The sequence below is a fragment of the Sipha flava genome, unplaced genomic scaffold (assembly GCF_003268045.1).
Source record: "Sipha flava isolate LNK unplaced genomic scaffold, YSA_version1 71_pilon_pilon, whole genome shotgun sequence".
NCBI classification, from domain to species: Eukaryota; Metazoa; Arthropoda; class Insecta; order Hemiptera; family Aphididae; genus Sipha; species Sipha flava.
The window spans coordinates 1,585,167-1,657,255 of record NW_020273611.1 but is presented as its reverse complement, the minus strand read 5'-3'; the positions used below and the strand labels follow the sequence as shown (position 1 = coordinate 1,657,255).

The following is a 72,089-nucleotide window of genomic DNA, read 5'->3' as shown; positions in this document are numbered from 1 at the left end:
CGATAAATTTTTTCGAGTTCAACAGAGATTACGTAAGTCCATTCGCGTTAGTTTCCGGAGTGCAAAAGCTACTAGAAATAACTCGTACTTATATTTACATCAGGATAATGTGATTAAAGAAGTGTGTAGTATCATCAACTTAAATAATGAAATAATCCGTAACGAAAAACCGGAATTCCGAAACAACGAAGATTCCGATCTTATTTTGGCCCAAATTGTTAAGTCTATAGAATTCCACGTAGCAAGTATGTTTCAAGATCTTCCGAATACAGATCGGTAAGGCACAGGTTTAACTTTTGTTATTATTATTTTTATTGTTATCATAAGGTGTTCTACGGGGAAGGTATTTTATTGAAAGCGTATTTTGAAAAAGGGTGTTCGACTTTTATACAATTTTTTTTTTTTTTAGTAATGTTGAAATTCACCATTTCGAAGGGTCCAGGTTGCACGTATTTTTTCAATTTTTTTTTTTTTTTTCTAAGCCATAAGCACTAAATAGTTAAATTTCTATCGGGGAACTAAAAATTATAGTGAAAAATATATTTAACATTAAAATCGGTCATCGCACCGAAATGACGGAATAATTTTTATTTATTATTATTTATTAAATTTAACCGTAAGATTAATGATCAATAAAAGATCAAATACCTTACAAAACCTTTGGAATAATCGCATGTACATATAATTTAACAATTTTTGGATACGCCTAGTGGTGATCGCACCGAAATACGTTTAAACAACGTTTATGTTTAAAAATAAACTTTGATTGTTTTTTAGTCTCGGCACTCTCAGTTGTTCGCGCAACCTCGTCACTACATTGTGCGAACCGTCTAATTCGTCGTCGTTCGTTCGGACGTATTATACGAGGAGTACTACGCTGTCCATTGGCAGTAGCAAATCTTCGATGTACGACCTCCCGGAGGTGTCATACAGCCCGTTGTCGCCCATCGTTCCAGGTTCGTCCTCCAGCGGACCTCAGTCGCCCAGATCGATGGACTTGCGCGGGTCTTATTCGATAGATAACATCAATAACAATAACATTGCACCGTCTCCGTCGTACAGTCCATCGTCTCCGTCATACAGTCCAATGTCTTCGGCTTACAGTCCATCTACGTTTCCGTCATGTAGCCCGACATCTTCGTCGTGCAGTCCAGTGACGTCTGCGTCGCGCAGTCCAGTGACGCCTTCGTCGCGCAGTCCAGTGACGTCTAGATCGAGCAGCCCTATCCCTGACGACGATCTTTAGAACGCAAAATTCGACGTTACCTCCGATCGACGGTCCAATATAAAATGCATACCAACGATATTTGATCTCAACCGATGTATAACTACTGCGTTTTTGTTTCATTTCATTGTACACATTCTGTTTTTTTTATTATCCAAACTTAATTTTACGTATTTTTAGAACTAGTTTTAAATTAACGAGTTAAAAACGAGTTCGAGGATTCGTTTTTCATTTTATGTTATTTTAATTTTGAACTTGTTTAAATTTGGCCGTATTGTCATTATATTTTTTACGGCATTTTGAATTGGCAAAGCACTGTCGATCACCAATAGGGGTAAAGTACACGGTGTATTAAAAGTCTTCATCCAATTTCAAAAATTTATAATTATATTAAAAATGAAGATAAAAGGGTGAAATAAAGTAAAATATATTCTTAAAATAGTCAAGTTTTATTTACTTTGGTTACAAATGTTTAATATGACCTCCACCAGCCGCCTGACACACATCTATAGGGTAATCAAATTCTTTCCAAATGTTGCTGATCATTTCTGGTGTCGCGGCATTGACTGCATCTTAGATTCTGATTTTAAGGTCTTCCAAGTTTGTAGGTAATGGTAGTACATACACTGCTTATGGACTCGAGGAAGAGCCATTGCTGCCGCCTAGTCCATCTTTAGGAGATCGCTGTTAAACGGTACAATCACGTAAACCTATTTATTCTTGTCGGTGATTGTGAACCACTACTATTTGTTATATGTATTTACCCTCTCGGGAGTTATTTATTTTTATTATTAAATATTATTATTATATATTGTTTTTTCTTGTATACACAAAAATAACATTTATATTGATTATTATTATAACGTGCTCATAAGACAATAAACAATCAAAAAAATACCAAAACCGTTTTGTACGTATATATTGATTGTATATTAAACATTCAGTCTTTTTCTTTCCCATTCGAAATGTGTAAAACATATTTAGCTTTACAATTGTGTTGGAAAAAAAAAGTATGATTCTGAATTATTCCTGACATCAATGACGTAGTGAAGTAGTTATTTACGACACCCAGGCGTCATGGTGAAAATTGTGTATGTGTGTAGTTGGATTTAGATGTTTAAAGTTTTGGTTGAATGTACTCATATATAATTTTCAAGTTCAACATATCACCAAATCGAAATACGAATGCAGCGGAATACACGATAGCCGATAAAAATATAACTCCATAGCGTGCATAATAAGATCAACAAAAAAAAAAAAAAACTATGTTTTTAAATAATTTTAAAATAAAAGAAGGAAAAGCTTTTCAGAATTTTTTAATTTTAAGCTTGAGTTGGTGAAATATAAGTAGGTTACTCCAATTTTAAATAATTTTTAGTTTTCTTCAATTTATGGTTTTGAAAAATTTCATGGATAGTGTGTAGGCGAAAGAAATGGGTAGGTACTGAAATATATGTTGCGTGCATACATGTGTGATACATGTACAAGGGCGCCCATAGGAAAATTCTCAAGGGGGGAACAACATTTTAATTTATCAATCTATTCATAAGTATGAATGACCCATGATATAGGAAAAGATTTACAATTTTACATTATACTATTACACTATATATATCAAACTGGAAAACTATAAAATAATTATTATTTCGTGTTGATTCCCCATTGGTTGCGCGTCCGAGATAGTCTCGTCGTTCAGTCGTCTGTAATCTACACATAGTCGAAACGATCCATCTTTCTTTTTTGCGAGTACCACTGGTGATGACTAGGGTGAAATACTCGGCTCTACCACTGCGCAAAAAACCGTTACAAACATTCCAGAAATATACATTTTAAGTTCCAATGTAAATATAAGAATGTAACGTTACCTAAAAATTTCTGTAATGTTCCACAAAAATATAAGTTATGTACATTTAATGTTCCAAACATTACAATGAAACGTTCTTTATAAACCTACATTTATGGTTTTATAAAAACATATTGCTTTATAAGTATATAATGTTTCCCAAACGTTACGAGAATATTTCAGGAAAAGACAGAATAAATCTGATAATAATTTATATGGAAAATCGACAGTTATATTTCTAAAAATATACATAATAATAGCGTATAATTCGATTGCGCGCGTATTCTTGTTCTTTACAACTTTATAGGCGACGACGATATCTCGCTCTGCTACCTTTGTCTATGGATAACCTAACTTTTGACCATTTATTCGTGATACGTAATCCATTGCACATGTATTGTTATTCCATCATTAATGTAACGTGCTTATTATTATTTTTCGTTGATTAATTCGATTCTATTATTCTATTACTTACTCTCGTGCGGTGAAAGCTGTGTTTTCGTTAAGATTTTTGAATCTATTATAAGCAATTATGTCAAATAACAAGGTAAGTTTTTAAACAAATTTGTATTATATTTTAAAAAGCTCTGTACAATATTTTATCATATTGCTGCCTTTGGGTAGTTTGTATTTGAGTGATATACTATTTTATAGTTGGTAGGTATTTAGCGTTTGGGCAAAAACCTTTGTATTTCCCACTCTCATCTAAACAGACTATTGAATTGTGATGTATGTCTAACCACAGATATGATTAAAATTACATTTGTATGAAGATCACAGTACAGCAGTTGTTTTCCAAACTCTTAAAGTTATAGTTATAAGCCCTTAATTTTTTATTGCGTTCGTGTTACAAAAGAAAATTACCTATCACCTAAATCCAAATTGTACAAAACTTGTTTAAATGCTTTATAATTTAATGCATGCAAAATTTCAATTACTCGTAAGTCCAAACGTGCCAAACACAATATGTGCATTAAGAAGAAAAAACTTAGTAACATAAACAAATGGTGGGAAAACTTGTATATTACGTATTTAATTAACAACATTTAAATATCTAGTTTTATCATTGCAGATGTTTTAAAAAAATCAGAAATGGCTAGTAGTCATATCTTCAACGTGCAAAGATTATAGTGTTATACCTATTATTTGGCTTTTAGAAACAGAAAATGACAATTTATCTAGTAGTTCTGTAAAGTACTATTACTGGCCACCCTTCAGGGTAACTAGTATCCATTTAAAAGTGGCCACAGATCCAGATCCATCTTGGCAACAATACCAAATTAAAGTCGTTGGTGGTAACAAGACATTATGATATGAAATATGAAACAATTTTAATTAAATACATACTTAAATATAGATGCTTAATTCTAATGTAATATTCGTATTGTAATTAGTTAGAATATTTTACTGATTTCTTTTAAATTTTGATTAAAACTATTTTTTCATTTTTATGCTCAACATTAATAATAACATAATATATTATTGTTAGTATGAAGGTACTTTACTTTTTATGTATAATTTATTTATTTGTATCTATAATTTATAATATACATGTTAGGTAATTTCAATAACGCTTGGTACAAATGAGTTGAAATGGAATCTACTGATGGTGAAAATGTCCAAAATGATCCATTTCTTTTGAAAAAAAATAAAAGAAATACCATTGACAGCAGTGAAAGTAGTGACAGTGATAATGAAGGTATAAATATTATTATTTATGTTTAATTTTTAATTCATGTATTATAGCATACCTAACTATTATTGTATTTGATTAAATTTAATGATTCTGGTTACACTATTATACCAAACATTCAAGGGCAGGAGCGGATTGGCTATTTTTGGCCCAGGAAATATGAAACAAACTGGCCCATGAACCGCAAATTAAACTATTTTACCCCTCCCTCATCCCAAAAAAATGCTTTATTATGCATTAATTTCAAAATTTGTTTAGTTTCACCCTTAAATTAGTAAAATCTACAATAACTTTACGATAATTATAGTTATAATAGTTTTGGGTAAGTCATATGATTAATCAGTTACAACTTGAACTGAAGTTTGATCTGAATGCATCTTAAATATATATTTACTTTTTTAATGATTTTTATTTATTTTACCAAAAAAACCTTTTTTTTGGTAATTATATAATAATCTAGAGCAACCCAAACAAGAACCGGCCCATCTGGAAGATTCCCGATTTCCCGATTTCCCGATTGGCTAATCCGCCCCTGTTCAAGGGACATCAATGTTAGAAACTTTTCGTAAAAAGTCATTGTAAACACCTTCAACAGTCAATAGTGCTTCTTTTTCATCAGCAGTAGCCTTCAATTCCTACAAATAAAACAGTTACACAAATTTGGAACCTTTAAAATTATTTGATTCAAATTCTATAGCATCTATGATAAAAGATTCTGATTATATGCATTAATTTTTAGCAAAATCAACTGAATCTTCACAATTGAAAATTGAAAATTCACAATCACAAGTAATTTTTGAATTTGAAAGAAACAATTGAGTTTTAATGTCCTTATCGTAATATTTACTAAACAAAATTTAATTATTATTATGCATCACAGAATGTAGAATCTATGGTCAATTAACCCTTTCCGAATACTATTGAGAATTTATCTGAAAGTAAGATTAATGTGAATATGCTTAATAAAAGTAACCAAAAATAATGTATTTAAAACTAATTTTTTTTTAATAAGTCTATATACTTATCTATATTTTTATTCTTTAATACATTTAATAATATAGGTGTCTATATATAATTATTCTTATATCTATATCATAACAAATTATTGATAAAGATAATTACATTTTGAAATCGGTGATTAAGATTGAAAAAAAATACATACTAATTTATATATTTCAATTAGGAGGAATTAATATCTTGTTCAAACAAATTTATGAAGAATTGATAGCTAATTGTATGATGAACGAAAGACTTAGTAATAAAATTGATAGTTTAAAAAATGATGTTAAAAAGTTAACCAGTTAAATAGTACCAACATTAGGTTTTTCAAATGATACTGAAGATGTGTCATTTATATCACATTGTCATCTAAAGAAAGTATTGTTAAGTGTGAAAAAGTAAAACAGATTGATTGTAATATTAAAGATAAATTGGTATATTAGTGAAATCATATATTTCTATATTTTATTCTTAGAATTGTAATTTATTGAGATTATTCTGAACAAACTTTGTTTTCAAAAAAAATATCTTTTGTTCAATTGGTGGTAACGATGGTAAAATTCAAAATCATATTTACATCGGAGATCTCGGAACGTACGCGGGTTTGCGAGTCGAACTCATCACGAGCAAGACTACCCACAATTTCTACGATATCCGTCTTCGAAAGTTATAGCTCAATACGCCTCGACAAATTATATATTTGTAAATACAAAAATCTGTTAGGGATTGCTCTTGTCGCTGATGTACGGACATTACTTCCGCCATCAACTGCGACCGAATAGCCGGGCTGTACCAACGGTCCACAAATTCAATTAAAAATTCGTCCACGTTAAACCCAATGATTTAACCATTTTATACCATGGAGCAGCGGTGTCGCTTAACTAGTCCTGTATCAGTCGTACCTATTCGGATTGCCGGGATTGCGGAAAACCGATTCATAATTTTCATCAACATTTTTCGGGTCCTAGTATTTTTTTTCCCGGTAAATTGCGCCGGCGTTAATTTAAAATTAAACGTAAAATACGGATTTTGCGTGGTCGCGAAAGTGTCCGTTTGCCGCATTATTTGATCAGGGTGGTGGGTTTGGTTATTCGCAAACACTGCGTTAACGTTGTGCGATTTAGGCAATTCGCTTTGTTGGGTGAAACGTTTATTATTATACTGGTGCGCTGGCCCCGTGCGCGTGTTACTAGTGCGCTCAGTATATAAATAATTTGGGTCATCCCTATAATCTAAACCAACATTCACGTTAACATTCGGTACGTTATTAAATTTTTGTGCACATGTAGATGTCCTTTCGCGTATCGCAGATGAAACAGTCGAATGCGTACACGGGAGTCAGCGAATGTCACCGACGGCCGTGGCTGTGTGGCGGTAGACTGTCGCGGCGCCGTAGCTGTTTCCCGTATATCGCGTTCGATTTCAGGGAGACGATTATTTAAATCCACTAAACTTGCCGGTGAATTACGGTCGGGAGTGCTTAATTGCCCCTCCCCTCCACAGCAGCCGAAGCTTTCTAGCCAGTTTTCTATAGCATTTTGTCGAATATTTCTAATGTCGACAAGAGTGATTTCGATTGACTCAGAGATTTTCGATATTAAAAAGTTCTACTTCTCGCCGTATTTGAGCACCGCTGTTCGAAATTTCGTGGCCTAAGCCAGTCAATTGCGTTGCCGTGTCGGAATAGTGTTGGTTAACCGGCAGAGAGTTACGGTTCGACAGCCGCGAAGGAGCCCGCGAACTGTTATTCGATCCGCAAAATCCACCGGTGCCTGCCGGTCTGTCACTCGGGTGGGCAGTTAAACATATATTCCGTACCTCATCGTCAATGTATCCGTCCAGAACCAACTACCGAATTGTCGAAAGCCTCCGATCGGTGTTCGATGGACCCTAGGTAGGGAACACGGTGTATTGCACAGGAACATGGTCGAAACGGGCAACAAAAGAATGTGCGGATCATACCCCATCGTTTTGAATGCGGTGCCCGAGCCTAATAATTAAATCATTCTTTGTACCCGCACTGGAAATATCACGTAACTCGCACTTCGATTTTAGTCCGCGATGAACATTTGAAAAATCGACATCGTGTTTTCGTTATTGTTGGTAATTTCGCCACAATACCAACTACGATGCACACGACCCGACTGTAATTAAGTACGATAACCGAAGCCCGATAACAACGACGGACGCGATTCAAAGCGAGATGCACACGAATTGTAGAGACGACTGGTGACGACCGGTCTAATGTTTACGCGTGCGAGAGCGGGTTAGAAGTACGGCGTACTCGTGCCGGGAAAATGAGAAATAAAAAAAAAAATTAATTGGATGGGATATCGTTCGGTAACCACCGAAGACTCGTAAATCCCGATAACGGCCAATTTATTCTCATTTATTTCCGTCGGTAATGACACTCGTCAACGGCCAACTCGCACTTATCGGGGATTTTTCTAACTAGCGACCTAATTAGTACTTTTCGATTTAGCGAAATCATAAGGCGCGTCCAAACGGAGCAGCTTTTGCCGCGCGGTTTGAGTGTGAATACATGAATACATTTTCAGCGGCTTTTTTTTGATGCCGCGTGGCATAATTTTCGATCGGCCTAGTAGGCGGTCTACATCAAAGGAAAGCTACGCGGCTTGTGCCGCTCGCCTATGCCGCACGTGTGAGGACGTATTCTCGGCAAAGCCGCACGGCATCAGTACTTATTTTTTAAGTAGGTATTTAAATTATTTTTTAAGTAATTAGTAACAGAGCAAACTTTTTTCACTGAGGTAATACTGATTTTTGTAGTAATCTCCAGAAGACACAATTTTTATTCTATCGAAATGTCGATTCTGAAGATTCTCTGTTTTTAAAAATACAAAGATCAATAATGATTTTTCAAAAATCTTTAATTTCATGTTTTTTAAGATTCAAAAATATAGATTACTTGTTAATTTTGGGCACTTCGTTGTCCATTAAAAATGACACAACTCTATAGTATTATGAATAATATACTATTATTACTATTATTATTATTATTATAGCTTTAAAACAAATCGGGAAATAAATGCCGCACCAAGTATTTGCCGCGCCGCACGGGGCCGACGGAGGCCGTGAGGTTTTGCCGCACGACAAAAGCTGCTCCGTCTGGACCCGCCTTTACGCAAGCAACTATTTTATGTGACACAAAATAAAATTTACTTACGATTTCGCTGTACACGTACTTGATCTAATATTCGACGGTTCCTCGGGGAGCCAATTTTTCACGTAGCACAGGCGCACACACACAATAATAATTTTTAACAAATACTATTAAAATATTAAAAAGTAAACAATCATAAAAGTCAATTTAATATTGATTTTAATAATAATAATAAATATGAATAATAAAAGAAGAAATAATTATAATTATTTAACACAATCAAATGTTAATGTGTAGCTTTAACAAAAATATTTTAAAATAAAATGTCAAATGACAAAAACTATAAGCACTAAGTGCCCACGAAGACGGCTAAAAGCAGACCAACGCCGCCGTCGCTCGCGGCGGTCGTCTTACCGTTCGCGAGCGCTTCGGGACTCATCGTCGACTTCGAAACTGGTTCGATTAATCAATCGGGCGTCTCGATTGATAATCGAAAGAATGGTGATATCTAGGCAAAGGGGTGTAACGGGTGTGATCGCGGTATTCGTGCGACACGACAGTGTCAAACTATTTGTTATTTTTCTTGTATTAATTAATAAAAGTTGTCACTTTCATAAATGTTAAAAATACAAGTGTTTAATTATTATTTAAATACCAATCTCTCTCACAATTATCTAAAGCTAACAACGAACGTGCGACGTCGCTAAATACGAATAAATGTGGTAACCGATTACAGTGTCCTGCGCAGTGATTACTACTATACTGTTATATTTATAATTACGTTATAAACTGAAATAAAATGATACAAAATATGTGTTTAATTAAAAAAATATTTCCCGGTACAAATATTAATAAAATAGTATGTAATAAAGACTTAGAAATATTACCGATCTACTTTGATATGCACCGGGCCTAATACCAAATTTGACAACGACGCACGAAAAAAAGGCAGGTAAAAACGTTCGAAATAGTGTTGCGGGAGAAAGTCAGTTCGCAACCGTATGTTATCCATATTGAGAAGATTCGTTAATTATTGTGAAAGAGTACTTTACAAAATTGACATGTTCACGGTTTTGTAAATTCTTTTGAAGCACCGACAACTGTTAAATTCAATAATTTCTTTAGAAATGTATGAAAAGAGTGAAAAGTGTAGAAAACAATTATGAAATTCATGAATATTGAAGATAGTTATTAAGTATTTTTTTAATTTGTAGTTAAAAAAAATTAATCAGTAATGATATGGAACGATGTCCCTAATGTTAAATACTTTAATAATAAAAATTAATTATTTTCTTGTGAGCAGTATTTTAATTTTTAAAAATTAATGTATTATATTTTTAGTTATTATAATTATGTTTTAAAATGCAATTTATTTCAGTGGGAAGAGAGAAAGTAACTCTTCTTTTTTCTTTCTGAAAATGATCACCTCAGTATACTTGTCACTACACGGTCTACCATGCTCGATAAATGACTTTGCCCAGGGAAGAAAATCCTGTTAAAGTAGGACAGGGATTTGGTTTTTTTTTTTAAAAGAATAAGTTCAAAATTATAGCGAGGTACTACAGAGCCCACTTCGTTAAAAATGTTCATGACCAACACCTCAATTTTACGACCATATTACGACGTAATTTTACTAATCGTTTTGTTCAACGTATTAAATGATGATCGCAGATTTCGTTTTCCATTCGTTAAAGTACGACTTAAAGTAGACGGATCATATTACAAAATCACTTTTGCCCATTCGTTATCAAACATCAACCGGGGGCAGTTATCTCCCTCTAGTAGCCCCGATTCAGAAATACACGTGTGAATGTACTACCCCGTTCGGCTTTATTAAAAATCTTTTCTTACTCATTTTGCACGACGCAGTTACTTCTTCTAAACATTTCGTCAACAATTTACGCACATCTGAGGGTCAATTCTTGAAATCATACGACTAAATATCGCATGCGATATGAGTCATACATTTTATCGACTGTGACAAATTTTTATCGCATGCGACATACAATTGGTGTTCTTGAATTGAAATCGATAAGATTTCATCACTTGTCGAATGCGTTAAAGTTTATCGAATGAACCGCTATGGTAACAATACAAATCTAGATTTTAACCTCAAATAAACTGGAAATTATATAAATTATTATTTTATTCCTTTATTATGACGGAATGTTATCAACAATAAATGTATCATATGAGGTGGATATATATATATATATATATATATCCACCTTGGTATCATATAAGTCGATGTCCCTATTGGCCTATTATTCTAAAATCACGATTCACGGTTTATACTTTATACTTTCTATTAGATTAGTTCAAGCCATTACAACAAGCCATTCATTCATTACAAACAAGTAAAAAAATATTAAGTTACTAAATTACTAATAACATAGGTTAAACATAGGTACATCAATTCCTTAACAAAGTTTTTTGTAAGCCTAAAGTTTTTTACAAATAAACAATCTGACAATGTAAAAGGATCTGTCATATTGTCTGGATTGCGAGTCTGCCTTTCATAATATATATATTATGATTTTCGTGTTCCTCGACATTATTGGCAAACAATATTGACATATCTTCAAAATTAGCCATTCTAATAGTAGAATTATAATATATATATTATATAATTATATAGAATTCTATATAGCACCGTTTTCCAACCTTTTTAGTAGTGCGGACCACCAATTCCGTAGAAAATCTTTGAGGCCCACCAATAGTTATATATTTATAATGTGCGCATACGTCAGTTATTACAATTTATTTATTAAAAAACAATTGTTTATCAAAAAAAAAAAAAACTACATTGAACCAGATTATTCAAGAATTAAACAATTTAATGTAATTTTGAATTGTCCCCCACGAGAGAATCAATATCTGGATTAAAAATGAAAAGTTTTAACCTTAAACCACTCAAAATTCAATTTATTCCAATATTTATTTAAAAAAAAAATTAAAGTAGAAAAAGTTCGTTCACATAGACACACAGGTTGTCGAAATATACCATCAAGTTTTTAAGTGAAATTTTAGAATCTTCTTCACTTGCTGATATTTAATTAAATATTAATATTTTTAAAATATATGTAAGTAATGTTAATATAATATGGTTCATGGCCCAGTACCACCTGCTCGTGGCCCTACTAGTAGGCCACGGTCTATGGGTTGGGAATCGCTGGTATAACACTACTGCAAAATAATTAAAAACAAGTAATGACTAATAATGCTATAACTATTGCACTAATGAGTAATGACACAAACACAATTACAATTTACAAAACTTAAAATTATAATTTATAAGGTTTAAATATGAGTACATGACACTCATAATCATAAAGTATCATGCGATATAGACTAGTCACCGACTTTTTACCCATTCGACTAATAGTCGAATGTTTTTCGTTCGTCTAAAGTCATACCATAATTAAAGAATACCAATTATTTATTTTCATGCGATAACATTTTTGTCACATGCGACAAAGTTTATCACAATTTCAAGAATTGGCCCCCTGGACGTTCAGTTGATAATGACTCTGGCCGTTTATTCTTCTAAAAGTCTACAAAAATATTCTTCGTTGTATTGTGCAAGGATTGATCTTCAGCCATTGTTGGGAATACGCCAAACAGTTATCAGTGGCGACGTGACGACAGATTTTTGAGTCCTTGGACCTAAGTCAGTGGATGAGTTTGACCATTGAGTATCGAGTGGGTATGTAACATGTAGAACGAATAGTGGGAGAGCTCTTTTTACAAGCTACCCTTAAATTTTTTTTTGGGTGGTTGGGGGGGGGGGAAGGCAAAATTCTAACAAAACTCATGAAGTAAAATATTTCGCGCCACCACTGACAGTTATTGATAAAACGAGTTATATTGGATTGCACAAGATTATGTCTTAACCGGTTATTATACAATTAAACACTATGAACTATTTTACATTTGTCGAAGGAATATGTATCTGATAATCATAGAAACAATAAAAAATTATATTTTAGGCATGATATTTTTTCACTACGTAAAATTATTATTTCGTAAAAATAAGAAAAAATAAAGATACAAAATATGTGTATTTCAACCGGGTGTAGCAAGGCCGTACCTAGGGGGGGGTTTGGGGGTTCAAACCCCCTCTAAATTTGTTCGTGTTATATTATGTCATAGTCTAGAATAATCAATAAACATTATACGTGTACCTCAAATAAATAAATATAATATTCTTGTGTTTTTGTAATGTATTTGGAATAATAATTATAAACATTACAGCTAGGTATAGTGTACGCAGACAGTCAATATTACTTTGTAGTTTGTGCATATACAAATGACAGCTATGGTTTACGTTATAAATAATAATACCTGGTAAATTCGCTTCGGGTGTATCAAGTTCGGTTATGCGGACAAATATATTATAAACTAAAATAAAAAACATTGTACCTAATACCAAATGGACTAAACTGACATCAATGTGTGATACTCGACGGGTTGAAAACCACGACGGAATTCAGAGATTTGTTGAAATTTTTCAACCGATTGTTGAAACTTTGGAACATTTACAATTAGTTCAATACATGAATATATCATCAAAAGCACTTCAATTTTATCGAGCTATAGTTACTAGTGAATTAAGTATAGTTACATTAAATACTCTGTTTTCAATGACACTTCCACAATGTAAAATTTTACAATCAATTAGTTGTGACTTAGCTGTACAACATATCGAAATAATACTAAATTAATTAATTCATTTACGTGAAACTATTGATCATACATTTGATGACATTTTTGAAGAATCCGAACTCCTTTTAAAACTATGCCAGTGGTGTTTTTGAGGGGAAGCGTAAAGACGACAATCATCCTCATCTATTGATATATTTTTGTAAGGTGTTTGTTGTACATTTACTAAGATAAAATGTGTAAAATTACGAAAAAAAAATATAGAATTTATTGTTTAGCAGATAATCTGTTGATAATTATTTTAAATAAATATACATACTCTAATGTTTTTTTTTTTGGCAGTTAATGACAGTGTAAGTGATATTATAAATTCTGTATTTTTTTTTTTTTTCCATAAGTTTATACTCGTCAAAAACCGGTTATGAACTTCGTAACTGAATAGTTGATGGGAGGGGGGCAACGAAAGTTATCAAATGCTGTCGTAAAACACAACGCAGCAGCACCAATCGGCCGTAATTTTATGCGTTTTTCTTATAAAACATAGTGTGCACGTTCCAATAATATAGGTTACTGAGTGGTTTAATCGTACAAACACATACGATCAATATTGTAGAGGAGATTTTTATCTGGTCCCGTAAGAAGCCTGATTTTTGTTACCTTTAAATCATCATGAATTATATCATGATTAATAATACACTTTTTTAAATTTTTCAAAATTTATTTTTAGAACTTAGAAATTACAATTTTAAAAATCGGCTTTCTTACGGAATTGGAAATAACTCTCCTCTACAATTTTATTCATAGATATTTTTTAAGATAAAACCACTCAGTAACCCATGTTATTGGAACGCGCAATCATGTTCTTAAATGTATTTTTCGAGCGATTTTTTTCCGTGACACATCCATGATTTACGTTGTAATAAAGTACATATTAATTATTTGTTTGCTCTAGTTATATTTTTGTACTCATTTTCCTATAGCAGTACTAATACACCAGTATTTGATGAAACATTTTTGACTTTTACCGTTTTACATTTGAAAGCAAATTCACGTTGAAAATAATTGATTCGTAGTCTATTTATTTTTAAATGATACAGAAACTTTTAATAAAAAATTTTTTTTTTTTTTTTACAAAATTTTAAACTTAAATGCTACTTCTGCAGTATAATTTTTCCATGAGATTTAATTTAATACATCCTATGATACTAAAAATATTACATTTTGATCGGAATCACCAGCGAATTTTTCTTATCGGTATAAAATATTTAAAATACATATGTAACTGTCCGTTATTAACTATCAATAATAATTTTTGGCACATGAGCGATGTAATGGTTGAGCGATTAATATAATGTGTTTCTATAAAAAAAAAAAAAAAATAATACTGATGAACCCATAGTCTATACCGACTGCGGTATGCTAGCAAATCCATATGGCAGATTTTAATTCAATTCAAAATATGAAATTAAAAAAATAATTAATAAAAATGTTCTAAACGATACAAGGTAAGTTTAAAAAGATAATTTCCCCCAAATTATATGAAATTTAAATTTAAAAGATAATCTGATAATTGTTTTAAAACTCTTACATTTTTGTTGCAATGGCTTAACAATAAACATGGAACGGACAGTAAATTTACATAGTTATCTTCGTCTTAATTATAACTTAAATATTAAAAGAACATATATAAAATATGCATTGAAACAATAAAATCATTATCAAGTACAGGAATTAATCGACAAAATTACACGGGTGTGCCGATTATAAAAATAAAAATACATAAATATATACTTATACATGTACGGTTATTAAAAAAAAAAAAAAAATACATTTACAAGCATAAATACAATACGATTAATTTTGATTTGATTAATATCATGGTACGAGTATATACAGTACAAAAAAAATATAAAAATAAAAAAAAATATAAAAAAATAATCATATAAGTTTAATCAAATCCTCCGTACGAATACGGACAAGCGCAGTCTCGGAATATAGTGTAGGTACATAATAATGTACCATAAATAGGACACGTTTTATTTGATTCTCGCAATACATATCATTATACCGCAACTACACTCTCGGATGAAATGACAATATAGCGTACAATATTAATGGTATGCACGAGAATAATTATGTTGAATATTTTAGTGGACGATCAATGGACAAGATCCCAGCAGTATGTTGTGCAGACCGTCCATGTTGGTCCAGTCGGTACGTTCTCCACCGATGACCATGTTCCTTATGCATCCTTTGAAATTCTCTCTCGTTCCTAGCGTGCCACTGGACGCAGAGTCTGTAAAATAAATGTGTCGATGTAATAAACGTTAATACGATTGCGTTTCCGGCTGTGGGAGACGACCGATATCTAACCGGTGCCTGATCATCACTTTTTAAGACTTAAAATTCAAGCACCGGATTACGTGTTGAACAATTGATATTGTACAATGCCATAAGGAATAATGTGTCCAGGAGTTCGGTCAGCACTTGACCATGTCATGGTATTGTACGAATAAAACGTGCTAAACAAATTGCTTTCGCACAACGTTGCACTTCCGAATTCAAAAATAACTCGACCGCAGTTGGGATTATTTTTTTCTTATTTACATTCATTCTCTAAACACCCATAATATAATGTATTATATAATAAAATGTCAATTTGAAACATTGAAGATTTAATATTGTTAGGTATCGAAAAACGACGGGAAAAAAATAGAAGACAATTTATATTTCATCGAACACTATTTTCTGCGGTAAAGGAATTTTTTTTGGATCTTCAATAAGTCCTACACCGTCATGCCTACTTCAAACCTCAATATCATTATCAGAAACGATTTAGGAGTTCACGCGTTTATTACCAGGTAATCCACCGATGTAAAGAGGGCTGTTTGTGCGCGCTCCAGTTATGTGCCCGTTGTCAAGTAACCAATACTTCTGCTCGAATTGGTCTACTTTCAGAGTGAGTTTGTCCTCCACGTAGAACGCTTGGATCTGATGCCACTTGTTGTCGCATATCGCGAATTCCGATTGGAAACTTTGTTCAACGCGGAACGGTCGACGGTCACCCATGTCGCCGGATATAATCACTTTGCCTTGGTTTAATTCTAACGACAACGCCGGATACCCTTCAGGTTCAGACACGGACAGAAGGACTGCAGTGGTTTGTGTCGTTCTCAGCTCTAACGACAATTCTAGCAATGCGCCGACGTAAAATTGGTTTTCTGTAGAAATTCGGAAACATTAATTCATCTCAACACTTGCAACATGGACTTGAAAATATTATTTCTTTGGACGGGTACGTAGGTTCACGAACACCTACGTTACCGCACTATTATATAATCTAATCACATTTTAGCGACTCACTATAAATTGCATACGCATCTCCCGGGAAGAACGATCCCTTTTCTACTTGCGGGAAACACTGCCCGACCTTGTGACGTATCGCTTTTTCACTTATCAGTTCTTCTTCTTGGTGATTAATCGAAAACCCTTGCATACATCCTTTGAATGCTTGCACGATCTGTAAAAACGAATTGTAAAGAAAACGAAAACATAATTTTTTACTGCAACTATCATAGTCATACCAATGAATCCGGTAGCTGAATATCATTTTCTGGAATACCGCCCACGTACATCGTATTCCCCAGGCTCAATTTTTTAGTCAGGTTCAATTTTTCTTGCGGGATCGAATCAATTGCGAAGTTCAACGTTTTGTTTTCTTTTACTAATTGAATCTACACAGCAAATTCAAGCGACACATGTAGTTAGAATGTGTTCAACAGAACATAAGTAGTTCGAGTGAATTACCTTGTGCCACAGTCCATCATTAAAAACAGCTTGAGTGGATATTTCAACTCTCTTCCGTGTCTTGAGCACTAACTGCACACGACCGTTGTACAAGTGCATCATTAAATAGTTGTTTTGCTTGCCTCGCGTTCCCTAAAAACCCATATGACAATATTAATGCACCCAAAATACCTACAAGTAAAATGCAATGTAATATTGTCTTACAATCAGCGTGAATATCAGCCCGTTTGGATAGAAACTCCTGAATCTGAAGTCCATTTTAAAGTTCTTTTGCATGTTGTGGCGTTTACCGAACGTGACGAGCACATAGCTGTGCGGATTGTCCCCGAACTTAACTGCACCGGGTTCGAGCGAGAAACTACCCTCTTTCATACAGCCAACCGATTTTTCAGCAGAAGTCATCGATGCGATTTCGCTGTACACGTTATTATCCTTCTGTGGCACTGGCCCGACTTGACCGATGGCTGCGTGTACGAACTCGATCGGTGAATCGAAATACAAAAGTCTATAAACACAAACATATATTTATACTCAATCCGTTTTGCACGCTGTGATGCGCTTTGTACGTACTGGTCGTTGAAAATGGCATCCTTGATCGTACCGATTAACGGCACACTGGACACGGCTTTTCCAGTCGTGTTTATTTCGATCGGTAGTCCACCCAAAAACAGTCCACCAGCCACACCGGGCGCTTTGACGACATTGGACCCTTCGGGCAGCGATGAGAACGCGTGCAGAACATCGTCAATTCGCAGCTCCAACTTCTTTCCATTTTTGGTCACCATAATGGAGTGATACTTGCCATCACCAAATTCGAAACCTTCACTTGCGAGTCTGACTTCTCCGAGCCCTGCATTTATCCTAATGTCCACTTGACCTCTTCTCAAACTGACGGAATAGTAATTTTGTTTGTTCTGAAACAGACGGGGAAAATATACATGATTAATTGATCATATTTCAAAGCAAACGCGCTGTAATTACTTCTTGGTCGATATTGTTATTAATTTCTTCTGGGTTATCACTTGTATTCATCATTCCGGTCTGAAATACCATACAGTTTATATACTTACGTTCAATATCGTGATAAAGAATTTAATTTTATGTATACTTACTGATAGCGATTCGGTCGTTGACAACATTAATAGAACGTCCTGTTGTAACGTAGCAAACATAAATCCAAATGATGCTTTCTTTTTTAACGTGTGCGACACAAGCTCCAAATAACCATTTCCATAGAATCCCACAATAGATAATGGCTGTAAAATTTAATGTTTAGTTAAGAAATGCTTTGGATTAGTGCAAACAGCCATTATACCTTATCTGAACAAGTAGGCTGAACGCCCCATGAAATTCCTCTCATTGGATTGTATCCTTGTTGGGCGATTTGAATGTCTGACATACATCCCAAAAACGATTTGGGTAAACCACTTACAGACTTAAAGCCAGGAGGAACGCCACCAATCATATATTCCGACTCAGATAAATCTGGTATATCATTTTGATTTGGAGGAGGAGATGGGACACCTTCTTTTGATTCTCCACCCACTTTTAAAACGCCTTTAATAAAATTAAATGTAGTTAGTACAACAATGAACACCAAATATTATTTTTTAAAACGCAATCCTTTGAAAATATATTATTTTGTAAAAACTAAAAACTAATTTATGTTAAAAAAAAAAAAAAAAAAAAAAAAATAGTAGATATTAATAATAATAATAAAATCTTGTTTTTAATTATTTTATGTTTAATATTGATAAAAGGATTCCTACTTCTATGCGAATATATAATCACCATTAGAAGATATTAAACAGAGATGTGAATAAATACCATTAAAAAATAATGGGTAGAGCTATGAATAAATAATATTTCTGATCGATAAAATTTCAATTAAAAAATTGAATAAGTTAAATAAAAAAATTACCAAAAAAAATATAGACATTATTAAATTAAAATATTTACAACGATAGTGTTCGAAATATTTAACATGACAAATGGTGTAATTAATCAATTAATTATAAACAAATAAAAATTATAAATATGCTTTGAAATCAGGGTTTCTAAATTTTACATTGATGAATTTTAATATATTTAGTATGCTATTTTGACAGCTGTTATTAGATTCATTTTTAGGGCTGAACGTGAGATTGATCAAATATATTTACTTTATAAGGTAAACTAATTTAACATTATGTTATTTTTGTTCTTATTAACCTTTTTCTAATTTCTTCTTTCTGTCAAAGTATCGAGTTGCTTCTAGTTTAACCCAATTTCCAGTGTTGTATCGGCTTGTTGTTGATATTTCGAGAAGGGAGTATCCAGAGTAACTAACACGGAATACCACTTTACCATCATGTAATCTGATTTCAATGTATTGATCCTACGTCATTATAATGTCGGTTAATTAAATGAATCGATTTTTAGTATCCAACAATGATCTACTTACGGGCTGCGAGCCTTCGACAAGGAATAGCAGAGATCTTTCATCGAATGTTTTGAAACTCAGAGAGACGCTGAATAGATATTTATTGTAGGTAGTCGTTGTATCGGAATGTAATATGGCATAACCATCTCCAGAAAATCTGAAAGACCCATCGTCGACCAATTCTTCAGCCCTATAATATCAATTAATTCGGATAAATAAATTGTTTTACAAGAGTACTACCTACAGATTATTAATTATCCTATGAAAATCTTTGATTGATAATATACTATGTACCCTTCAATGCACGCAGAGCAAGTTCCCGATGGTTGCGATTTGAAATTCCAAAGACCAACCGGTCGACCATCAAGCCATACTTGATGTAAGCAACCAATCAATCCATGTTGCCTGGAATGTAAGTACGGTGGTAGTGGTGCCTTGTCAATTCCTCCAATCCATATTTGATCATCAGCGTTTATGTCCAAACGTCCCATTCCAGCAGTGGACATGTTCGTATGCGGAGATCCCATAGCCAAAAGTGATCCGTTGGGTACGACTTGAGGTCTGATCATTAGTTTACCCAAGTTGTGAATTCTTTCTGCTTCAATTCTATACCAGTGTTGGTCGTTGTTCAGATCACTTGCAGTTTGTATGTGCATCGGGTGCGTAATCTCACCGACACCACCACCAACATCCCAAACGAAACGTATCTTACGGTTTACCATTTCAATTGCAATGAAATCACCCTAAACAAATTAAAAAAAATCGACTGAGCACGTGCATAGAAATAAATAATTGGACATTTTTTTTACCGTAGTTTTGCTCGAAAGATAAAATAATAAGGCATCTCTAGCGTTTGAACTAATAGCGTATGAAAGAATAATTGTATTCCTAGTACTGGGTTCTAAGAACTTTGGTTGATACGTACGAATACACGCGTTGCCCGTACCGTTTTCTTGACCAGATATCGATATACGAATCTATATATAAAAAAAAAAAACCAATAACTTATTTACAATAAATTTGAGCAAAACATGAATAAAATTACCCCGTCAGCAATTTGATGAGCTTTTGTAATTTTATTCCTCAGAGCTTCAAGTTTATCAATCATAGAACTGTTCCATGCCGCTACTTTCTTACTGAAGTCGTCAGACGTTTTGGCTATTTTGCTTAACATATCAATCGCTTTTTTTCCATTTTCTTCGACTTCGTCAACTAAAGAACACCATTTTAATTTTATAATTAATTTCATTCAACTTATGATAAATATTAATCGTACTTCTGTCTTGAGTATTCGTTAAACTTGGTTCTCCTTCTTCGTTCAGTTGAACCAATATCGGACGCAATTCTTTAACAATTTTACCTTGAATTTCATTAATTTTAGTTTCAACGTTTGTTGTTTCTATCACCAATGGATCAACGTCTTCTTTGTTATTCAGCTCCATGTTCATTCCTTTTGCAAAATGATTCGAGTAAAATAATTTTTGTTTCTTAAAAGTAAAAAATTAAGAAATAATAATAATACCTTCAGATTGTTCAAGTTCGGTAATTTGTTTTGAGTTCACATTATCGTTTTTCACAATTTGTTTCATGTCACTTTTCACTGTTTCAATATTTTCAACTTGCACATTGAAATCTGACTGAATTGAATCAACCATATTTTTAGTGTCCAAAGTATTCTTATAGACTAGTTTGGATAATTCCTCAGACGTTTTTGCTTTGTCAATCAACGATTCTTGATATACTCCTGGATAAGCCTGAAAACAACAAGTATTGATTAAATTATTTATATTTGTAACTGATTCTAATGCCCGATAGGACCAAACTTGGCAATCGGTAAATATTATTAAACTTAGATAAACTTTTATCTAATGATTAACTAATGTTAATTGACTAATACTAATTTTAAGTGTTGCACAATCATTGTTTTATATTCAGGTTATTACCAATATACTGGTTATTAAATAAATGGTCTCAACAACATAAGTTGAAATTACCATCATAATCATATAATTATGTCCACTAAAGAATGATAATGAAATTTAACTATACATAAAATTTTACAAGGCGATAAATCAGTATCTAATTTAAATGGTAATAAAGTACATTTTTAACAACAGATACAATTTTAAACATGGTCTGTGCAACATATTTTATTTTAACTATAGTTAAACGAGTTTATCTTTGTGTAAATATTTAGTGCAACCAGGAATAAGTAATTTGTAGTTTCACTCGATACACGGCAATAGATTTCATTAAAATATACGAAACCAATTATAACTTACAGTTCTGAATGATGCATCCGCTAAAATACTGGAATTTATGGCTGCATTACGAGCTAATTTGAGAGAATCAACAATGTTCAAGTATGCATTGCTTGCCTCTAGTGCAATATTAGCATCGTGTCTGATTGGTTTAAAAATCCTAAACAAATAAGATTATTATTATGATTTAGCTACTCAGTTGTGTACATTTATTTGACAAAAATATCTCACTCTGAATATTTTTGAGCGGTCTGCAATAGATAACTAGCATGTAAATCAGCTGAGTTGACCAGAAGTTGATCATCGTCAAATTGAGGATTTGAGTCTTTTCTTTTATTTAAATTCTTCTTGATGCTATCGAATTTCGGTTTAATCAATAACAATTCCTAAAAATATATAAATATTTGAATGAAAAAAAAAAAAGAAGACATTTTTTAATTAAATTACTATGTACCTCAAAGTTGTTTAATGTTGATATATAATTTTCTCGAGCTTCTTTCACTAACATTTCAGTCTCTCCTTGCATTTTGTTGAACATTAAATCAAGATTGTTTATATCTTCTATCATTTGATTTAGTTTTTTCAACGATTGCGAATTTTTTTGTTTTAGTTGAGTTGCCTAATTCACGTTCGAATAATAATGATGCAGTATAAATAAAAAATAATTTTACAGTAATTTTATTTACTTACTAATTCCGAAGTATCAGAAATGTTCAGCAATATAGTGTCAAAATCTTTTACTTGATTTAATAAAGTTTCGAATTTATGACGAAGATTTTTGGTTTGAGCTTGACTGCCACTATTCAACTGGAGATTTTGCATTGCATTCGAACAAGTTCTTATTAAAAAAAAAAAGAAATTTATTTATATTCATTAAAACGTTAAATCAATAAAAAAATGCAAAAGTTTTCCAATTACTTTAATGTAGCTTGAGGTTCAATAGTAGGACCAAAATCAATACTATTTAGTTTATTTAGATAATTTTTGGCTTCTCTCATTGTACTTATTATATTAACATGTGATCGATCTTCAAAGTTATAACTTTGCAAGCTATTAACCAGTTCTGAAAAAGATTTAAGTGATAAATTACGTTGTGTAAATAAAATATATAAGTTATAAATTATAACAATATTAAAACTCTTGATATTGATATTTAAAAAATGGTTCTATAGACTTCATTTACCATAGTCTAGCGTTCAATATAGTTTGTATACAACATACCCTTGAATATGTATTGTTACATACAATTATGATAGTAAATATAATTGCTTGTGAACAAGACAGACAAACTACTTAACTAGATAATAGTAACACATTACTTCCATAATCGAGTTAAAAACAATTTTAATATAGTCATAAATAAATATGTAATTTAACAAACAAATAAAAAATAAATATTTAAAAGACAGAATACTCTTTCATACAAATTATTTAATAAAATTCCATTGTAAGGGATTTTATTTGTATTTTTATAAAAGTAAATTAAAAATATATAAATAAAACATTTTTGTCAACAATTCACATACCATCTACTTCTCTCTCGAGTGATACACTATTGGCTAATCTGCTTTCAGCTAACTCGCGAAGAGGTTCTACTTCATTTTCATTAATTTGAGATGATTTCAATAACTTTTTTGCCTGCGAAATTAATATAATATTAATACATTCTTCAAATTGAGAACAACTCGAAAATTGACATACTTTAACAAAAGAATATTTAGATTTTTTCTTAAGATTTTGTTCTACTTCTTCAGAGAGACTGACAAGTTTTAGATTCACTTGACTTGATGTGTTCAACATGTTATTTAGTAATGTCACATTATCTCTAACTAGAGATAATTGAGACCAAGGAGGAGATATCTTTCCTTCAGATAGATGAAGAGTGGTTTCATTTAGAGTTTTAATTTGTGTAGCTACATGGTTTAACAACGTGTCAATGCATTTATCTTCACACGCTATACGGGATTAAATTTAACGCATTGTAAAAATACAAATACATTTGAAATAAATAAATATTAGTGAAAAAAAAGAACTTTAAATGATTATGAAAAACATTTTCTTACGTGTACACCCTTTGCTGGTCAAAACGTGTTTATCTTGACACACTGAACAGTCTCTACCAGTAATGTTGGGCATACAGTTGCACTGACCAGTTTCTTCATCACATTCGTCGCTTACAATGCCAAATTTATTACAACGGCACGGTTCACATTTGCCGCCTTCTTCGCGAGGGTATCCGAACCAACCGTATTCGCATCTACAATCAACGTGTCATTAGCACCTACTTACGAAAATTGCTATGGAAATAAGAATATATACGGAAATCGATTATTCTTACTGATCACACATGCTTCCTTTGTAACCTTGTTTGCAGCGGCAAATTAGTTTTCCATCGAAATCGATTTCACACGATTGAGCGTAGTTCTTCGTTACTGATGGGCATGCACACGGTTTGCAGCCATCAGTGGACGGGTCTCCGTAGTACCCTTCAGCGCACACTTCACAATGAGCGCCGCCGGTGTTATGCGAACAGTTCTGAAATCAAAACCAATATTTTCAGCATGAGTTAATGAGCATAAAACATTTTCTGTTACGATGCGTACCCTGCAATGTCCAGTGTCAACGTTACAGATATTAGACCGTCCGTTGCATTCGCATTGGCGAGCTTCACCGACTGTTTGTATTATTATCGTGGCGCTGGCTGAAGTGTTATAATAACGGAAATATCCCAAATTCGGGTCTTGGCAAGAGGAAGAACTATACTCCGGCGGACAGTCACAAACTTCGACCATCTGAGAAGTGGTCAAGTGGTTGGTTTTCTTTTCAGCCATTATGGCAGTGTCTAATGTAACACCTTTTAAACTGTAACAGAAAATCATCACGATTAACAAATAGGATTGTTACCTAACTAATATGGTCGTTTAGGTACTTACGTAGCTTTGGTAAAATCTACCGAATCGGTGGCCCTGATAAATATATACTTAATGTTTTGCAGAGCAAGCATTAGTGTTTCTCTGCTGACTTTGGCACGTGGATTATTTTTTACTTGCCAAAGAGACTCGTGCAACCTATTTTTAAATTTTTTTTTTGTAGTTTGTAAATAAATCATGTATTAATTAAGTTATTAAAAAAAAATTGTATATCCACTCTACCTCACTTGATGACTTGATGTCCCTACGTTAATGGTTTCCGGAAAATGTTCCAATATTATATGATCATTTCCTTGAATTTGAATCAGCGGATATGAAGTGAGGATGAATTGAGGAAATAGAGTATTTCCTCCTTCTGCATCAATAGTGAACCGTATGTGACCACCATATGACAGTATCTAATTAAACAACTCGGTTAAAAATGTAGACTTAAACGATAATAATATCAATATGAACCTTATCTCCAGTGAATCGTTTTGGAAGTTGCCAATAAACAGGTGTATCAAACAAATATTTTACTCCAATTTCAACGTTACTTATAGTTCCAGGGATAACTCTAAGATTATTTGTGACATTAAGTTGATTCCGTTCTTCTTTATTGGGTTTTAATCCTGTATTGTCTGGATTCACAAGCTAAAAATATAATTAAGTTGTAATTATTTTCATTAATATAAATCTGATGGAAATTGACAATAGGTGGACCAGTGTTAAGTTATAGTTTTAATCTTACATTAATATAACATATTTCTTGAATATTGACCGGGTAATCACCCTCTCGGTACAAAGTGCTGTTATTGGTATCATAGTGTATGGACAAAGTACGCGTTTGTGGCAATTGAATTTGATTCCATGTTAGACCAGCAGCTGAACAGGAGTTACTTCTACCAAAGCAGAAACATGGGATGCATCCATCAGTGTTAATCGGATTGAGTGCAAAAGTTCCTTCTTTACATTGATCACATCGTTTACCATAAACATTACTCTGTGTATACAACAAAATATAATCAATATTAATTTTGTTTTGAAAACTATGTGTGATGCAACATTACCTTGCATTCACACTGTCCAAATTCATCACAATCACACAATGTTCCATTGCATTTATTTGGTTCACTTCCACCATAATTACAAGCACATGGTCGGCATCTGGGGTATCCATAATAACCGAATGAGCATTTATCACATTTTAGACCATCATAACCAGTACGACAGACACATGATCCAGTTTCATTATTGCAAAGTCCATTGTATGATCCAAATGAATCACAATGACATTCCTGAAAAAAAAAAAAAAATAAATAAATAAAATGTTGAATAATGAACAACTTCGCTATTTATCTAAAAAAAAACTAACTTGGCACCCTTTGTTGACTTCCCAACCAAAAGCATTAGCCGAACATGTACTACAATTCGGTCCTTCTGTTAATTGAGGACACACACATCTTCCGGTATCCAAATCACACGTATGTCCTGGTTTTTCACATATTTCACATTCTAACAAGTAATCAAATTTAGTGTTAAAATAGTGTAAGTGGATTCAACATTTCTATCGATTACCTGAACAACCCAATATTGAAAATCCATAGAAGTTTGACTGACACTGATCACATAATTGACCTTCAACTCCTGGCTTACAAGTACATTGTCCAGTTAAAGGATTACATATATCATTAAGAGCACCTATTTTGTCACAATTACACTTTTGACAACCCGCCTCAGAAATATTCCAAAACCCTTCCTGTAAATATAACGAATTAACACAATACATTTTCAAAATTACTTTTGATTTACATTAAACTGTCAGTACTTACACTACAAGAATCACATTGATCACCTTTAACGTTTGATCGGCAATTGCATTGGCCAGTTGTAGGATCACAAATATTATTGCTACTTCCTGTGGAATTACACTGACATTCTACGAAAGAATAAAAGAAAATTAAACTCCAAAGCAGATATTAGAATTATTATAAATAGGTATATTAATATATAATAATTAATATATTAAATATTATATAATATTAAAATAATAATAATAATATTAATAATAATAATAATAATAATAATAATAATATAATTATAATAAACATATTATATAGATACATATTAGACCATGATACTTCAATGAGGTCTAAATATTCACTTACCGATACAACCATGAGTTGAAAATTTATGGAAACCGTCACTGCACGCATCACAATTTTCTCCCGTTACACCCTTTTTACACGGGCATAATCCAGATCTGGGATCACATAAATCTGATATAGATCCAGTAAGATTGCAGTTGCACTCCACGCATTCAGCAGTTGTATTACCTAAGCCATCCTATTGACATTCGATTTGTATTTATAAGAAGTCATATTTTGTGTTACACAGGGAAATTAATATATTACCACACAACGATCACATGTCCTTCCGGTAAAATTTTCTTTGCACTGACACTGACCCGTATTTACATTACAAGAGTCAGTGACAATTGATCCGATAGGATTACAATCGCATGCTAAAAAAAAAACAACATAAGTTATTGATGTCCACATTTTTCGTGCTATCGAAGGATATAATGATTATATTACACAATTTGCAACATAAAGCGTATATACTACTCACGTCTGCAGTCAGAGATAATGGGGTTTCCAAAATGTCCAGGTTTGCATTCCTTACAGTTCCATCCAATGGTGTTCCCGAGACAATTTATGCATTGTCCCGTCAGGTTATCGCAAGGCGCTTCGTTGCAATCGCATGGTTTACAAGTCGAACCGACTATTAATGGGTTTCCGTAGTACGATGGAGCACACCTAAACGAAAATATTTCCAACATTAATACTGTTGATACCGACTGCATTAAACAGGTGAGATTCAGTATACATTTCACAGTGGTCACCGGTGTATCCCTCAGGACAATCAGTGCAAACATAACCCCCGTCGTCATTTGATTTGCAAGTGGGACTGAAATTGTTCGTACTCTCCTCCAAAGGGCAAGCGCATTTCTTACAATCATTCGGCGTGCCATCAATTGCGTTTCCGTAGAAACCAACAATGCACTCATTGCACTGCGGTCCGGTTGTGTTGTGTTCACATATCTATAATAACCGAACAACAGTGAATGACGGGCATAACGTATTTAAATTTATGGTAGGCATAATTATATGAACAATTTCGCACGATATATTATTATTAGTCTTACCGAACAATGGCTTGACATTTGGTCACATTCCGGCGAATGATTGTGACAGTTACACTTTTTGCAAACTATGTTCGTTGAAAACGGATCGATTTGTTTCACATAACCGTAGTCACATGTTTCACAAGACATTCCCGAATATCCTGTTGGGCAAGTACAATTTTCTATTCCGTCGACCGTCCGTCCACTTCCGTTTACGTCTCCCATATCCATGTACGCATTGATTAAACTGAAAGTATTTCGAACAGTTAAATCAGTATAATAATAATACACATAAATAATAATCTTTCGTGACCACAATAAATCGTATACATTATGATCGATGTGCGTACGTACCTCGATTCAACTTGATTGGTGTGGTACTTCGCTTTGATCAGCACGTGCTTTATATCGGACAGGATCGATAAGAATTCGTCGCGAGACACTTGAGTGTTGTCGATCGGTGTTTCGAGGTTCTTGAAATCTTTCGTCACATAAAACCAATCGTCCTCCGTTAATCTCACATCGCCAGTAATCGTGTTGGAAGTCCTGAAGCTCTTGCCGCCGTAAGCGATCAAAATGTTTTCTTTGGCCTAAGAATACATAAAATGATATTAAACACGGACGGTTTTCAACGCGGTCGTTGATCGGATGCACACGGAACACAATATGCGGTTGTTTGTGCGCACAACGCGAATGTTCTGTCAGAAGCGTATTAACTGTTGTTAGATCTTACGATTATAATGACGTCGGGATCAATCATTTGTCGACCGCTGGAATCACCTCGCATGACGACCCACGAAATGCTGAAGTGCAAACTGGAACCGTAAGCCGACAGCTTGTTGCCGGCGTACCGACTCGGTGTTAACCAGTAAAACGTGTCGACGTCGACCGGCATGTCGAAAGTGCTGATCATCGTTTGTCCCGTAGCTGGGTCCGTCGACGGGAACACGGTCTTGGACAGTTTTAGATCCGTTATCAGCCATCCCTCGGTTTCGTCGATCTGAACACAAAATACAAAGCATAATGGTCGATCGCGCACGACGGCGGTCCGTCAACGGCTGCCGAAAAAGCCTACTCACCCGGGATTCTCTCAAGCCGGTGGCGGCCGTGCACACTGTCGACACGCCCGAGCAGAAACACTTTTCGCAGCCTTCCGGGTTCGCGGCTCGCAAATTGAAATATCCCGCCTCACACTTGTCGCAACCATCTCCCGTTACGTGTTCCTGTGGGCAACGTCGAAACGTTAAAATACGCGTCCTCGTCGACAGGTTTTATTCTAACGGGCGGTACGACCCAAAAGTGGGTAGTTGAAAAAATCAAAAGTGCAGTTGACTTTATAAATATGGGCACCATACATAAATATAATTTTCTTTGTAGAACGATTGAATTTCTATAGAGTATTTGCAATTTGTGTGATTTGTCAACCCAACCTAGTATCTAATGAGTAATAGTTATGTAAGTTTACAATTTTTGCTACTTCGATCGATTGATTAATCTATGAAATTTAAATTTAAACAGTGGTGCACGTAAAAGATCCGTATTTTTTTTTTTTTAAATATTTTACCACGCGATAGTCAAAATTCTAAAATATCAATATACGATTTATTCGGTGAGGGGGTAAGTATTATAATCCAAATATATTTCATAAAACAAACTTTTCAGTGTATTTGAGCGGTAGGTAAAAATCCTTAGGACAAGCCCTGTCCGCTAGTACGGACAACTTGCGCGTTAAACTCACTTTGCAGTCGCATTGGTTGTCGCACGACAACGGCGCCGTCTTGGTCCCTCGTTCGTCGCAGGCGCACGGCTTGCAGTCCGGGAACCCGTTGTAGCCGGGGGCGCATTCGTTACACTTGGCGCCACCGTACCCTTTCAGGCAGTTGCACAGTCCCGTACCCTGTGGCACATAAAAACATGGCGATTAATTTCAACAAACGAGGTGTGTTGTACGATGAAAATGACGTACAGTATCCTTGTCGGGTAGGCACACGTTGCCGTCGGACCCGACGGGGTGACAGTCGCAAGGCAAACACGGTACTGGATCGTCGGGTCTGACGTCGTACGGACGATACCATCCGGCCTCGCACACTTCGCAATTCGTGCCCGTCGTGTGTTTCTGAAACGGACGAATTAAACATTAAACATTCACGCGACAACAACAACATATTAACAGCAAGATGTTCCCGTTCGCCTACTCACGGTGCAATTTATGCAAAATCCGCCTCCGGAATACGTCCCGTAGATGTCCAGACTGGACTTCTCTGCGTCCACGATCGGATCGTATTGGCATTCCGTAGCATGGCCGTGACATTGGCATTTCTCGCAAGAAGTCGGACCGGACTTCCACGGCCGCTGGTTGTACAACGGACAACATCTGTCACACCTCGGGCCACACGTATTATGAAGACAATCGCAACTGGGTTCCTGTAAATATATTTATCGACATTGATGACGTCTGTAGCGAAACACATGTACATAATAAAAACATTGGATTTTAATTGAAATCAAAATTCAATACGTCAATAACGCAGTGAAGATATTATTGTCTTAATGATTTATAACGTATGATTTTCCGAAAAAACGTAGATAGAAATTGATTTAATAAGTAAACGATTTACCATGGTAAGTTATCTAAAGTTAACACTTGCAAAACGATCAACTATTATACATTTTTATCTATTTTTTGTAAATGCTTTTTCAAAGTCCGCTGATTCAAAAATAATTATAAATTTACTTCTAATAATTTAAATAATTCATTAAATACATTTTTAACTACAAAATATTAGAAAACAGTAAATTTCTCAAAAAAATGATTGCACTAATATTTTTCTTTGCATGCCCAGTCAGAATGACTCTTAAAAAAAACCCCTGCAATCTAAAAATAATAAATCTATGTAAAATACAATTTATATATATATTCTATCGAATATAAACTTACAGTCTCGATGAGTAAAACTTACTGAATTTTCTGACATCTGTTTACATTTCCTTGCATGGCCGTTGCAAATACATCTCCCAGCAATCAATATATCTTTGATCGAATAGAACAGTTTTCGTTTAAACGAATTGTCTAGCATGGCCATCTTGTCGTTGGGAAAAATGATTTTTTGCAGTCTCAGTCGGATATATTGGGCAGTGGAAAATTCGAAAACTTCAGCTAACGACATGTTAATGGTGTTTTGTCCCTTAAGAAGGTTCATGTGGATCTGTCGAATGAATAATTAAATAATACAAAAATTAAATAACAATTAATAATAATTAAATGGTTAATACTTGTCAATTAATACATAAATAATTAATCAAAATTGTTATTATATATTTTGTACTATGAATATTTTACTTCTGCGTTTTCGTGGGGTTTGAAACGTGAAAATGAAGTGATGCAAGTGGGATCCCGACGAATCTGCACACTTTTATCTTTGTAGAAAGAAGGTTGTACGTTGTATTTCTGGACGCATTCGTCGCCGTTGATGGCGAAATACTGCCATGGCTTGTATTGCATGCCACCGTCTGTCGACCTCTCCAGAATCCAATTGCCGGGTCTCGGCGAAATACCAAATTTAATAATAATCGACGACACTTGATAAACCTAAAACGATAAATGCATCAGATATAGTCGGTGGTTCACTATTTATAGTGAGTTCCAATGGCTCATAATGTATACGAGAATATCAACGATATATTTTTCAAAGTGTTTTAATATTTAATTGTGTTTTTACATAATATAAATACACAAAGCCAAGAACAGAATATTATGATAAACATGTGTAACATATATGCTGTAAACATATTTAATCTTGATCTTTAAGGTTTTGTTTAGTAACACAAATTAAAATAAAACGTAAAACACACACACTCAAACACATACATATTCGGTTGTAAAATTAAAAATAGAAAATTATATAATTTATAGCGTTTAAAAGACAAAAGTAATTACATTCAAATAGTTGTTATAAATTGTTAATAATTGTATCATTCATAATGGCATTTAAAATATCAACGAAACCTAAAAAAAATTCAATGTATATTATTTATAAACACTTCGATAGTGTCCTAGTATAGTATTTATCGCATTAACCTAAATTGTTTTAATTACGACTCAACACTCGACATAACATCAATCATTGTATTATTTTTTATAGTTCCATCATATTTTAAGACAGACAATTGCATATGCATTTATTATTCGGACGATAAAAACTTAATGAGTCGGTGTTTTAATTTTCATATCCATTTATTTATATATATATATATATATATATATATATATATATACATATATTATGCATGATTATGTCCTGTTTATTCGCTTGTGTGAACCGCTTACAAGTATTTTGATATTTTTTTCAGGCTCGTAAATTAAATAGTCATTATACCCGTTTTGCGAGACGGTTTGTTGAACGTTATACGAAAATGTCAAGCAAAATTAATTAATTCTGTGGAAAATTCGGTTCATAAATTTTAAACCCAAATCAAATACTATTTGTACTACGTTTCGTTGTGCAGGACATGACTAGAGGAGAAGATATCAATATCCATTGCACGTCCGTCGAACAGAATATCTGGATACGATATTGTAACGTCTTCGAATTGCATAGTCTTTTCTCCCGTCATGAGTTATATCAAAATAATAATTAAATGTGGAATACAAAAATTGTAAATAATTATTTTGGAATATTTCAAACGTATCACTGTGATTACACTGTGCACTAATGACATGTATAAAAAAAACAAATTCATACTTATGATATTTTTATATTTGATGCTATATATATATACCGTGTTTGTAATAATATAATATGTATATACCATATATAGATCATATATAAAAACATCATTAGTATAAATACGTTTTCTTTTTTTTTTTACATGTCATTAGCAAAATAATCAAATATAACTGTTAACTGATAATGTTAATTTAAACTTTGACAACGAAAAACATCAATATGCTACACACTATTTGTGAATATTTTTCAAGTATAAAACAAAGTTCAGCTTCTATTGATTAGTATTTATATCGTTATTCGTTAATATAAAAATAACAAATTGAGAGGCAAATCGTTATTATGCAGTTGTTTGACAATCCGTGTTATGATTACCAAGTACCAGCACACCGTCACTTCATAAAAATAAAATAATACAATGCACACCCAAAATTGTAATTGCCTTTGAGCAACAGAGGCTCGGGTGAGTTTTTAAAAAAAAAATAAATGTATTATTTGCCTCATAATTCGTATCGCTTGTTTATATTATATTCCATATGATTTGCTCTTATAGTATCCAGCAGCAATCATAACACAAACAACGCAATCACTATTTAATTTTCATCCCGTTACTTTATACCTACGTGAATAAACCGACCGTTTGTTTTGTATTGTTATCTTGATAATGTGATTAAAGATAGATAGTTATATGGTTAAAACAAGTTGTTTTGACTTTCTTGAATAAAATTGGACGTATTAACAAAACCAAAATGCTTAAACGATAATAGTGTTATTATTTTTCTTTTAAGTTGAGAGAAAGTATAAATCTGGTGACACCTTTTACAAAAAAAAAAAAAAACTAAATAATAATGATTGTTAAAGCACTTGAATTATCACATTTAAATTTCAGATTTTGAAAGAATTTCAGTTACTATTGATATAAATTATTATACGATGGTAATGTTTGTACAATGTTATTCGAAAACAAATATGATATTATGAATCCCAATTATTTGCCGTTGTGTCCCACAACAATCACAATTTTAAGTTAGAGGACGATTAAATAAAATATTATTAAGAACAGAATACGTCATACATACTTCCTTGTATTATATTTCGTTATATATGTATTAAAAGCTAACAATGAACCATATTCGAATCGCACTATAGATAAAAGGCTTATTTCACATTTTAGTTAACTAAAACATAAAATAGAAATTTTGTCAAAACTATTGAATTTTTATCAAATAAAACAAAAATTAATTTAAGGAACAAAAAAATAAATATGGTCATTGTTGAGAATTAAAATGAAAAAAAAAAATAATAACAAAAAATATCAACACTATAGTATTTAATAAAAATCGAGACGTTGATAAATAAAATATTGGATTATAATACTTTAATGGTATTTATAAGAATAAATCTTATTAATTTTTCAATTTAATTTTCTAAACACACTATTTTAAGTGAAAAAAATGTTGTAATTATTTGGTCTGAGGCCTGTGTGGGGCACGAAAAAAATGTAACAACGCGTTATATTCGAACACATGATTTGCAAAAGAAATCCGATGAAATACCATTATTTTATATCATTAAACACATACGTCCAATGGGAATATCTCGATAAACACAATAGTACACCACCACATGTATATATACACATGTATACATACGGCTAGGCGGCAGGGTGTAAGGACATTATATCAAGAATGGTATAGAAATAATAATAATTAATTCTGGGTTGTTTTGCGAGTCAAAGTCGTAATCCAACCTATAAATACAAGGGCGCAATGTGTTCGAAGACTGCAAAACTGATTGGAAACACCAAAAACAATTTCTCATTGTGACCAAACCGCCGTGGCTGGTATTATATTAAATACACTCGAAGTACAGATGAGATATACCGATGCGACCGATCGACTTGGTGTACTGTGCCAGCTGTTGCCGTATATACGATAGTGAAAAGGAGAGAGAGAGAGATAGCGGATGGAAAACGATGTATAATAATAATGGAACATTGACGCACGCTTGATCTATACAACACCGAGTATTACCGGCAAATGTAAAAATTATGCTCTCGGGATAAACAAACGGGGTCGGTGCAACGCGTGAATGATTAATGATAAATCCTTTTTTAGAATTTTTCAATTTCTTCTCTATTGCAACGACGAGATGATTTTTTTTAACGGTAAAACGTAAAAACCGAATGAAAGGAACGACCGGCCGCCGAGGAAGGATAATGGCGGTGACGAAGAGGAGGTCCACGCTAACAAACGATAACAGTAATGTAATGATTAAAAATAAAAATCTTTATTGTAATTTCGTTTTTCTTTTGGTCGACTTTCGTTATACAACCCTCGCGCAGTGAATGCCTATTACGGTTTCTGTTCGCATGTGCTTTTCATTACTTTTGTACCCAAATTATTACCAGTAATTTCGTCTTACGAAAAATACAAAATTTAATCTAATCCATAACACACAATATGCCAGTGGAATACGAAATCGCGTATCAAATCCGCAGGAAAATCAGTTCGATTGAGAGATCTGCACGTTCAAACGTTGATTTTTTCTGATTTTTATTATTTTTTCCGTTTCGATGTAACTGTATGTACCAAATCTTGACTATTGTACCAACGCAGCAATAACTATATACTCGTATGTAATATGCTTATTTTAAAATTCTATGAATAATAAAATTGAACTGTACATTTTTAACGAAACGGTATTGTAATAGTATGCAAAGAAGAACAATGTTTGTTTGTCAATGTCATGCTAATAACTAAGGTATAAAACACAAAAAACTTCGGTCTTAATATCTGTCTCGCAGCAATAAAAAGGGGGAAAAATATAAATTCATGTATAAGAGTATATGCTAAATTATATTAACTCAATCCTAATTCAAGCATTATTAATATCAAGCGTGAATATAAATGTTTAAAACGTTTAGAGTTTATCTCTAAAGTATGCCACAAACTTAAATTAATATGGCTGTTATTTTGTTAAATTTTTTAATATTCTTTGAACAATTATTTTGACATTAATATTTTACTTATATACCTAAGCTATTTCGTTTTTTTTAATATTTAATGCTGTATGATAATCATACGATTTATATTTTTAAAAACGAATTTGATTTTTTTGCAAAAATTATTTTTATATTACTAGTAATATTTTGTTGGAGTTAACATTTTTTTTTTGTTGGAGGATTACCTAAATCTGTAAGAGTTTATTATGCCCCGTTTGTTTTACAATTCCAACACGCACATGTCAAAGGTAGAGTAAAATATAAAATTATTTTAAAACAACTCTTGTTATCGTATTACTTATGGGTTTCAGATTTAAATAAGCCAATAAACTGAAACTTTTTCTACAGTTCAAAAGACGGTTAAACTCTTCAAAGTTTCATAATACTATAAGTGATAGTTTTTACTTCCGATGCCTTACATTATTATATTATTGAGATATATATATATATTTTTTTTTTTGCAGAAAATTTACTGAAATATACTCGGTAGCTTTACGAGAGTCGAAAAGTGCAAGGAGTGGTACGACTTAAACATTAAAATACGTGTACAAAGAAGTTTTATAACTTTTGAGAGCATTTTACAGCACTCTTGCTCGCCCTCGTCTATCTGACAGTTCCATTGAACGGTAATACCCTTAATATAGGTCCTCGATGTTTTGGACATGAAATATAATTTTCAACAACAAATTTCTGAACAAAAGGTCAAAAACTCTATTCTCAGGTAAAATTTGCATACATACACATACATACATACATGCATGCATGCATATATGTATATATAATATGCATTAAAACTATTAGGAACTAAAATAAATTAAGTCGGTTTCTGAAACTTCTGAACACTATAAATACATACAATGGCCAACAATATATATATGATGAAATAATTATAACTTAAAGCTTTGATATGATGGTATTTAAATCATTTTTGTTTCATTTTAATTCGAATAAAGTTTGTTAGTTTATTTTAAATGATAGTTGAACCATTATGAATTGCATATATATTAATAGAAATAATTTGTTTACAATATCTATTCGAAATAACATATTAATTTAATTTCTTGTGGGGTACACGAGGGTACACGATACATGTGCAAGTATAAACATAAGAATCATAGAGTCCAGTAGTATTATGTTATAGGAATTCAGATAGATTCAATTCCGTGAGTTATTCGTGTTATATGTTTAAATTTGAATGTAATTATGAGCGATTTTATTTGAGATACATCAGATGTAATTTACATGACCGTGAATTTTAATGAATATAAAGTATAAAAATATAGATGAGTATAATGATTTTAAATATAAAATAAAATTCATGGGTATTAACATTTTGCAATGAAAATATTAGAGAGATACAATATTTTAATTAAACAATTTATGTATTATATATTTATATTCATTAACTTAATATTATCAATGATAATTTACTTTCCACCAAAAAAAAAAAAAAAAAGCCCAGAGCTTATTATCTTGATATAAGAAGTAAATTATCGATTATCGAGTAGCCAAGTTTTAAATATTTCTCAAGTTTTCAATTAAATAGCAGAGATTAATACATTACTTAAATATATTTAAATATGTATCAAAAGTCTATAATATCGAAAGCCATCAACTTGTATTAATAATAATAAATTATAAGATTCTTAAGTAACTATTGAATGATTTCAATTAATAATTCAATGATTGAATGATAAGTATTAAGGTAAATTGTTTATAAACATTTTATCCCTCGAATTGTAATGAAATCGTAAGAAAATTCATAAGTTTTAATCCTCGAGAATACGTGTTACACCGTTATAAGAATGCAGTTATAAGAATTGTTTGAAAATTATATTAGACAACATTATAAATGTGACTGGTTTTGTGTACCGTATTGCGTTATAGAATTACCAATTTATATACAAATTATGTAACGCTTTTGGAATACAGTACAAATTTAAAAATAAAATGTTTGTGGATATACTAAAAAAAAAAAAATAAAAAACCATTATTGTATAAGCCAATATATTCCGCATTAATCGGAGTCGAATATAAAAAGTAAATGTCATAGGACATCTTAAAAGCAACTCTACATTGAAGTGTGGCCCATAAAATTATAACAATGAATTCCATTAAAGATGAAAAGCAACTTGAAGTGTTTAGTACACAAATATTCGTTACTATAATACAACGTATTAATCAATAGGAAAAAAAAAATGATTTCTTATGTATTTATGCAATTCACTTAGCCTCTTGGAAGTTAAAACTGTGTTGGGGCAAAAGTTCTACAATTACTGGGATTGCATTTTTATGTTGAAGTCGACACTTTTGGTAACTATTACCACTAGCTATTACTATTTGTTGGCTCACAACCAACTAATTGACCGCTTTTGTCCCGATTTATTGCAGTCACGATGCTAAGATGTTTTTTATATCCCGCAAATGGCTCGTGTGTATTAATAATTAATAGTTATTATACATATGTAACACTATATCATTATGATGTACAGCATCTAAAATAAGGCGTACTAATTAAAACGAAATCGTTTAACTATTTCCGTTGATAATTTAGTACAAATATTAAGTGTTTATAAACCCCCTTGTTATTTTTTTATAATTTACTTCAATCGAGTTCAATTTATTGCACATTATCCAGTTAATCTTACTAATTATTCGTAATACAAGATTTCTCGTAATAATTACTATTCACCAGCTCCGGTGTCCTATGTAGGATTTTTTCCAGAAATATAATTTTTGAAGCATTCGATTTTCAATAATTGAAATTAAACGATTAAAATAGTTTGGCACGAAAGAATTTATACACATATACGTATTCAAATGATGGAGACAAGGTTAAATTACAATTTGAAATGTGCAAGAGTAATGAAATATCAAACATGATTAATTATAAGTTCTCGTACAATTAGAAATAAATGCCCCGAACGGTTGAACTAAAGTTGTATATTAATTTTTTTTTCAACTCAAAAAAAACACTAATCGAATAATAAATTAATACTATATTGAATACGTTTAAAGTTTGTAGATCAATATTAATAAAGAAAAATGTTGAAGTTTTATAATTGAAAAAATGTAAGCTCATGATATTTTTTCTTCATTCCTGTAAAATTAGTAAAACCGATATAATAATGCTTAAAATACCGCAAAATACGTTATACGTAAAAAATTAAATGCAAAGAACACATCATTTATTTAAGTTATAATCGATAAAAAGAATAAAATATTAAGGGTTTAGCTTTTTTTTTCTTTCGAATCACTGTGAGTTTTTGTAAACTAATTCAGTAAATTAGTATTATTTCCACAAACGCATAATTATAGTATCGTACTTATTTGCGAACAAAGCGTAGACTACTGGGTCCAGGGGTCAAGGCTGTAAATAGGTTTGGCAAAGTCGTACAGACAGTTGTATTTGTCATGCATGAGTTTCGCGTCATTATACCGTGATCTACGACAGAACCACAGACCACTACAACGTTAAAAAATTTAATTCAGAATTCCACTGTTCAGTGTACGATTTTTATAATTCAATATTCGTTAAAAAGTAATGTCTAAAGAATACAAGATGAACACGTTAAACATCCATCAAACCCATATTATGTATTGTGGCATAAAATATAAATGGAACATTTTGAAAAATGTTTTCTTGATATATCATTATATAACATCGTAATACTTTATTTTATTTTTTATTTTTTAATATGACCTATTGTAGCCGTAATCAGACCATGATGGGTTTAATTTTAATAATGTAAAAATAATACATTATTATAATTAGTTTGTGAATCAAAATTTTATTTTTAAGTATTGGTATTATGGGGCAGGAGTGTGATTCATTTTCGGTCGAAAACATAGTTCACGACTTCAATCACTACGCCCATTATAATGTTCTGATATTAATTTTGGAAGCAGATTTAAATTCGTCACTAAATTTATCTAATAAACTACTATGCTTTGACAATTTAATTTTTCTAATTTTTTTTATTCAAATCTCTCTCACTATTATCTTACATGTTTATATTACACTTATAAATAACGTCTATCATATATATTACTATGTATTACAATCGAGTCTTAATTATTGTCACGGCATTATATAATATACCCGTAATATTTTATTTTTATGACCTTCGCCGGTTATTACTCATATGTGTATGTTTTATTTCACGAATTGTATTTATTGTACTCATTATCTTGTATATTGTGCGCTATGATTTTTAAGGTATCATAATTTATACGGGAATCAGTGGCGTATACATAACTTTTGTATGGAGGGGAAGGATAATTTGCTAACAATTTTTGTTTTATCATTATTTTTTTACGTTTCTAACGTCCTCATATTAAGAACATTATTTTATAATATTTAAAAAAAAGCTTGGCAGAGATCTGACTCCCACATTCATTCCTTGTAAACGCCATTGACGGGAATCTATAAATTAATTTGAAAAAAAGACAATTGTGTAATGGATAAGCTGACTAAATCGTCACGAAATTACCGGAAGATATGTTTTTCCTTCTCTGCAGTTTTCTTGCAGTTTTCGCAAATTATTACAAATCGAAAAAAAAAAATAATAATAATAATAAGTTAAGTTAAAAGATGCCGATAAGAAAAAATCACTACCTAATCAAATATCGTACTTGTATAGCAAGTCAATCGTTTTTTAAACGGGAATTGTATTGTTCTCTAGGCTATGTCATAATATTATATAATACGTAAATAAATCACGTACAGATTTGTCCGCTTGACGTAATACTGTTTGTAATACCTGCGTCTACCGATTATTTTGCTTTGCAAAACGTTTGACCGTGCGGACGAAATACGTCGAATGGCTTTAGATGACCACCCACATGTGTTGTCTCCGTCTGACAAACGTACAACGCAGCGAATTTGCGACAATACTAAAAAAAGCACGGAAATACGATAATACCATCAAAATGAATTCCAATTTTTACGTTAAACCCTCTTTAAATTCTGTTATCTGAAAAAAGTTCACGAAAATAGATATTTCGTTGAAAAGAAACAACATCGTTGTATATTTTACATACAAAACTAATCTTTACTGCACGAAATGTTAGCCAAATATGTAATTATAAGTAATAAAATATAGATATTATGTTTCATATTAAATCAATTAAAATAATAAAAAATATAAAAACGATAGCGTGTATATACTATACACTCCTGACCTAATAAATTGTATAGAATTTTTTTTTTTTTTTTTTACTCTTTGCCGAAGAATTATCTGAAATTCTGTTGAAGTATTTTTGTTTTTTATGAAAATGCTCGCACTTATTTAAATAATAAAATATAGCTTTTTTTAAATATCAATAGTTTTTCAACCTGTTATTCGGAAACACAATATTTCAATATTTATTCGTTAAATAAAAATAAAAAAAGAATTAAGTAGAAATGTATTTTTAATTACACACGGCAGGTATTTTAGAAACATTCAAAATCAGTAACCTAGCACATAAGAAATATTGTATGTTTTTATTTTATTCTTAATTAATCTAATAAAAATAATATAGGGTTTATAAGATTTTTTTTTTTTTAGTACTCAGTGGATCGCAAGTCATGGCTTTTTGTCTCTGTCTACTACATACGAAACAAAGGATTAATACGTTTTCTGTTTTCGACTCGGCGATCAATCAAATGTGATAAGGATTTTGAAATTGAATTCGTCGTAAACTTCAATTTCGATGGACGACTTGTTTGACTTAGTCTGCCAACATTTCACGGAAGATAATTAAATGGATAGGAAACACAAAAATCGACAAAAATTAACTATTTTCGTACGTTAAGTACAACATTATAAAAATGTGGTTGGAGTCGAAAAACGTTATACGGCAGATTCGAATTAGTTTTTGAAACCCCTCTATCGCGTCAATCGATCGATCGGGATACGTTGGAAGCCGAAGACGTGTAAACAGAAATAGAGAATCGTGTTTCGCAACATCCTCAAGGATAAATTTATTTTTCCCGTGCTCCTCCCCCGAGGGGACACCTGCCCAACCCAATCTTGGCGATTTCGCACACGGTATCGTCGGCAGTTTTCAACCCCCAGTTCGGGTTGGCTGTCGATTGCGCGTTAACCGTACGATACTCGATTCACCGAGGAGAAAAATAAAAAGAGGAGTAGAATAAACGGTAAAAATCTGACGGACAAACGTAATGCGTTAATTTTTTTTTTTATATCTATTTTTTTAATACGATACCTGTTTCAGGTCGACGGTGATCGTCACGTACTGGTACCGGTCGCCGTTGTGCAGCGAAGGGCTCTGCCACCACGTGCCGGTCGCGTTGTCTACCGCGTTGGCCGGTCCATGGGTCTTGGCCGGGTCGCCGGACCTGGCGTCACACACGCCGCACTGCTGCGCCGAGCCGTATCTGCAGTACACTTCTGGTCCGTTCTCCGTTTCGCCACAGGTGGCGTTCGCCGTCACCGAGGCCCGCGAAGCCACGTTGAATATCTGCGGGTACAGCGTCTTGTCGTTGTGACCGCCGCCGCCTCCGTCTACGCACCGACCACATGGAAAAAACCGAATCATTATAACGTTCACTCGATAAAAAAATGTTGCCGCGACAACGACGAGGGGGTAGGACACCGCCGAATCAAAAGGAGGTATTGTTGAAGTTGCAACATTCGAACACATCCAAACGGTGATGACGAATAAAGAATAATTCAAAAGTTTTGCCGGTACAACAGTAATAATAATAATGATAACGGATCACGCCAGGAGTGTATCCAGGAACTTTTTATTGGGGGGAGTGGGGTTCAGTAGATTTAAACTTAATATTCGTAAAAATATAGCATATGTTTAAACGATGAAATCAATCGATGTATTGTGTTTAAACAAATGCAAAATATTAAACATTATTAATAAAATACATAGTACATATTATATTCAAATTTTCAGGGTTAAAATAGCTGATAACTGCTAATTACAGTACTATATCAATTTTTCTTTTTCCTTTTATCAATGTACCAATGCATTCAACACTTCTCTTTTTCTGTATTAACTTCAATTGTCCTGTTAATATTTACCTGTTTCATATCATTATTATTATTGATTAACGCCCATTCGGTCAAAAAGTATACATAAATAATACTATATAAGTTTACTATCACAGGTTCATGGGGTGGGGGGTTTCTAACCCCCAAACCCCCCATGGATACGTCACTGGATAATGCGAGCAATGATGGGTTCCCCTATCGTTTTCGACAAACTTTATCGTGCCCCATCCCGTCGTCTTGGCGATTCGTAGGACAGAATTGAAAATAAATAGAAACGGCGGAAGTTGCTAGGGTATTATAAAACCGTATTCAATGGACGTTTGTAATATTATCGTAGCAGCGCATGCGGTATTAAACTTAACAAGATCGCGAGAGACACTGATGCACGAGGCGGGAAACTTTTAATTACTAGAATGCCAGTGTTTAGACCTCGCAAATCCATCGGATCAGGAGACAACAACTAAAACTACGCAACGCATACGAGACACTATTACGGATACTGCGATGTAATGAAGTTAGTCGTGGCTGTATGGACATATCATGTTGAGACATATTATGTTAAGAATCGAAATATAAGTGAGTTAGACAGCAGATGAGAATTAAAATCAACATAATACAAATCATGTGATATACATTTATATATATATATATATATATGTGTGTGTGTGTGTGTGTATACATTTATATTTATATTTTCATAGGCATTCGCACGGTTGTGGTCGGGTGGGTCACCCCCCCTCTCTGCAGACTCTGGCTTTTTCTTCAATAAATGTATATCTATACTATACAAGAAAGCGAACATTTTTACATTTTATATGAATAAAGTAAAGCCAGTTTTAATCATATAATATAGAATTGATATCTGTGAATAAATGTAATAAAGTTATTAGTTATTAATCAGACTAATCAGAACTTGCATATAATATAAAAATTAAAGATGTAATTGATACATTCAAAAACCTTACTCCCGTGGACAGAAGGATGGAGTTGTAAATAGTATAATAATATGTAAATAAGGATTTCTTAGATATAAATTGTGCAAGTTTAAATAGTATTTATTTTTATATTTGCATATTGAATTAAATAAATAATTTATAAGATTTAAAATATTTACCCTGCAATCAAAGTCTGCGCACGCCTATGTATATATACATATTATATATAGAGAGAGGGATAAATGTTTTCTCAATACTTTATCGAATAACTATTAATTTTAAACACAAGAATATAACATTTTAAAAAGTCTCGATCGAAATGGTACGAGAACAACCAGTAGTTAATTCCCAGTTCGAGGAATTCGTTGGCTAGGGCAATAGTTCCTAATAAGCGTGATCTACGGTTGTATTAAAAAATTGAACGAGATAATGAACAAAAAAAAAAAATGTTTCACACGTCTTATAAAATATTTGAAAATTCAATCTATTGATCTAATGAATCTAATTTAATTTAAGTAAGTATTGTAATTTATTATGATTGCAGGTAGTTGTAGTTGTGTTGTACGTAAAATGAAGATATTTAAAGAGTTAAACTAAATAAATCTCTTTACGTTGTATTTTTTGAAAAAACTTTTGTTTATAATTTTACAAAAATAAGTTTTTAAATTAAATAAATCATAGAAATATATTTTTTTTCGTCATAGGTACTTACAAAAATAGGTCCCTGATCCGATTTAAGCTATAGCTAAGTTATCGTACGAGTACAAAACAGGCAAAAGTGCAGGTGTAAAGATAGCAGAATGGCGACTAGGATTCTTAGAAAAGTCAATTAAACAAATTTTTTTCACGTCAAAACTCAAGTCTTAGAGTTATTATTTCTTGAAAATTTTCAATGTTTTCACATAGATTATTATGAGGTTGTCGGTGTTTTTATCGGTATCCCGCACACGTCCGTTTGTTAGTTCATAACTTTCGTCTGAATCCAAAGAATGTTAGGAAACATATTTGAAACGTAAACTATTGAATTCTTTCGAATAATTGCAAACGACTGACAATGCAATCACAACCGTACCTATTGGTTAGTATACTTATCGTACACTGTAAATATCCGTCTCCTGTCACACGTATCTATTGAGTATTCGGTCGCATGTGAATACAACCTATGTACAATGATATCATTAAGAATGTAACAGTATACCACGTGAAACTGATCGAAAACAATAGAGGATGGTACATCATTTTTACGTGTTCCCATACATCAATCAGTGACATATACTTTTGAATGATTGATTTTTATTTCCGGTAAGAAACACATTTCGATTGGCAAGTGATTATTGTTAAGTTTGCGTGCTTACGTATAATGAAGACTTCCTGAATGATATATTAGAACTTACGAGGCAAACGTTCTTTCGCAAATTGTTCTCATAATAATGAATAAACCTATTTGTAATTAGGTTTTTTTTTTACGTTCAATCGATAACGTAGTGAGAACAGTTAAGCCATTCTAAAAATATTAATACGGCTATAACGGCTCACGAGTTTTTCGTCGGAATTCGTGGAACGATACTGGCTTTTAAATTTTTGTTCAACGTCACTTTTTCGGTTTGAGACGTTTAATACAATACTGAATTGTTGTGTGATAACGGGAATAAAATTAATTTCAAACTCCTACATTATGTGCACCTTATTTCAAGAAGTGGAGTAAAAAAAAAAAAAAAAAAAATATGGCAATAATTAAAGCGATACCTGTACTGTATTTTGTTTTTAATTATCCAGGAAAACAATTCAGGGATATTATAGTGCTTTAAAATTTAAGCTTTCTTTATTATATCCTAAGAGAATGAAAAATACGTTTTAAAAAGTCGTAGTAGACAAATAAATATATAAGCGTACTTTGACAATTTTCAGATATAAAGAAATTAATTTTACATTGTCTACGTCATATGTATAATTCCTTTTTCGGTAATTTCTAGTAAAAAGTACAATTTTTTTAAAAAACAAATGCAAAAATAGTGTTTTTTTTTTTCGTATCGTTATTTGTAATTGTATATTTTTAAATAGATATATCATAGTACTATATTGATGTTAAAATTATTCATTAGAAAAAATTTAACAACGTTTTCAAAAACCTTATTTGTTTTAAAACATATTATACATGATTGGAAAATAATTTTTTGTAACGTCGCGCGCGTGTTCCGGTCAAAGAAAACAAAGAGCCGTACTACTATCTCAGAATAGACGATATTATATTCATATAAATCGTAGAGGTAAATCATTTATTATCTTTTCGTAGCAACAAATTGAGTTGAATTGAACGATAAAATCAAAACAATAGCCCAACGTAAGGATTTTATCGAGATGTACACCCACTGTTATGATGTAGTTAGTTTTTCATTTCAAGTAGTAATACGTAAACATCATATTTTATTGTTCTTTTGTTCCTCAATAATACCGAGCATACAACTTATATAATACATATCCTATCGGAATAGTATCATGAATATTAATGATTCCAAGAAACATATGGTGAATTGAGTATTTTCTGTAGTATTTATTGCAGTAATATAAAATTAAAAGTCTATGCACATTAATATCATACATTTGTGATTTGACTATTTGAAATAATCGTATTGTAATAGAAACGTTAAATGTAAAAACATAAAATTTGCATCATCCCGAATTTCGTGCACTGCTATAGATCATGTTGATTAAAGATTATTAGGAAGGTTATGTCAAGAACAAGTACACGCTGTAATTGTTAACATCAGCTAGAAACCTAGTTCAAGCGATGAACCATAAGGTTGCGATGGAAGTTATTTCGATATCGAAGAAGACAAATGTAAGGTTATTTAAAATTAAAATATTATTTTTTAGGATTCTTCCATTTTTCAATATGAACAAAATAATTTATACAGAATCGGGTAGTATAATGTTATTATTTTTGTATAACTTAAACGCGTGCATTGATATATGTATATACGTAAATTAATAGCGTGCTGAAAGTACTTCTCTATTTTTTTTGTATTAATTGATTATAAATGTATTACAATTAGATAATGAGATTTAATATTTTGCCGTTTCCTATTGCAGTCTGTACATTTCACGAATATTGATCACTACAGTGTAATAGTCCTCAGTATTTCTATTGACCTTAATAAATAATAACATTAACTTTGTATGGTTTTATAATTTTTCATCATAAAATTTGTGTTATTATTTTTTCGATGCAGATTAATTAATTCAAATAAGCATGTACGTATACCACATTTCAGAGTAATAATTATTATTGTTAGTTTTAAAACAACTTCATGTTATTCAACGTCGAAAAATGTTGAAAAGTAATATATTTTATTACAATAATGTATATTTTCACATATTATTTAAGGTAAAGTGAGATATTTTCGTGGAATAGGAATTTTCGTGAAATTATTTGTTAAACGCATAATATAATTCCCTATTACACGATTGATTTGAAAATTACATTGATTCTTAAAATGACATTTTTAAGGATCAATGTAATTTTCTAGTCAATCGTGTAATAGGGAATCACATTATACGTTCAACAAATAGTATCATAAAATTGCCTATGTCACGAAAATACATTACTTCACCCTACTAGTACTGATCAATAACATGTTATCGTCATTTAAATATACATTTTTGAAAAGAGAACAACGATAAATATACTGTGTAACGATGAACACCACGATTTACATGAGGCACAAAACAGATTGTAATACAAATATTATAGGTATCTATAGTTTTAAAATGATTTTATATTTCATCATTTTTAAGGTTTAATGGATTTTATATAACGTATATACTTTAATAATGTATGCATTTGATGGATCGTTTATTATTTTTATTAATATTAGCATGTTAAAACAAATTAAGCACGTTCACCCTTTTATTAGTGTATTTAAAAATAGGTAACAAAATAATAAAATATATATATATATATATATAAAAGCGGTAAACTCATTTTTATACATTTTACTTATAGTTTGTTTAGTTATGAATTTGAAAAACCGGAGGAAAACAAAAGTAAATTATCGAAAAGTTTGAGTTCCTATTTAATTTCTAAACAATATAAACACTAGCTTTGTTTTTACACATTTTATAATTTATTATTTTGTTACATTATTTTAAAAGTGACATGGCTGATAAATTAGACAATATATATATATATATATATATATATATGTATTTTAGTGTTAATGTATGAAATTCTGTAATTCAATAAAATAACTAATTATTCTATAGAATTATGGGTAATTTCAGTTAATGTATTGAATGAATCCATAAATACATACTTCAACTAGTAATTCTACATACTAACTAGATATTTTACAAACTAACAATAAGGGTTGAGTTAATGTATTTAAAACGATTATTATATTAAATATAAATATTAATTTATTTCACGTCAATTTATTAGAATTATTAAAACCTTAAATTACAAATAAAAATAAAAAATCAATGGTTATCAATAGTTTTTTATTATTATAAAAAACTATTATTATTATTAGTATTATTCTTATTAAGTTTATTCTATTATTATAGTTACTATTATTAAATTATTATTATTTTTTTTTTACAATTTACAATTTATTTATTAGAACACGAACTTTTTGGATAGCATTTAGAGTTATAAAGTAAATTATTTTTTAAACATATACACCGTTTTGTGGTGCACTTTTGTTAACATGTGCATTTGAAAAACACATGACCATTACCTAGTGATTGAGATTCGGACGCCTTTCGAATACAAATATCAACATTTGGGACGTCACTAAGGGTAATAAACTAAATTATGACCTCGCGTAAAGTTGTTTTACAATTTCTTCATTTATTAAAAAATCATATTTTTCTTTCAGCAAAAACGAGCTTTTATTACGTTTTGTTGTCGTAATTTTTATAATTTTTTCAAATTTAATTTTCATTATAAAGCACACTTTAGTTATTACGCAATACAACATTGAAAATTATCAAACTAACTAGTAGGTAGAATCGCGGTACACTGTCATACGAATGTCTACGCTGAATGGTGTGGTTCATTTTTATCATATCGTATTGTTTTTATTAATAAAACGACAACGGGAACAAATCTTGTATTTTATCTAATCCAGTACCGGTGCTCTATCGATAACAATTTCATTCATTAGCGAAACCCAATCGATATTCTATGTATTAACTAGTAAAACCGTGTAATTTATACGTATATTAATGTACATATTTAGGAATTTTATAGAATAATTAGTTATTTAATAAAATAAAGTATTACATACATTACCACTAACACATATATATATATATATTAATAATTGTAAACTTTTAGTTACAATTAAATTATTTCCGCAAATTTATATAGTGGATAAAATAAACTGGAAATATTTATTAATACATATAAATATTTTAATTGGTTGTTTGACGAAATCAGAATAGGACTGAAATACATTTAAAATATATTATCCTCGTGTGTTACATTTTTACATTTCCACGGTAAAACATTTTAATTACCATGAATTTAATACTAAAATAACTTAATTTGAAAATATCAACGGATAAAACTTTTTACTTTTAATTAATTTTTTCATAGTATAAATAATAATAATCATTATAATAATAGAAAATATAATCATTTTGAACTAGTAAAAATGTATTTATGATTTTTTTATTTAAACGAGTTGTTTGCTAATTATAATATTACTTTTGAAAGGCAGGGAAATGTAGTATTACCATGTTATAAAATGTACATTTTATTTTATAGTTTATAAACGAACACGTCACTTTTTAAATAAAACTTTTAAAACAAATATTAACACATTCACATAAATTATGAAATGTACATTTCAGTTGTTAATAATTATAATTATGAAGAAAGTGAACGACGGTTCCTATACCAGGTGCACGTATAGAGTTGTACTCAGTATTCAAAATTACCACTGTTATGGTAAGTACGTAATGTAAAATGTACATAATGCAATATCGGACGTTTTTATGTACAAACAACTATAATTGTAATATCATGAATTATGATCGTCGAGAAAAATGTTTATTTTTAATATTCCTATTGCATGGCAAGTTAGAAGATTTCCATGTTATTCGTTTGTAACGCAATGTGTTTGAAAAAGAAATACATAATAACAGAGGAAATAAATATAAGCGACAACTGCATGTACATTGCACGTAACAAAATATCATTCCTATACCATTAGATCAATCTGTTTTACCTAATATGTAAAATGTAAAATTATAGACTGCAGTTACCGTAGTATATTGAATTATTGTTTTATAACATGGTATTGCATTATTTTAAAGTTAACATATTATAAATTAAAATAATTCTACAAAACGTGTTACATTTATTTCAAACCGTATTTTTATTTGACTTAGTAATTATTATTATTGAGTTTACTGAACTGTATATAGGTAAGCTCTATTTATAACATATATATACAATTATGTTACTCATAAAATAATATATTACTTTTAAATAATATACACACTTTCGAACAGTTTTTTCAAAAGGTGCTATTCTTGGATTGGTAGATTTATCGGTTACATGTTGGTATTGAACAACAATTTTTTTTTTGTGTTTTTGTACAGGCAAAGTTTGGATATTATTTATTTGTTTATAATGAAGAAATAAATATATAATGTAATAAAAAAAAATAATTTGTCATTTAATTTAGACAACCTAGTAATTTATTTCAATTAATTATTGTTTAAGGATGCGATTAATGTTCAAAAACTGTGCATTAATAAAACACACCAATAAGAAAATACATGATTCAAATGGTAAATGTTGATGATTGTCGGCTTAACAAAGAATGTCACACGGTCTTATCAGCGTGTATAGCTGTAGGACAATTTGAGCTGTCGTGGGGTCACGAACAGAGTAATTTCTCAACTCCTTTGATACGTTAAAATAATAAATATTTCATTGTAAATAAAAAACCATTACACAGTCGTCGGTACCTCAATCGATTTGAAAATCTTATTTGTTCTCATTGGGATAAATCAAATACATAGACGTTACACTGCAACATAGTTAATTGTACTACTCCATTTATACTGTTTTTATACATTATAATAAACACTATGGTACCGGTAATAAATATGAATAAACAAAGCCAATTCGTTGGTTTTTGAGAAAACAGTTTTTTCGGTCAAAGTTGCAAGTTCAGAGACGCACTTTAGGAACTTTACACTGTCAAAATACGCATAATAATTTAAACAGTAAAGTTTTGATTTCATACAATAATAAACATTTATTTGACGTTTGGTGATACTATGATTAAAGGTATAGTACTACTCATATTATAATTTAAATTATGTAAAGACGATTCCAAATAAAAATATTGATTAACAAAGCTAAAAAAATTCATAAAAAACAGTAATTTTGAAAATAATAAGGTATTTAATTGTATGTATTCGTTTTCTAAATCATGGATGTACTGATATAGCTTAATCAGGTAAACAATATTGTACACAAAATTTCGTGACAATATATTTTCATCAGAATTATATTATTATTTGATTTTTATTAGGTATTATAACTTGAAAAAAAAAATAATTTAAATAAAATAATGGTACGCACTTGTCAGTGTTTTTTGGTACTCAAATATCGAATGATATAATATGTTCTAATTGTTTGCAAGAAATCTGTCATTATACAGAGAGGTAAGAATTTATCATATATAGACAGAATTTCTTGTATACAATTTGCAAAAGTAATGACGTAATTCAAATAAAGTATATACACGTGAAGTTACTCTATAGAAACCGAATTACAGAGCCGGTTATATAATGTCTACGTAAAAGGCAGTGGTGCACGCAGGGGGGGAAGTTAAAGGGTTGTAACCCCCCCCCCCCCCCCGAAATCTTCTAAGATGTCTAGGTTAAAATTTACAAATTTTACAAGTTTGAAATATGAAGAGCTAGAAAATCAATGCTATTATTTAAGTCAAAATAAATTAAGAATTTGCATAATTTTGTTAATTTTAAAATGTGTTATATTTTTACCTTGACCTCCCCCCCCCCCGAAAAAAATCCTGTGTGCGCCATTGGTAAAAGGTAATGAACGGTTAACACTAAACGCCAGTAATTTAAGTTATTTTTCGAGTTTCATCAGCAAATTATGTTTACATTTATAAAAAAAAAAACCAAAGAATAACCATTTGTTCTTAAAAATGCGAAGGTAAATGTTTATGAATAATATTATTGTGTTCCAAGATTTTAAATTGGTAATATTTTAGAAGCTTTTATTACTACAAAATAAGACTCGTGACGTTAGTGAAAATGTTATTGATAATAAATATATCAATTAAATAATATTTCGACTTCAAAGCTTATACTATTTATTAATTAAATAATTAAAAACACACAATTTGGTTAAGTTAGGTGAGTTTTTTGAGTTTCTGTCACCAATAAATGATCGGCATTTCCCATTATATTTCGTTTATTTATAGTTATGATTAATATTTATAAAAAAAAAAAAAAAAAAACAAATAAATTCAAATTACTATACTTAAACAACATGCATCTCAAGAGACCTTACTAAAGTTGGTATAGTTAGAGAAAACTACATTTACCCATAACATAAAATCTAACCATTTCACATAGGACATCCTGCAGTAGTATTTACTATGCATATTATCATATATAAATATAAATAAGTATAAGGATCTATAACATAAAATGTGTATTATTACTATTTAATAATTAGCAGAGAGTTAAACTATTTTGTTTTTATTAAAGTTCTGATTAGTCATTTAAATCATTTAAATGTTTATATGCATTGTACAAACGGATAGCATAAGACAAAATTAAATGATGTGCGTAGTACATGTGTTTTCAAATGTATTATACGATGTATTTAAGACAATATATTTACACATTAGTCATATACTCACACGACTGACAATACTGTAATTGTACTTGTCTTAATAGTCTTAAAAGATTATAACTGTTAAAATATATAATTTATTTTAAAGTTATATCCATTTCAGATGCATACAACGATTATACTCACTATAACGTATACACAATATTAATCAAATAATAATTACTATCGTGTAATTAACATAATATAACGTTTCGTGTAACTAGCTTAGTAAAATTTACACGGGCATACAATTTTTATACGTTATGTACCAAGCTGAATTACATAATGATTATTTGATATTTTGTTGATTTTCTGAAACTTGACACGAACTTTTCGATTTCCATTTTATTTCTGAGAATTTATTACCTTTACTTAATGGCCAATGGGATTAAACGGTGCTTTATCCTCATTTAAAAGTTCCGATATAACACAATTTTACGAGTCACGTTAGATATCGTTGCATTCAATAAATTAATTTTTCAACAAATATTTCTCGCAAAATATTTTAAAATTTTTATTATTTCGCAAATGTTTATGTATAGACACTGTAGCAGTCAACCTAAACGTTTTAAAGTGATCGTGACATCAATCATTTGGATCAGTTTTTACAATTATTGATCGAATAAAAAATAACAAAATAATGCAGGTTTTTGATAAACAGTATAATATATAAGTAATTTGTTGTGTATCTATATAGTATATCAACATACTTTTTAACGCTTAAGTAATATCGCATAAATTTAATTTCACGTAGGTACATTACAAAAAATTAAACCTTACAGTTCTTTATTCGATAATACTGTTTTAAACAATTTGTAATGAAACGTATTGAAATAATCATTAGCAATTTGATTATAAAATACTCTTCTATCCGAGCAATGTTTTACACTTAAGTTAAACTGTACATTATACGTGAAAAAGGTATGCGAGTAATGTAATATCTTTTGCGTATGCACGGGAACACCGTTTCTAGTGATTAAAATATCAATAAATGGCGGCGATCCAAAAACCAATTAAATGATTTTGAGTTTAAACGATACACAAGTACACGGCGACCGAAAAACCGAAGCACCGCGTGTAAATCGCGTACTCGGGGTAGTTTCGAAAGCGTAAGACGAGCCCACCGAGTGAGTTTCCATGAGCGATTTCGATTGCAGGCTGCGCGTTTTCAAAAGAATTCAGGTTTGTATAGGGTAGATGCCCGTGTGTATAGAAAATAATACACCATTTAGGTAACGTCTTCGGCGGAGGCGGTGGAGCAAATCGTTAATAATTCAGTCAAACAGGTCAATAAATTTAACGAACCTTTTATGTTCCGTAGGAGGTTCGATATTTTTCAATTTTTTTTTTCTTCTTCTTCTTCTTCTTCTTTTTCTTCTCGTTCTTGTTTCGTTTTTATTATTTCACAGGGTCACGGAGGTGGTGTTCATAATACAGCGCACCGGATAAAAGTATGTTCCGACACCGCCGAAAATCGAAACATTCCACGTAGTCATATTTACGTGCGCGTACCTCGTAAACGGACGACACGAATAATGCACGATGAACGATATGTGCCCGTAACACAATACGATAATGTTATTCCGTTTCTAAATTTTCACCGATTCCGCGTGGCGATCGTTACAAATGAACCGGATCAAAAACGACGTCATGCACATGTCCTACGGTCGAACGCTCTACAAGGAGTATAAATACACGCTCGACGATTTTGTCATCGTATAACGTACACAATATGAATATATATATGTAGAGTATACTCGAAGTGTTTTATGTACTCTTGAGTATTTTTATTTCAAACTCTTTTCAATACTCGCAATCGTAAAACACAAGAGCCCGACATTCCGTAACATACACACACGTATAAGTAAATGTAAAGTCGACCATTATCATAACGATGTTTGTTCGATATTATGTCGCATGTGGAAAACATAAAAATTTAATTTAACCTCATTACCGAGAGTTTTAAAAATAAGTTATGAAGTACGTGGCAAAGCAGAGTACACATTACTTGCACTGGAATAACATATATAGATATTGCTTTTCCGGTAACGCTCATGAGTGGTGGTGGGGGGGGGGCGCAAAGTCTTATTGAAATGGTTACGAACAGACAACTACAGTATAGTAGTTGATGCCATCGACGTGTTAAACAGTATTACACCTCTGTCACAGATAATATTACTACAAATTGGTACAAAATTAAAATTGAAAAAAAAAAACTTAAGGTCAATTAAAAAAAACGAAACTTAAAGGATATATTTAATTTATAATAGTTAATATATGTACATAAATATTAAAATGAATACGGAAAAATAAAATGTCATTCACACGCGTTTTATAACAAGATAGCGACGGTGGTAAAAGTTTAAAATTATAATCTTCATTATTAATCAATCTCGACCGTTATCCGAACCCTAATAAACTCCATTTATTTCAGAGCCACGAATCACATTTAAACGTGGTAATATATTTTTTTTTCGTAGAAAACTTACACTACCAATCTCTATCACTTCGAACAATCGACACACTACCGTATTCGTGGGAAACGCTATAAATAGCTTGTACGTTTGATAGGAGCTTTTGTTTTACAATTCAATAAACGTCAGGGTCCCCGTTGGTAATACGAACAGGATCGACGAGACGTGTACAGCGTGGATCGATTCGATTTCAGGAACAACACCGGGGCTTAGCAAAACTATGACATTTCACGGCGAACGGAAACGTGTAACAACGAATATAAAAAAAAAAAAACTTCGGTGTGTTGGCGCATTCGAAGTGTACCACGGACGCTTTTGTCTTTGGAAAACAAAAAAACCGACAGAGCTCTGCATTAATACATTATTGTGCGTGCATCAGCAGTTGTGTACACGGCAGAACCTGTAAAATCCTAAAACGTACGCAACACGGCGCGCGGCTTATACCGCTGCCGATACTCGGTAATGCGCCTTAGTGTGTTATTGTTGCTCGTAATATTATTATTACATTCGTTCGCGATCAGGGATTACGTGCGTTTGGTAATAACAACAGTACTACGTAATAATAACCGTAATACGCGTCGATGCTAAAAACTATTCGTGCGGGTATACCGTATTGAGAACGGGAGCCGTACTCGATTTTGTTTTTTCAAAACGATTACCGTACGTACACACGGGGGTGGAAAGACGGTAACGAGCACGAAAGAATGACAACAACACAGTTCACAGTGATTCACGTCGACCGCTGTTCAAAAATATTTTTCGACGACAGGTAGGCATGACGGCATTATTCGAAGCGAAATTATTAAATTACTTAAATGTACCCTTCATTATAATATTATGATATGTAAACTGGACGTTAATGTTTTCACTGCCGAGTCGTATGTATTATTATTGTTATTATAATCGTCAAACCGCGGTTCGGTGCGCAAATGTCGAGAAATTACCATTTCCGTGACTAGAATGTTTCCGTCCCCCCTCCGCCGATCAAATTGTTATTATATTATACGTCCAGAGTTATTTTAGCTGTCCGAACCAGCTACACCGGATTCCATCGCCCGTACTCGCGGTGCGATCGTATTCTTTCGCGAACACATAATATCATAATGCACGCACGCGTATATTTCTATCGACTCGGTCACCGGCGGACGAGTTATCGCGGCCAAAAAGTTTCGAAATCACGACGTACACGGTGTGCGATCGTAATACGACGTTTGAAGGCGAACAATAAGTGTGCAGAGAGCGAATACACAGTGAATACAGTAACGGAAGTCCGTCTTCAAACGTAATATTTGTTTTCGAGCGAGTTATGAGATTCTTTTTTGTTTAACCGGCGAAAGAACGTTTCATCTCGAGTTTGATAAAGCATCGGTTTACCGTTGAGCGGTAAGACTAACGAAATATAACCAAACCCAAAGGCGCAACTAGGGGAGCGCAATAAAGTTTTTAGCACCCCCGAGTTTAAATGTGGCACTCCTGTTTTTTTTTTTTTAGATCTATATAATCTATAGTAATTACAGTTAAATAATATTAAATTTTAATTTCAGCACGCCCGATGTTTGGGCTCTAGTTGCGTCCATGACCAAACCGAATTCGTTTTCGCCGTGTTGTACGCGTTTCAACAAGACGGAGACAACACACCGTACGGCAGGTGCAACATCCTGTTATCGATGGAATGCGTTCAACGTCGAAAAAACGCTACTCGATCGAAAGACGGAGTTTTTCGAAACGTAAAAACTTCTGCGGACTAGGAAAGATGGAAAACGAAAGCGCTGCTACGCATTTTTTCTCGATCATTCTACGCGGTGCACAATGTGAATACCTCACAGTGGTTCTTACTTGGTGGTCTCACGGGGTTCCCTGCGGCCGTACGTTTTGTCAACGGTCAAAACCTTATGTTTTTCCAACACAATCGCCAGCACGTATTCGAACCGGTAGCGACGGTTCACGGGGAGGATGGATGGAGGGGTGCACGCGTTTCAATAAAAAAAAAAAAAGCAGAAACTATTCGTCTTTTGGGGGCCGCGACCGCGTAAATCGTACCACTATTATATTGTACGTATTGTATTGTTGTAGGGGATACGAAAACGCGAATGTGCGCGAGCCGAAGGAACGTCGCGCGACGGCGGCGGCGGCGGTTGCGGTTCGTGACGGAGGGTGCGCGCGAAGAGTGGGCGGCGGAGGCGGAGGACAGGTACCTAACCTGCGCGCGGCGCACAGAAAGAAAGAAAACACTCGCACCTCTCCCCCGTCGCATGCACGCACGCACGCACCGCGCGTTGCACTCAAAACCGTTTACAATGAACGTTGTCAACGTTGACGACGACAATGATTCGTACAAGAGACATACTCGTGTACAATAAAACGCTGAATTCGAACACGGGTGGACACCGTTGTACCGAACAACGACGACGGGAATCGTAGCGCTGATGGTTTATTTGAATTTCTTCCTCGTTTCCAAACGTATCGTGCGGTGCTCGCGACAAATAATTTATACGCGCATGTGTTTATGTATACTCGGTACAGGTATGCACTGCTAGGAATAGGGTCTTATCGTGCACGTTCCAAACGTCGTCGTCCCCGTTAAGTGGTTCGGTCGCCTGTCCAAAAATGGAAACTGTCCGTGGAATGTGCCGAAGACACGTGTTGCGTCTGCTGCGCGCAGTCGTATCGCGCGCGGGGGAAGGATTTATGTCAACAACGAATCGAGGTAGTGCAAAAGTAGGTAGCTGTGAGACGCGCGACGGCGTTTACGAGAACGACGCGCGTAACGTGATCGCACGGTGAACACAGGGGTCGATCGGTAGCCGATTTCTATTGGATGGACTGAAATCGTGAACCGACGAGGTGCGGTGGAAAAATATTACTTCACTGGAAAATAACGTATTTTCCAACAGTATCGTGACAATTACTAGAATGTTTAGGGGAAAAAAGAAATCACAATATTCCTTACAGCGCGAGTTTTCATCATTTTTCCTATTAACTTTTTGTCGTTCGCATCGGAACGACGAAGCTGACCAACGAGAGGACCGATCGTTCCATAATTGATTTATTATTACTATTATTATTACTGTTACCAGTGGCGTAGCCAGGGAGGTTTTGGGTGTTGTAACTCCCCTCCATTAGTTTTTATTTAATATTTTTTTTAATAATTCAATTCCCTGTATGCGCGGTGTCGTTGATGGTTGACCGTGGTAGACAACCAATGGTAACCAATTATAAAACAATAAATTACTCTTTTTGAGTTGTTTCTCCGTTGTTGATAACGATGCGTTCTTTTTTGAAAAATGGTACGTAACAACATTATAATGTGTACATAACATCATATTGATTATTAGACTATCGATATTCCATGTTATCAATTTATCATGTTCAAAAACGGTTTTTTCTCTCATCATAAGTTTTTTTTTTTTTTTAAAATACCCCAAAAAAAATAATGTTTTATCCGAATCATAGGACGTGTATGTTCTTCAACAACCCATAATCGTTTGAAACTGTTATGTCCAACAAGATATGTAGACCGACATGACTCAATAATTATTTTCCTCGAGCTATTTGATGCAATAATTGATAGTTTATCAGAAGTTTGTACTTGGCTTGATAAGGATACTCTATAAGGAGCATATCAATTGCTGTGTGGTATAAGACAACCAGAATTTATACTAGCAACTTATATACTGGGACATGTGTTGAATTTGAGTTTACCATTAAATAAGTTCCTTCAGACAAAGAATATAGATTTGGTTGAAGCTATTCAAACCGCTGATGACGTACTAAATATAATTAAACAACTAAGATTAAATGATAAAAATGAATTTAAAATTATATTTAATAATGTAAAATCTAAATGTGATGCCTTAAACATTGAAATACCTATTTCTCGTACAACTAATAAGCAAAAAAACAGATGCAATATCTAAGTAGATTTGCCTGAGGATTATTACAGAATATCTTTATTCATTCCATTTATAGATCATTTTTTAAATCAATTAAATGATCGATGTTTATCTCATAGATCTATAATTGAAAATTTTAACGTTATTTTACCATCATCCAATAGTATACATTATGAAGAAAAATTTAAGCAGCTATTTGACATGTATTAAGGCGTTTTAGATTGCAGTGTGTTAGCAGCTGTGAGTAAAATTAAAATTTGGTAACAAAAATGTACAAGAACTAAAGATTTACCAAAAAACGCTACCGACGGTCTTCAAAAATGTTACATATCAATTTTTCCTTCTACTTTCAAACTTTTACAGATTTTAGCAACTCTCCCAGTTACAACTGCTAACAGTGACCGATATTTTCCAACATTAAAAAGGTTGAAAACATAATAACGAAACACCAAATGTAAAAATAGGTTGAACGGTTTGGCAATGATGAATATACACAGTGATATAATGATAAACCCTGATGATGTTCTAAATAAATTAGCGACCAAAACAAGAAAACTACGATCGATGTAAATTTTAATGTGATTAAAATATTGTTTGACTTTAAATGCTTTAAATAAAGTACAAGAAGATTTAAAATAATATGTTTTATGTATACCCGACTGTTACCGTTGCAATGTATTAAATGTCAAATGAGATTTCATTGTCATTTCCGCAACTTAATGTTATCTGTTTTAATTTCGTTTGTTAGTGGTAATCAGTCGTAGTAACGTATAATACATCGAATCGGGTTAAACCCGTTAACGTTTCAACGAATAACTATTGAATATAATTTACCGAGTAATTTAATGCGACAATAAAATGGAATAGAATATTTTTTTTTCCGTACAAATCGTGATGAAAATGATTTTAAAATGTACGTAATAACGTGTAAGATATCATTATGTTGATCTGCCCTCGTTTGCCTCCCGCGGTCTCGGAATTCGTACAGCAGACGGTTGCTGCAGATCTACGATACGATAAAGCCAAATCTTGTCCGTTCGCGACATTTCGGAACACGCGGTGCTCGATTCTATTTTTTTTTTTTTTTTGCTTAACGTTGTTTTTTTTTTCTTCTTTTCTGACCGAGCGCAGAATTCTTTTCATCGCTGTCGCATAGGCTGGTACACGTAATGCATTGGCTCGCACACGGTACAAAACGTATGGGAGGTACCCGTGTCCGTATACGCGCGGCGCCGCCGGTCGCGCTGATCGAACCGTATATAGTTGAGAATGTACAGAAGGAATGCGCGCGCGATGATAAAAACACGACACAATATTATATTATGTTCAGCAGCTCCGCCGACTGTGCGAAATAAATACCTCTGCGTATAATAATACATACACGTAACACGTCTGTGGGTACGAATAAATGTGCGGCAAAAACTGATGGAAGGGAAATGCGAAAAAAGAAACCCCCGTTGAGAAACCTATTATACGCGTACCACGAGATACTATCCGTATGGATAAGCGTTTTTATTTAGACAATATCACACACACTCACATATATATATATATATATATATATATATTTCTACATGTGCTTTGTACAGATGAAAAAAATATCACTGCGTACGGCAAGTATACGATGCTGAGGACTTTACCAAACAGTCCTGCAGACACGTTTCTGTCGAAGAATATTTTTCTGTATAGAATACGGTATGGTAGGAAAACACGAAATCATCAAGCTTACTCGACACGCGATGCTCGTCGAATAATACCCAAGTACAAAACAATCGATGGTCATGGACGATATTAATGCAGAAATAATATCAAATAGATTTGTACCGTTTAGATTTAGAATTGGGCTAAAAATTATTGTTACAAGAGATGAAATTTAATTCTATACTATACTGTGGCTCGTTCGGCGGTAACAATAAAAATTCCAGAACGATATGCACTGCGTAATATTATAAAGTCATAACGAATATAATTAAGATATAATACTTAATAAACTTATATAGTACGTCAGGATCATGGGCGTACTCGGGCAATTCTATTGAGGGCGACAAACTTTATTTTATATTGATATATTGTATACTTTAATTCTCGATATACTTGATCAAATAAACGAACAAATACATTAATTTTTATTTTTATAGTTATAATTCAAAAATAATACTTTTCTTGACAATTCCATAAAATAATTCTTACAAATCTAAAATGCCTTTTCTTTAATATTTTTCAAATTAATTTAGAAAATACCAAAGGGAGTATGGCCTTGTTAAATTTTAAGAGTGTGGCAGTTTCATCACCACCTCAGATTACTCCTACGATCGGAATTATCGAATTAATTCTTCACATCAAACGATCCCAGCCGTTTGTCGGTAACTCAATTACAGTATTAAAATCGTGGTAATTTCAACACTCATATTGTTGCAATTTATACAGGATCCCGTTCAAAATACATTATTTACCCTACGTTTGCCTTGATATTCGTTAATAGATTTACGATATATATAATAAAGTATTAATAGCACAAAAGCGTGCGTATTCTATTATACGTTAAACATGTAGTCAGAACGCACACGGATTGTAATAGAATGTCCAGTAGTAATGTTATATTTAGAAATAAATCACATCCTAAAGAAAGTTGCTGCAGCGAAGATTATGCAGTCAATCGTAGTCGTGTATATATATATATATATTTATAAATAATATAAGTATAGTAAACTATATTACATTAAAATACCTATCTAGGTATAATATAACTCAAATGAGGGACAAATTCGCGATTCACGATTTCCCGCTATCACACACCATCACCGCCGAGAAAGTTATAATTTCGTCGCATTTATTTTTCTATTTATCTCTATTTGCACATTCGGCTAATTGAAAAGACAGTGTAATAATTGAGTTACATACCTCGTAATACACATATAAAATATTTTTTACGCGTAATTTTTGTATAAGACAATCGTATTTTCAGAACGACAGCGAATACTCATTGAACGATTACAAAATGTCATTTATATGTTTTTCGGATCACAGTTTTAGCAGCAGTGGTGGTCGTCTTTACGATAGATCTCACCGTAATTAATGATCGAAAAGAATCGCATACAACTAATGAATAATGATATTCACAGACACGGAAATTCAACCGTCTCAGACTTATGAGGAATTTGAGGTATTCCGTTTGGCTTGAAGTGCACGACGACCACGCAGTGGAATAAATTTTGCCAGAAAATCAAATTTCCTCTCTCGATTATCGTCCGCGTTAAGTTATATGAAAAATAGTATCAATATAATGTTTACACCATTCCAAGGCATTTACGGAAACCCTACATCAATCTAAATTAGTAAACTGGATTAGTGAATTGGAAAAAGCTCAAAATAATTTCTCGAGTAAACTTTATAAGAAATTAAGTGGCTCAGTAGCTTTTGATTATTCATTGAACATTAAATATCGATTATTTGGTTTTAAGAAAAATAAAATCTGTTTTGTTCTTTATCTCGTGAATAATAATAAAATTTGCACGGAATTATTATTCGGTAAACATTTTGATTCAAAAAATAAATTATTTACTACACAACACCGTCAAAATGACAACTATTTAAACAGAATAATGGTCACGAACTGCAATAAAATTGAAAATTTCGACTTATTTTATCCAAATACTCATCGCAGTTAAAATGCATTTTATCAAAACAAAATATAATATTATTTTCACTGTCACTTATTTGGTTAAATATTTACAAGTAATGCATTATTATAATTATATGTTGTGTACTTTTTGGCTAGAGTAATAAACGAATTAATGAGGACTAAGGAAATGATTTAGAATTTCGAATATCGTCCGATGTACGTATTATATAATCATTTTCGATTTGTAACAGAAAGCGTACCAAAAACATGTTATTGCTTTGTACTGGACAAACCCGGCAACGATAAATGGACGGTTCTGTACACATTTCGTACAAACGAAACGAGCATGTATCGCACATCGGCCACGTCCGAGACTCGAATATCGTGTGTAAAAACCCAACCTCCGTCTCGGCTCAGCATGCGCGTTTTTCCTTAGCGTTCGATTGTTTTGACCGCTATTGAATCCATATCGACATCTCAGGTCTATTGTCACGACGGAATCCTAAAACGGTCCATACTGTCCTGCCTCTATTATATTTCATGAGCACAAAAAAAAAAAAATAATCGAATAGATCGGTACGGTACCATGGAGGTCGCGATAGTCGTGTGAAGCCCCGAACAAGGGGAACAGAAAGGGCACAAAGGTTGGCCACCGAAAACAAGGAAACGCACCGTCCCTACGCACTGGCATTCGGCCCCCGAAGCGCACGTGCGTGAACGTACACACGCACACGTAGACGTGTTGTCCGCGGGCAAAATGGGAGACCTAATGGTTCACCATAATGTATAGTGTACACGTACATTTGTACGTGTACATACGGCTGTGTAATATATTTCTCGTGTCGCGTTGTTTGTTCCCTGTACGACAGGGCCGACCGCCATGTTTGGCCGGCTTAGGACGAGTATATATATATATATATATAAATGTGTACATACATGTATGCAAGACCACATATAGGGTTGGAATCTATGGTGCATTCGAAATAAAGAAGAGCAGAAGAAGAAGAAAAAAAAATGGTAACAATAACGATGCGCACCACGATATTCACGAGTCAAAACTGTACCTCCCGAGGACCGATACGTCCATTGTGCGTACGATTCCGTGCGGAGGGTTCTCAAGGCGAATGACTCGTTGTAAATCTTATTTTTTCTTCTTTTCTTCCTCGAAGTGATCAAACGGATTTTATTATGTTATGCACTAAAAGTCACGTACAATCCCAGCAGTGTTTATTATATACGTACAGCATACGTCTCGCGCAGCGCATTCAACGTTTACAACCATCGCGGACGGGGTTCCAGCCGATATTCAGGAAATAATGTTATTACACCCAAGTTATCCTTACACCGTAAAAAAATATTAACGCAGGGCGTGACGTTTTACTGCTACGAAGTTTAAATAATTTTTTTTCATTACATATGCACTTACACGCGCACACTTTGTAGTGGATAATTTATACGCAATGTATTCAATATATATGTACGAACCGAGTGCAACGATTGTAAGACGAAAATTATTTTTTCAACGCATTATGTACAGGATATTATTGTCATACGGACACGTTACTGGAGTTTCCGCAGAAAAATTGCATTCGTATCAACACGAATTAATAATTTCCAAATTAACCGCATAATCATTCGTAGTTATGTTGATGGTTGGTTTTCTGAATTGTGACCCAGTGGATACTCTTAACTGGATGCTCTATCAAACACTTTGGTATTACAACTAAGTGCTGTATGTACAAATATACAAACGGTCCATAAGCAATTTTGAATTTAGGTAGTTAATTTACACCAATATGGTTGTTCTTAACTGGTTCTACGATTAAATAAGTTATGGTAGCTAAGTTTTTTTTACGAAATCGAACAATTGTTACGTCAAGTCGATGATGAGTTTGAATTCGAACAATGGTACACTAATATAATATAATACAGGCAAACGAAAAACAAATGGAGTGAATAATCAATACCAGGATTGAAACGTATAAAATATAAATTAAACACGTATGTACGTATAAAGCGTATAATATATATTATATACATTATATACCGTCTACAAATAAAATCCTTTATAAACAAGAATACAATTATAATTTAAATTAATAGTAAAAAGAGGAAGTATAAATTAAAAATAGACAATTGTAGTGCAATTAGTCTATTATTAACAGATTTATTAATAATCATCATCATCATCATCTTATCGCGGTATATTTATAGCAAATTCATTGTAATGATAATATACTTGTATGTAACACAATTAATATTTTTATATTATTAGATTACATGAAGAATTAAAGTAATTAATATTTAATATTAATATTTTAGATTAAATAACTGTTTTTTTTTATGTATTATTATGAAAGAATAGAAGTATCAAAGGAAATAGAAAAATACTTTTATATTATACGTATGCAAATATTCCATATAATTAACTTGCCAACATTAAAATTAAAATTTAGAATATGATATATTTAATTATAGTATTATTACATTCTGATTAGTAATAATATTTTATACTTCAATAGGTACCTATTCGAAAGAATAAGAAAAGAAAATTGCAAATAAAAAGATCTTTTTCTAATTTATAAAATATATAAAATATTTAATTACTTAACACATTTTTACTAAGTATAAAAATTAAAAATCCAACTTAATACTAAAAATAAGAAGTATTTTTAATTTTTCAGTCAATTTCAAAAAAATAAAAAAAAACATTAGTTTTAGTCCGATACGCGTGTTTAAGTGCAATACAAGATATTAGTTGTTAGTAATACATTAATAATTATTATGTGAAACATGGAAGTGCAAATGGAAACAATTTTCATTATGACACGGGTAGTTGTCGAAGAAACCAGTTTCAGTACACAAAGGCAATTTTGCATCAGAATGTTATTCGAAAAAATGAAAAATGTTAGCAAGGTATTTGCCCAAATGTATATTGTGTTACAGCAGTTGGGACGTGTCGTCAGAATATCGAAAACTCAAAAAGAAAAGAAAAAACCATTCATGTTGTACGAACATAATATGCTAGTCGATACTCGTTCTTTTATTTATTATAATTATATAATTATAATTATATTATATTTATATCATTAGTATAGATACGAGAAGTAAAAATCGAAATACAAATTGAACGGGTAAGCAAATGGGTAAATTTAGTTTTTACGAAAACGAATCGACGGCAACATAATTTTTTTTTTTTTGAAACTAGTAAAATACAACGAAAATAAAGTTTTTCGTAGACCATATGGTCCCTACTCGATCCATTACCGCTTTCCAACCGCATACCGAACAGTACAATTACAATAACCGGTACGAAACAAAATCGTTTACCACGAACCCACCTACTTACCGGATGACTAGTGCAACGTCAATATACTTTATTTTTTTTCGTTGCTACATCGCTATATAGGTATGTGCACACGTAGTAGCTTTGGATGACAAAGCACTCCGCGCGGGCTTCGACGTTATAGGGTTCACGTAAGTTGTTAAAGCCGTTTCGACGTTTACTAAAATTTATTCTTAAAAGTAAAAATAAAAATAAAACGCATTAATTTAACAAAATGGTATTTTATGTGAAAAATGTCACGGACTATTACTGTTTACTGAATATATAAATACGGCTTTCCGCACGAACGTGACGTTAGCGAACATGTTAATATAGCACCTACTCCAGCGTTTAGTATTTTGAATACAATTCGGATGAATTTATTTAAAAGTATAGAAATGTCTTGAAGGGACTTATAAAATCATATTTAAATGATTGGGCTTAAAAAAAAAAATTATTCAACGTATATAATAATAATAATAATAATAATAATAATAATGATAATGTTTTTTTTTTCAATTGATATAATAAACATGCAATCATAATAAAAATATGTGTCAAACAGAAGAAATAAAGTTGAATTCAAGCTATGTACATTGTTCTTTTTATCGAAAATATTTGGTACACACGGGTAGTAATAAAGTAATAATTAACTTCGTTCGTTCTGAGAAAACATGTAGTAAGTACATATAAGTGTTTTTAACAGTTATCGAAATGTTCAGAACAAAAATATCGTACGAAAGAATTTTATTCCAGTACATTTGTCAAAAAATATTTAAAAATGTATTAATTTTTTTATATGAACTCCTTTAAGCCTAAATGTGTGCACATCATGATGGAGTAAAGAGTGAAATTCAGATTAATTTATGAGATATAAATATTTATCTAATACTTTTACATAATCACATTACAATGAATTAGATTGACATTCACAAGAATATAATTTAGTACAATAATATATATAATTAAAATGACTGATTATGATACCATGTTTTTAAATAATTTAATTAGTACATAAAACTAGTAATGAACAAAATAAAATAATAAGCTAACAAAACATTAGAAATGCAAGCTCTTACTAGGAAGTTGATAATTTGTATATTATTAATTTTAGGTGAAATTATTCTAACGTAACATATGCGAAGGTAATAAAACCATTTACATATTTTTTTAACCACTCATTTAATCAGGCATTCTCTTTGCAATAATTTTTTTTTTATTTTACTAATCTCAAATACATTTATAATACAATTATTTTTATCTAAATACCAAATTCGTATTTTACATTGTACTAAATCGGACAATTGTTTGGTGAAGGCACACGGGTTACACCAAAAACTTCAAATTAAAAACAAATACATATATATAGAACAATATTATAAAACATGGTATTTGAATACATAATAATAAATATAATGAATATTTATTCACATAACGAATATAGCTCGTATAATTTATGATGGCATCAATGTATTATTAAGATTAAAGTATAATAAATAACGTTCAAATCATATCAACCAAATATCAACCGTTATGGTAGCATTTAAGAATTATTTAATAAGAAAAGAAAATTAGTAATTATTCTAAACAATTTCAGAAGAGTGTATATTGGAGAAAAATTAAACTTTTCATACGAAATGTTATTAATGTAGAGATATATAATTTTTTCATTGATGGGACATTTGATAGCAAATTAACTCGAAATTTACTTAGAGCATAAATTGTTCACACTCAATTGACAGCAAAACAACGTATTAAATTAGAATTTACATAGTGGCATAAGAAAACTCGGACTCGGTAAGAATACGAGCTTGCCCCCTGATTTGTTTATCGTCGAGCGATTTTATCGTAAATTACTCTAACTCGAGTGTTAAGATAGCTTTTTTCGAGGGTTTTTCGTTCATATAAGATTTGCATACCCACACAGTATAATAGGTATTTCGTATTTTTCATTTACTCTTTATCATTATATTTGGTTTTCGATATTGTTTTTTTTGGTGGAATTTATCTGACATAAACCGGTTAGAAAAGGTTCAAGCTAATGTATACCCATAAGTATATGGTTAAGATAATTAGTAGTTTTTATAACGGATTAGAAATAAAATATATCTAACTGAATTCCGATTTCAGCCCATAATTTCCAGGTTAATCGTTGTTAACTCGAACGATTAAAATTAAAGTACACAACCGTGTTTTTTGCAAGAAATGTGTTAATAGCAGTTGACACTAGTTATTGAAATATCATACAAAGCTACACATACACAAAGAACATATATAATATGTTATAATACATATTATTCGAAAAATTGTTTTGGTAACACGTATTTTAATTGCAACGCTCTTTAGTGTCCGTAAACAAATCGATTAATAGTAAATCCGATCAAACTAGGGCTTGCAACAGGTCCACTGAAATGTGGTTTCGAAGCGGGTACACCGTAAACGGCAACGGGAGACGTGGCGGCGTTTCGCGTGAAATGTAATTACAATGTGTATACGGAAATCACGAAATCACCGGACTGCCATATCGGCCGGTCCGGCCCTGACTCATGCGCGCCCGCGTTATGGGAGATTCTAAGGGCCAAAACAACGTGTACTTTAAAATATATATGAGAACAAAACCAAATACCATAGAAATCGATGCTCAGGAAAATTTAGTTTTAAACGATATGCAGTCATGTGTGAACATTGTATAACAATAAACAAGTTCAAGATTATACATTTTAGATTATCTAAAAACATAATACAATTTACTTAACTTCATAAATGGTGGATCTCAATAAAATTATCTTATAATTAATATGGGTAGTAATTAATCAACAATAGTTTCGGAACAAAAATTCCCAGTAGGGGCAATGGTCCCTTTGCCTCCCCCCTCTACAAGCGCGCATGCCATGATTAGTTCGTGGGCGTCACGCGCGACCAGAATTCGCTTGGACGGAGGGTACACGGTCCGGATGATGCCACGGGCAGGCGTTTCGCGGAAATCCCGAACGAAGTCCTGGTTACGAGAGAGTGATGATGGTGGGGGTGGTGGTGTCCGACCGGGACGCTGTCAACCGCCCGGGCCCTTACCGGCGGGCCTTGACCGCGGTTACCATCGGGCGCGCGCGCCGCACGTACGCCTATAACAAACGTATCCGAGTCGCGTACATTGAGGCCGCGGCGATGGGCTGCAGCGAACGCGCACGGGTGGTGTAATGTACGACGACGGCACTGCGTATACGACGTGCCTATGTGCATTGTTGTGTGCACGCTGTCGTTTGCGCCGTAAGCGGTCCGTCGTGAAACGAGGGGCGGTTGGGCGGGACGTGATGGGGGGACGTGGAAGGACTGAAGACCGTGTACGGATGATACATCGAAACGTAGGCATACATACACGACCACACTAATAATAATAAACAACAATAAACGGTTATGTGTACCACGCACCTGAGTTTTTGACGGTGTCCTGGGCGGAGATCGAAGCGGCGAGCACCAGCGCCAACGCCAGGATCAGCGAAGCGTCGGAGCGGCGTAACCGCGCGTCCTTGGACTGCATTTCTGGAGCGCGCGAGTTCTTTTCACGGGCGTCACGCGTGTACGTCGGCTGCGTGCCGTTCACGCGGTCATTGCACTCGCGCGCAAGTACGGACGGGACTGCTGTTCGGGCGGCACCTGTTCCGGAGCCGAGGGACGCGCCGGATCGGTGGACGACGCGACTGCTGTGGAGCCGAGGGCAAAGGGTCGGGATCGCACGCGGGCGTGCCGCGCAGTAAAAAAAAAAAAAACGGTGTGAGCGCAAAGAATCTAGCAAACGCGGACGGGACCGATGTTGTGTTGTGTGCGATGTGAACACGCGTACGCTCGACCGAACCGGATCCGCTGGGAAACAAGACTGGCGCGCACGGACTGTTTACCGTCCGCGTCGCACCGGTATACGCGTTCGCCACCGCCCCCACCGCCGCCGCGGTAACCGTAACCACCGTCACCACCACCACTACTGTGACGACCGCGACTGCTGCACACAGCACCGGCAGCACCACCGCGGATGATAATATTATTGTTGTCGGTTTTTTTTTTTTTTTTTTTGTTTTTCTCGTAGCTGCTGTGCAGTTACGTTTTTATCCGGCACCCGACCGCCGCCGAAGTGATGACCGTCGCCGTTGTTACGTTATAACCGTTGTCCGCGTTGGTTCCGTCGTCGGGAAAGCTGTGCACACGCAGCCCGTGCACGCCCGACGGACGACCAGACGTGCGCGTGCGTGCGCGCGTGCGACGCTCCGGAGACGAACCTGAAATAGTTGTGCACGGACGCGGACAACCGCGGCGGCGGCGGGCGGGCGGGAAACGCGGGGCGACCGCCGCCGCGCGCTCGTTTATCTTTAGTCCGATCGCCGAGACGCCGCCGCCGCCGCCGCCGCCGACCGGCCCAAGATGACGACGACCACTATACGTGCGTGCGTGCGTGCGTCCGTGCTTACGGCGGCGGCGGTGGAGTGCGTACGACGTAACGACGTCGTTAATACCTGCGAGCGACGGCCGTTCGCGTGCGTTTATTGTGTGTCGTGAGTGTGCGTATCAGCGGCGGGGAGTGACGGAGTGAGCGAGAGGGAGAGAGATTTTATTTTATTTTATTTTTTTTTTTTTTATATTTCATACGGCCAAAGAGAGGGGTGACGGGGAGAGAAACGAAAATACCTTCTTACAACGTCGTCCGCAGGTCTTCTCGGAGAGCCGTCACGAAGAATAATAAATGCGCGTTATTCGTTTTATACGAAACGTGTCCTCCGTGTACCTGCACGGGTGGTATTTCGTTCGGACGCGGGCGGCAAAAGCGATCGGCCGGCCGGCCCCCGGACGAACCGCGCGCTTTTCACGATATCCCCGAGCGCGTTCCGTCGCCGCACCGGCGCACACCACTCCTCTTCGTCCCGTCGCGGTCGGGCCGCGCGTGACCGGCTGGCGAACGCGCGCACAGATATAAATGGCCCTCTCTCCGGGCTATAAATATCCGCGCGACGCCGTGCACACGCATACGACGATAATATGCTTACGGACGCGGGCGCGCACATGTTCGAGTCGAATTCTCCTAACCGGCGCGCGTTGTAACGGTGAAAGATCGGAAAAAATTCGATCGGTGTTTTTTATCCTTCCCCTGTCTTCCCCTCTCGCCGCGCCACTGCCTTACGGTCGCCTGTCGTCGTGTCACATACGTTCACGGTAGCAGCCGTGCGGTTATCCTGCGGCGTGCGGCGCCGATGAAGGGCGTGCGCGGTCGCCGCACCGCACGGTTTGGCGGGCGCGTTTGCCACGAACACGTTTTGACGTATTAGTTTTTAGTGGTATTTTCGTTGTTTTCCGTTTTTTTTTTTTCAGTCGGCCGGAAATATCAAGATTGATCTGTCCAAAAGCTCGCACTTGTGAAAAATAAAATGAAAAAAACATGAAAATCGACGCATTCGGTCTATGAACGTTCGTCAAACATTTGTCGCCGAACACGGTGTGATACACCGTCATCCTTTAGGTGGACCACCGATTCGCGATTAAGAGATTAGATGTTCACCCGTTGTCAAAATATCGTTCTGCACATTCGCAATGCTCGAACGCGGTGAATATAGCATTGGGGTAGCACTCGAAAGGGTGTTTTTTTCCGATGTAGTCAGCAGATCGTAAGCCATTTGACAGTCGATTTGGTGTTATTTCGTTTCGTGCAGACATTGTTAAATCGCAGTATAAGTGCATCAAATGGTTAACTAATATAGACTACTCACGGAGATCGCTAAAAGTTACAGCACCATCTCCCAAATATTCATACGTTTTTAATATAACAGGCCTTTTTTATGTACCAATTTTTTGACGATACTAGAACTTTTTTCCAATTTTTTTTCTCGACTTTTAGTTCCAAATTCTATACTCAGTGTCACCAAGTTGCCCAATTTTTCATTTTTTTTATTGTCTGCGGTGGGAGGAGATTGATTGTAGTATATTTAAAGGTTACGGATTTTTAGGGTTTTTTATTCCTAAAGAAGTTGAACAAATACAATTATTTTTCAGTGCAAAGCCGGGTAAATTTGCTAGTAGTCATATAAACTACAATG

General features: G+C 33.1%; 2 protein-coding genes and 1 pseudogene across 3 annotated transcripts in view; 2 read left to right on the top strand and 1 right to left on the bottom strand.

Moving 5' to 3' along the window:
- The window catches only part of LOC112692233 (DNA-directed RNA polymerase II subunit RPB1-like), a 6,503-nt gene extending 5,149 nt beyond the window's left edge, over positions 1-1,354 (top strand). The window contains exons 6-8 of the mRNA XM_025566842.1: positions 1-32; positions 104-276; positions 778-1,354. The exon at positions 1-32 is cut by the window's left edge and continues 262 nt beyond it. Coding sequence (XP_025422627.1) covers positions 1-32; positions 104-276; positions 778-1,246 — 674 coding nt within the window. The 3' untranslated portion in view covers positions 1,247-1,354. The remainder of the gene's footprint in view (positions 33-103; positions 277-777) is intronic.
- A 2,246-nt stretch (positions 1,355-3,600) lies between these two features.
- On the top strand, positions 3,601-6,433 carry LOC112692172 (annotated as a pseudogene).
- An 8,477-nt stretch (positions 6,434-14,910) lies between these two features.
- On the bottom strand, positions 14,911-69,910 carry LOC112692256 (laminin subunit alpha-1). Of its 2 annotated transcripts, XM_025566864.1 has the most exons (50): positions 69,442-69,910; positions 42,074-42,372; positions 31,473-31,721; positions 31,093-31,338; positions 30,332-30,556; positions 30,099-30,248; positions 29,871-30,029; positions 29,212-29,355; positions 28,866-29,132; positions 28,487-28,722; positions 28,154-28,379; positions 27,835-28,049; positions 27,577-27,764; positions 27,360-27,469; positions 27,114-27,291; positions 26,778-26,884; positions 26,524-26,704; positions 26,321-26,460; positions 26,016-26,243; positions 25,697-25,948; positions 25,423-25,599; positions 25,189-25,364; positions 24,970-25,104; positions 24,640-24,898; positions 24,375-24,571; positions 24,100-24,293; positions 23,738-23,991; positions 23,563-23,674; positions 22,955-23,099; positions 22,727-22,874; positions 22,491-22,655; positions 22,268-22,422; positions 22,058-22,196; positions 21,298-21,529; positions 21,052-21,225; positions 20,821-20,987; positions 20,585-20,752; positions 20,070-20,518; positions 19,797-19,965; positions 19,565-19,730; positions 18,669-18,910; positions 18,466-18,609; positions 18,335-18,394; positions 17,924-18,267; positions 17,558-17,858; positions 17,354-17,485; positions 17,131-17,280; positions 16,910-17,066; positions 16,405-16,767; positions 14,911-15,842 (listed from the first exon to the last, which is right to left on the bottom strand). In XM_025566864.1, exons 1-50 carry the CDS (start codon positions 69,548-69,550, stop codon positions 15,694-15,696), a joined length of 9,732 nt encoding a protein of 3,243 aa, XP_025422649.1. In that variant the 5' UTR covers positions 69,551-69,910; the 3' UTR covers positions 14,911-15,693. The 2 variants fall into 2 exon arrangements, with proteins under 2 accessions (XP_025422649.1, XP_025422650.1); XM_025566865.1 differs by lacking the exon at positions 18,335-18,394.
- Between the last annotated feature and the right edge of the window lie 2,179 nt (positions 69,911-72,089).

What these genes read in the sequence shown, in the direction of transcription:
- LOC112692256 (XM_025566864.1), bottom strand. Translation starts at nt 69,550, where the DNA reads ATGCAGTCCAAGGACGCGCGGTTACGCCGCTCCGACGCTTCGCTGATC. An exon ending in ACCGGTGACCACTGTGAAAT is followed by an intron (nt 27,765 to 27,834) that starts GTATACTGAATC and finishes ATTTTCGTTTAG; the next exon opens with GTGTGCTCCATCGTACTACG. An exon ending in CGGATGCATCATTCAGAACT is followed by an intron (nt 21,530 to 22,057) that starts GTAAGTTATAAT and finishes TGTTGTTTTCAG; the next exon opens with GCTTATCCAGGAGTATATCA.